The sequence below is a fragment of the Ambystoma mexicanum genome, chromosome 10 (genome assembly GCF_040938575.1).
Source record: "Ambystoma mexicanum isolate Mex_15411 chromosome 10, UKY_AmexF1_1, whole genome shotgun sequence".
NCBI lineage: Eukaryota > Metazoa > Chordata > Amphibia > Caudata > Ambystomatidae > Ambystoma > Ambystoma mexicanum.
The window spans coordinates 1,584,390,399-1,584,462,487 of NC_090932.1; positions in this window are offsets into that span (position 1 = coordinate 1,584,390,399).

Sequence of the window (72,089 nt, forward strand, 5' to 3'; positions counted from 1 at the left end):
CTGTCAATACTTATGAAACAACCTTTACGTTTTTTCTTAAATCAACCTTTTTCCATCACCTTTAAAACAACAAGCCTTTAATTTTTCAATCAGCTATGTCTACCTTCGGATTGGTACCAACCACTTCACTAGATAGTCACTATAGCTCTTTAACTTGTTTCTCTTAATTACTTAACAATTTCTACGGCTCTCTACAATTTCTATTCAATACACAATATACAGACTAGTCGACTCTACACATTAATAAACACCCTGATATTCTTTTTCTTTCTCGCCTCTATTTTTAAATACCCTGTAACAGGGTTTAAGAAGTCACCTTATGCAAACCTGTTTGCCCGTTATATTTTTCTGCTTTACTCCAATTGGAGTGTGAGACGTCTTCTCCTGCTGCTCTCTTGTGCCACGTCCTTTCTAGGCCCTTCTCTTTTTACACAATATTTCCTGTTATTTCAAAAATGATCACAACACCATCCCCTTCATTTGCCATTTCCCTTATTCTACTCACCATTTGTTTGTTAATTGACCCGAGGCCTTCGGTATCGTCTCCTCCCCCAACCAAACACCTTGCCTTCTGTCCAGAGAGCACCCATGGAAACCGAGCAGGGATTTCTTCAAAGGGAGACCTGCCCACTGTCTCGGATTTTCTTGCACGTTTTCTATCGACCACTCTCTACAGGAAACCCCGCGATCTTCTGGCTTAATGGCGGAAATTCTGGAGCAGAACTAGTTTGGATCTTAAACCATCCAACACTGCTACCACGTGAAAGTGAGGCCCTTTGTGTAACAGAGATGCCGTGGATGGGATGCAGAGTAACTCTTACACAAAATAATCGAACCATCTCAGGAAGATGGCAAAAATGACTGTTTTATTAACAATTATCTAAAACAGGTAGTTACAATGGACATCAATGGACGTTAGTTCGAGTCTCTTGATTTACTCAACTCAACTGGGCTCAACGCATTTTATAAAAAACACAGATTTTATACTAAAGATTTGTCATAGGTGACGTCAAACTACGTGGCAAATAAGAAAAACCTACGAGGTTTTGTGATTCGCTCATGGTGAACATCTAAGTATACTTTCTATAAGGGGCTGGGTTGTGATTGGCTCTCTACTGTCAGGTGGACAACTTATGCCCACCTCTAGTGCAAGTCATCTTCAACACTTATTAAGTACACAGTATATCATTGGCTTTCAAACTGTAAGGCCCTTTGTTATATGGCCGCCTACAATTGGTTGGCACGCTCGTGTTCTTCTGGAGCATTCGGCTCACTTAGCAGCACGTAAGCTCAACCCCAGGTGCCAGAAGGTGGAATTAACTTTACCTCCCCACCCAATTATGCCATCATCTCTCATCACCTATGCCTTCTGCCATGCAGATTGTCTTTAAACTTGGCCTTGTAAAGTATCCTAGTCTCTGAGAATATAAAGGAGTCTGAGCTTGCACTATAGTTGTTCTGGTCCTCCACACCTGAACTCTATTTTCATCATTGGCTCACATGACAGGAGAATACGATGTGGTCAATTTTGCAGCATTTCATTGTCTTAAATGAATAAGACTTGGCGTAGATGGTCTTCTTTCTTTGCACCTTAACAAAGGATGATTCAGCATCTCACGTTCTCCGTCTTCAAGAATACATAACCAGTCTTGGCTGCTTGATCTTTGACACCAGGCCAGTCAGCCCTTCCAGACTCTTCCACGATCTCAGTTAATTCATGCTGTGACACAGCTTTTGGCTTCCTTCTCCATGGGTCTGACCTCACTAAATTTGTGACACCAATATCCAGTTTCTATTTAATGGCAGCTTCGCCTGCAGCCTATTAACTACTTATAGCCAGCTTCTTAGATTACTTGATCTACTTGCGTTGCAGCATCTGTGCATTCATGGAATGGCTTGCATTTTCTTCACAATCGTTTTCTCAGTGGGTACCTTCTCTCAAATATACGTAGCGGAATTGGCAAAAGTGTTGGTTTTAAGCATGACACAATCTCGGGTTTAAACCATATGGATGCAGGGGCAGGGACTTCCTGTAGGGGAAATTAGCTCCTCTACTAGGCATTGGCCAGTCTAGAAAAGAATGGGACAAACTCCTTACCACTCTCCAGAATACATTTCACTGGAAGGATGTTCTCAGTGCATGAGGTAGGGTGCTTTGAGGATATTATTGACTCCATCTCGAGGTTGGTTACGTGTCTAAAGACAAAGTTTGGTTGTTCGGTCTGTTGTCTACTGACATTGGTCGACCTCACCTGTTTATTTAGGCCATTGCCTAAGTCTTTTTCAATTTTTTCATGGACAATTTTAATTTTGTTCGCAAAGGCCAGTTGGACATCATCACAGTCTTTATCTGTTGGGTGGATGGGTTGTGCTAATTCCTTAGGCTTCTCTATAAGCTTTAGGATCTCAAATAGCATTTTGGTCTTGTTCTTGCCACCTGTGATTTCCCATGTTTAGGGCTCAAGGATGTTTTAACCAGGACTGTTCTGAATATCTCTTCAGTTTTTTTAAGCTTAATAGTTTGTATACTAATAATAGTTATTAACCACTTACCGGATTCGATGTGCATAATGGAAACCAAGCTCAATGCTGCATCAGCCCCCGTATTAACGCAGCTTCTCCCCAATGATTTTAATATCCTACAATTTGACTGTGCTGCTCCTCGCTCGGGCGGGGGAGTAGCAGTAATTTTTAATTTGCTTTACCCCGGTAAGCTATTGCTCTTGCATGACAATATTCACGTGGAAGCCTTTTTGCCCATTTTGCCATTACTACTACTGTATCAATAAGTGTTCTGGTGGTATATCGCGCTCTGGGGTCTGACCCCCTCTTCTGTGATCTATGTTTAGAGCCTGCAGCTGATCTGCAACTCGGTCACACCTGCCTCATCATTACTGGTGCTTTTAATTTAAAATGTAACAACCACCATCCATGGCTTCAATTTATACTTTTATGCTGAAGAGACCCAAATCTTGGTCTATTTAGATCTCACTGTCCCTGCTACCAGATTTCATGGTTGTCTTGAAGCCATGGGGAATGGATGTCATCCAATTGGCTTAAACTTAATACGGAGAAAACTGAGGTGCTGGTCGGGAGCCCTTCCTCTGCCACAGCATTCTGGACTTCAGCTTGTTTGCCCTCTATTCTTGGTCCCTGTGTTAGGCAGAATCATATGCAGTACCCTTTGGGAAGACCACACAAATTAAGACTACAAGTGACAGTACAAATTCACCTTTGGTATAAGCATGTACTACACAGTAAAGTGGTAGCGATGGGTGAGCAGCCAGACTTATATCAAGAGTAAAGTGAGCAGTATCAGAAGTTACACAAAGGACAGCAATTACGATGGTTCAAGCAAACACTGACTCAAGGTTTCTGAGTAAAAAAATATACATTTATTTACAGATTAATTTGTTAAACAGTTCACTAAGTAAAGAAGCAGACAATCACACTCTCAATATACTACACACCACCCAATGAATACTGGACAAGTTAAGCTCAAAATGAAGTGTGAGCAAAATGGCACTCCAGCAATTTAAAAAGGGAGGGAAAAGACAAGGTTACTCAAAATCAAGCAGCACCAACAATTAAGTAGGTAGGGCAATCTAGAAAAGGCTTACTACAATGAGGATTCAAATCAATAGGCCTGTGCCAATGTTAATGGTTCAGAGTCTTTGTAGAGGGTCACACGGTTCAGAGTAGTTTGCAGTTAAGTCTTTGCCAAGAGTTCGAAACAAAGTTGGTCGGAAGAAAATTTACTTAAAAGAATAGAGAAGGACAAGCCCTCGGATTGGCAAAAGATTTAAAATACTTTCACCGCGGTCGGACGAAACGAACAACCAGGTTTGAACAATACCTTTAGAAGAAGAAGAATGCTGTAGCTGCGGTGGTCATTCCTGGCAGTTCCTGCAGGCTCATGGTTCCTGAAGCGACTGTCGGACTGACAAGAAGGAGGAAGACTGGAGGGTCCTGCGCTGCCCAGGGAAGAATCCAGCAAAGGGGTAAAATGACAAATAAAAGGTGTGCTCGTTAAAAGCACAAGGGGATTCTCTCAAGCTGGCTATCCGGTTTCCTGTGGCACAGCAAATTCGACCAGGTTACAGAGAGAGGTCCAGGGGCTTTTTGAGCTGGTTGGTCCCACCAAGCTCAAGGGGAGAAGACTCCTTACGGATCTCCTCTGTAGACGAAGTTCAGGCAATTCGGACCTGCAGCGGGGCTTCACAGGGATGTCCAGTAGTTGCAGCAGTTGTCTTCCTTCAGCTTCACGTTGACTCTCTCGATCCAGTGGCGACTCTGCTTTCCAAGTCCCAGAGACCTGCTTTTTATGTAGTGGTTCCCCATTCATAGAGCCTGTCTGTCAATCACACAGCAGGGTGGCTGTCCTGGCCGGACAGTCACCTAGCCAATCAGATCATAGTGCGACTTGGCTCTCCAAGGAGACCCTTTGCAGGGAGCCTAAACCCCTCCCTCACATTCAGCCCACCCAGGCACTCAGGTGCTTTAAGGAGGGCTTCTGTGCAGAAGCCCGCCAAAGGACGATGAACAAAGGAACCTACCCTGGTTTGGCGCGTAGAGTAAAACACGAGAAAGACCTTTACAAAAAGAAATGCCGAATAAACCCAGCCGGAACCAAATAGAATTAAAAGGGGTCCTGCGGATTAAAGTTTGAGGCTACTAACTTAGCATAAAACAGTACCAATGCTATTTTCATATACCGTGGTAGGAAAAATACGGAAGATACCACTGCCACCAGCCAAATCTTAAAGAAAGGGGAACAAAATAATGTTCCATAAGAAAAAGACAAAAAGGGATAACTATTAACCCTTTCCAGTACAGTATGGAAGATAGTTTGTACTGGGTCTGTGAATTTAAAAAGGCTAATAAAGTCAATTTCACCTTTACATGTTCTGGGAGACAGTAGTCAGTCCCAGAAATTGGAGTTTAAAGTGGGAAGTCTAAAAGGCAACCCTGTGTTCTGCACTAAAGGTGCTGTGTGACACACAGTAAAAAGATGATGCCTATGGAGTAGGTGAGGCTCCACACTCTATGAACACAAAAATGTAAAACACACAGCAAAATGCATGTAAGAGTGGGAAAAAAAGGCTCAACTCTTGCCAGGTGAAAAAAAAATCGTGGAAATCCAGCAAAGCTGCTGAGGGACTCAGTAGGTAAGGGAAATTAGCCATTCTGGAGAATTCTCCCTAACAACCTGTCCTACCCCTGTCTCTTTGGTGAAGGACTTGGGAGTAAAAATATACTCTTCTCTATCTGCTGACCTTCAGATCAGCGTGACTTGTAAAACAGGATACTTTCAGCTTAAAACCTTTTGCAAAATTCTGCCCGATTTACCCTTTCAATTTCATGCCCCAGTGGTATCCTCCATTATCCCATCTACCATTGATTATTGCAACGCATTATTATTGGCACAGCCTGTCAAGCTTTTGCAGCGCCTGCAAGTGCTGCAAAATACAGCATCCAGAGTTGCGACTTCTATGCCTAGACGTACCCACATCTGTCCAGTGCTTCGCCATCTTCACTGGCTCCCTGTGGCTAAACAAGTTCAAGTGAAGTCACTCTGCTTGGTTCATCGGGCCTTTAATGGTAATGCTACTGAATAGCTACAGGCCAAATCTCATCTGTATGTCTCTGCACGGGCTCTCTGCTCTGCTGAGGCCTGCATGATTTCTGTACCTAGCTTTAGGCTTTGCCGCATTGGCGGCCAATCCTTCTCTGTGGCTGCCGCTGAGCTCAGGAATTCCATCCCTCAAACACCGCGAGCTACTAAAGAGCACATTGCATTTCACCTGTCATTGAAAACCTTCCTTTTCTAAGTGGCTCTTTACTCACCTTCTTATCTCAGACAGCGTCATGATGCCTTCATTGGGCACAAGGCACTCTATACATACATTGCAACATAGCATTAAAATATGCAAACATTGAATATATGTACATTTTAAAATATCATTTTATAAGCACATGATTCTCCTTGTTCTGTGGATTTCAGATATTTCTTCAGTTTTACAGCGAGACAGATGGTTCTGAATTACATGCGATAATGAATGTCCAATCGTCACTTTGAATATATCTTTTACACATCAGCTGAGTTGCGTTTTCTAGCTCAACATCTGCTGTTTGAACTTGTTATTTACCTTAACAAAATGAATGTGAATGTGAGCCAGTAGCAACCCAAATAGTAATAGTATACATGTTCAACAATTAAAAAAAGGTCCAATCGAGGTTTTATAAAAATATATACTTTAATTAAATGAATTAATTATACAACTAACTATGAAAATACTATAAAAACTAATTCCTGTAAAAAAGAGTCAGAAGATCGACAACAGAAATAAATAAGCAATCTTGATACTTTGTCAATGTTGGTTTGTAGAGTGTGGGGGCTAAGTAGGAGGTGTAGCCACTAATCGTCCTTATAAACCTGCAGAGCAGAAGTCATGTTGTCATATTGTTCCCAATGGTTGGGAGTTCAGACAGACTCTGCCTACAGCATAGTCTTACAAAATAAAAGTTTATGAAGGTAATGTTATACACACTGGGCCTCATTACAAGGTAGGAGGTAGCCATGCCGCTATTAGTGGCATGGCTACCTCCTTATCGGGTACCGGGTCCGGGTTCCTTGAATGGGGAATTACCGGGCCATTCTGACCTTGGAGGGCCCGGTAATTTCTCATTCAAGGAACCCTGACCCGGTACATCCCCATTCCCATTCGAGCCCTGATAGGGCTCAATGGGAATGGGGATGATGTTAATAACGGGTTAATAACCAGGCATCCTTAGCGGGTCCCGCGAGCAGAATCGTAATGGGGCGGTAAGGGGTTGACGGCTCCGGCACCTTTACCGGCGCCATTAACCCCTTACCGCCTACCTCGTAATGAGATCCACTGATGGGCAATTTTGCGTCCGTGGAGCTAGACATAAGCTCTGCACCAAGCTTGAAAGCAAGCTGTGCAAGCAGTGCCAAGAGTGGAGGGCACACCCATGGCAATAATGTCAAGAAAGCAAGCTTTTGAGGAAATTAGGGGAAAGGAGAGTTCCCAGGTGCAAGTCGTGATCTAGAGACCCCAGCTCAGGTACGCCTTTCTCTAAGGATAACGCTTCCCAAAACATTCCTCCCATAAATCAGGGTGTATGAAGGTCCCAAGTGTCCAGACGGTCTCACACATCTATTAAGCCCCATGCTTCTGCATGTTCCCACACATCCTTTACATTCCAGATGAGCCTCACTGGTGATTAGCTGACAGAAAGTTCCTTCTAGAGGACAGAAGGTGGCTTTAGCTGAAAAGAAGCAAAAGAAAGGTGCTGTACACACAGAGCAGAAGAAGAAGGCTGCAGGCTCTAGCAGAGCAGAAGGAGCAGGTCTGTATGATACATCTCAAGATGAACCTTGAGTACCAAAGGAATGCCAGCAATGGATCCGGTAGGGAGGGGAAGTGTTTCCTGGCCCCAGTAAGTCTTGTGGACAATGCAGAGGGTCTTGAACTTCATACTTGCAGCCACTGGGAGCCAGTGGAGAGATTTCAGGGCTGGATAGATACGATCCCTGGGCTTGAGTCCACGGACAAGTCTCGTAGTCCTGTTCTGGATTAGTTGCAGAGGGTGAAAAGGAGAGGCAGGCAGATTTAGAAAGAGGCTGTTACAGTAGTTCAGCCTAGTGAGAACCAGAGCTCTGTAGACAGTGAGATTCTGGGGGAAAGTGAGAAAAGGAAGAATACCTCTGAGGAGGTGCAACTGGTAGTGGGACTTCTTACAGACATCTGTGATGTGAGGAGAGAAGGAGAGGGTGGAGTCGAAATGACACATAGTTCTTTTGCCTCACAGGAGGGTGCAGGTAGAGGGCCGAGGGAGGGCGGCCAGAGAGAAGGAGGGAAAGCGGGAGCAGGGGTCCCAATGAGAAGGATCTCAGCCTTACTGGCATTCAGGCAGAGATCATTAGAGGCACACCATTCCTGAATCATGGCTAGACAATCAGGAATGAGCGAGGGAGGAGAGGAGGCTGAGGGCAGCCTGAAGAAGAGCTGAGAGTCATCCGCATAACACTGAAAGTTAAGAGAGAAGATAGAGATGAGATGGGCCAGAGGTGCCAAGTAAAGGTTGAAGAAACAGGTCTTTCAATCTCTTTCAACACCAGACCTTTTCTTATGCCAAGAATGGTACTCACAAATCTTCGGGTTGAGCTGAAGTTCTGTAGAGAAGAGAGGCATCCCCCCGGGAGTCCAGAGACCGTGAATAGTGCTCTGTGCACCCAGGGGGCCACCCCCTGGGAAACCCTCGAAGGGAAGAAAACCCAGAATCAGACAGGTATCCGACTGTGTTAGTATGGAAGTCCACAGGATCAATGAAGAATGTAGACAGGAGGATGCTTGCTGTTTAGTTCAGAAGACTGGATGCGGAATTCGAGTAATCCAAGGTAAGTTTCAGAGGAGGTACTAAACAATGCCAGATTAAGGAAACTGAAAACCGGGAGGTGAACAAATGTTCAGAGAGTGAACCGGAGTCGGATAAATAGAAAGAGCTAAGGTGAAGAAGTGACAGAAGGAGGAGAGGAGCTGTGGGTAGTAAGTGCGGCAGACGGCGGAAGGAAGAAATGAGCAGAAAGAGGATTGCACGACAGAAGCCGAGTGGAGGAAAGAAGCCGAGAGCGGCTAGAGGCGGCAGACGCCGAGTGGAGAAAAAGAGCTGCGAGCAGCTAGCACGGCAAATGCCGAGCGGAGAAGAGAAGCCGCGAGCGGCCAGAGGCGGCAGACGCCGAGCGGAGAAAAAGAGCTGTGAGCAGCTAGCACGGCAAATGCCGAGGTGGAGAAGAGAAGCCGCGAACGGCCAGAGGCGGCAGACGCCGAGCGGAGGAAAGGGAAAGGAATATCGAGCGAAAGGACTGCAGGGAGAACACAGAACAACAGTTCAGGGTTCCAAAGGACAGGGAGCAATGCATACAAGGGAGCGAGTAGCAACGCAGAGAGTCAAAGTGAATCAGAGTATAAGTAGGAGTGATCACGCTGATACTCTGCGTGTGAACTAGACCTGCACTGTCAGAAAGTGGAAACGTGATCCAACAGGCGCCATCTTGAATTCCACTGAGTGCGCCGAGGATGGTGAATCTTCCAATGTTTCCAAAGACTTCTAGGAGTTTTCCTAACAACAGGGTGTTAGGTTACAGCCCTGGGTAACACCACATGCGGAGAGAGAGGTGGTGGAGAGAAAGGACCCCAATTGGACCTGTGAGGGTCAATCGGAGAAGGAGTTCAACCAGGCTAGGCCCTGATCCCTGATGCCCAGGTTGTCCTGGAGACAATTGATCAGGATGGCATGGTTGACCTTGTCGAAAGCAGAGGAAAGATCAAGGAGAATGAGGACAGAGTCGAGATTAGAAAGCAGGTCTTCACGGGTGTTCAGGAGAGCAGTTTCCGTGCTTCTGGCAGCTCTAAATCCAGACTATTGGTCATGAAGACAACCAACAGATTTGGTGTGGGGAGTAAGCTGGGAGATGTCCAGCTTTTCCAGAGTTTGCCCCGGAAACGAGTGATAGAGATCGGGCGGTAGTTTGCCAGGAATCAAGTGCTCTCTTCCCGTCCACCCTGTGAATACTAAGAACAATGATCGTGGAGCAAGGCACTTCAAAAATATATTCTAATGAGGCAAGTGACCATCATTCTGATATTATACTGACCCAAAGTGATGCCTTTAACATCACAAGACATGATACTTGTCTGGGTGATAATGCGGTGAATAGTCAGGTAAATCAACTCAATGGGTCGGCAAAAAATGTGTTGCTCTGCTTACTTAGGGTTGTGTTAAGGGTTGCATGCACCAACCTGAGTCTGAAAGATAGTTGCCCATAAACTATGTGGGCCATTATAACCTTCAATGGTTCTGCTAAGCCTTAGAAGAAGAGACTAGGAATGTAATGAGAGAGAAGTGTCAGCATCCCTCTTCTGTCCAAAGGCCTCTGATACCCCTCACTCAATGAGATTGACACATGTTGACATGCTAAAGTCTTGCTCCTCACAAGGATGCGTTCAATGCATTGCCATCTTCATGACTGTTTAGCCTTCTGGAAAGGCCAGGTGATCTCCAGGCACAGCAGGCAGTCCTCCCCTTTATGCAGCCACATAATGATTCCTGCAATGAGGGGAGGGAGGGAAATGTGGCCAGATTCAACCATCTGCCAGGATATAATCAGTTAAGCACTGTTCTTTCCAATATGTTGCCCACTGCTTGCATTGGCTATCTATATTTTACATATGGTCTTTGGGCTTGCAGTGTCTGTTGGGTTTTCAGATATAGTTCATGAGTCAGCTGGGTGTTCCTGTTTATGTAAAATATATTTTTTTTTAATGGAGGACAGATTGGGGTCCATAAGAAAATCAATGACATGCTTGCAATGGTATAATAATGGAGGTTTCCATGCAGAGCAAAGGTCACCTTGGCAGTAGTTTTCATATATAGAATAACTGAAAGAAGGGCAGTCACACCATTATCAATATAAGGGCCAGGGTAAGACTGCACTCTTATTGTCACTTTAAAATTGAATGCATTTTGTGAAGAATTGAACTCCGGGGCACCAGTCCTCTAGTGGTTAATATCGGTTTCTAAACCATCAACCAGCACCACACCTCTAATACACCAGAACGGATCCGAACAGATGGTAATAAACAAGCATACAATTCAAATTATAAACCTCCTTGTCCAATTTTGGTAATGTGGATGGAACGGTAGGCTTATCTCTTTAAAGGTCGTGGATCGTTGGTTAGTTGCAACACAGCAACAATGCATTTATACCCATTTATAAAAGGAGTGTTCTGTCAAGGTTGTATAAAAATAGCTACTTTATTATTATCACAACAGACAGTCTAAAAACACTACGAAATACAACCCACCCTGTAAATGAATGCAGAGGGAAGACGGTTTCAAAGAAGGAAAAAGAATGCCCTCTGGATATTGACAAGAGGTAAATCGGTATGGTTAATAACCACATCAGTTTGTTAAGGTTTCTTGGCTTGCGCACAAGGGAGAAAAGTATCTTACAATGACTCTAGGGGCCTTCCTAGAAGGACCAGGAGGACAGAACCACAATGTACTTTTTGCTGTAGGTGTTCTTGGAGCTCGATAGGGTTGAATCAGCTTCAGGGTGCTTGGCAGGCTTCTGTGACAGAGTTTGAGATGGGATTCAGCTACGGGATCAGGCAGCAAGACGGTTTCGGCGAGCGTAGCTTGACGAATGGCTGCAGGTTGGCCTACATTGCGACTCAGGGTCAGGAATCATCTCAATGCTGATCAGCAGATTTGAAGCCCAGGTCAAGACATCTGCGGCTTGACAATGGTCAGCATTGCCATCGATTGTGGATTGAGGAACTCGACTGGTCCGAAAATGTCCTTTAAGGCAGAAGGCAGTAGGTGCTCGCTGAGGCCCTTATCACAGCTTCTTCAATGGGCCCATGTCGTCCTTTAAGGGGACGGCCAACAGCTGTGGAGTGTGTTGCAGGCAGCAGCTGCCTTGACCTTGGTTTTAGGGTCAGATACCTTCTGGCACTCTCTAGCCAGATAGTTCACTGCAGAGCCTACCAGGGCATGCTATGTGCTGTCTGGGTACCGGTTCTGGAGCGGCTGGAGGGTCTTGTGAGTTATTTTTCTCCCTCTGTTCCCTGTGAGAGGTTTAGGGGAGGAATATTGCTTCCATCTTTGTATATCCTGGCCTTTCTGCACTGGCATAAGATTTAAAGCAGACTGTACGTTCAGCCAGGGTCCAAGGTTGAGTTCTTCTTTCTTATTTCTTGTGAAGTCTTCAGATGATCTGCCAGAAGAGCGGTTAAACCCTCTCTTAAAGCCATGTGGGCCACCGTGATTGGTGTAGGTTAAGCCTACCTTAGTGAACCACTCTTGGGGTCCCTGCCAACAATCTTCTGTATTTGCGAGGTCATAACCAAAGTGCTTTGCAACAGGAAATGTAAAAGGATGAACACAGGAACAAGGTGTGCCCCAGACTTAAAATGGCTGAACCATTCTCGCGTCAGAAAGAGCTCTGGGATCACTTACTTGTGCTACTATGTCCCACCATCATCCTGTCTGTTGTGTTCAAAGAGTCTCTCTGGTTAATGGTCCTCTCTGTGTGGTTCCTGTTAAAGCAGGAGGTCCCCCTTGAAGCTGTGGTCATACCAGACTCTCTGGCTCCTTCAAACCACATTTTCGTACCTTATGAATGGGGTCACCTATCGGGGTGGTCTACTATAAACAACAGACCAAGACATGACAGTTCACTGCCATTGATACTGAGAGGCGGGAACTGGCTTCAGGTTGACACAGTTATATATGAAGGGTTGTTGTATTTCCTGTCTCTTTTGTTACCCTATGCAGCCAGGCCCTGTGTGGGCCTGTTTGACATACCCCCTGTTGGTATTATAATCTCTGCCACCAGCTGCAATGCCTAATGAAACAGCAGTGTGTTTCCATGGAGACTTTTGTCAGTTAATTAGGCAGACCATGGCAGGGGGAAGGTTCCCCTCCCCCTTCCTCTGATGACATTGTGCCCTCCTTGGCTGACATATTCCAACTAAATAAGACAGTGCCTGTAGGGGTTGTCCAGCCCAGAATACACACGTCTAGGCTTTTGTTGAGGTGTGAGTATAGGAAAATGTGTGTGGATTAAACCCACACATTTTCCTGAGGTCGATCTACCATCATTCCATTCAATTAAACATTTCACAAAAGCCCAGATGAGCACACGCACACCATGCGGATGGTCGAATTCCTCACACACCTGCACTGAAACACTTTTCTACCTGTAAAAGGGCCCGCAAAGGTAGACTTAAATAATAATAAGTGTCCCTTAGATGCCGACAGTCAGGAATTTTACTAGTAATAAGTGGCAGGTTCCACCAGCAATTTGCACCACAAAATAATACATCTAAAAACAATGGTAGTTATCACCGAAAATATCAGCTCTGAGTTGGTCTTAGAAATTGTTTTACAAGTTGATAGGTACCACAATCCAATGCTTTTATATGTTTTGTCACATAACATACATGTAATCATTGGGGGAATGTGTTTCCCTGTGTAAACTCTTCTACCAACAGAGAATATCACTTTTTTTTCTGATGGTATTTTACTGTCACTTCTACAGCTGTTTGTAAACTGTCGATGGTGCAGTACTTGCAGCCATAGAACATGTGTCTTATTGGCTGTAGTATTCCCACAAAAAGTAATTGCTTTATTTTCCACCAGCGGTAGTCTGGTTCTAATTTCATGCTGCCAGAATACTTAATTCTCGCATTTTATCAATGGTGGAGTCGTTTGGCCAGCGAAGGCTGTATTTCCTGACTGAGGCCCATTTAGGTAGAGGTATATTGCAGTCTAAGCTGTCTTTATTAGCGCGTAAGTGGAATTTAGTCCTTGCAACCCCGAACATGTCATTTATTGGAGGATTCAGACAGTAGAGGGCACTATGTGCACGTTTTATCATCCAGTCACGACACCCGTTTTAAATGTACATTATTTTGAGGATGTGAGTTTCCCATCTGCACTGTGGCATGCAGCTGCATCCAGCCCTTGCTGTGTGACACTGGGGAGTGCACCACGCATTTACCATGCAGTGGCATGAAGCATGAGCAGGATGAAGAAGGCTGGCTTTGGTTCCAAGAATGAGCTAATAATGGGGGATGTTATCATGATGTTTAATGAGCTGTATAATTAGCATCTTCAATTGGTGATTGGAGGCCACTTATGCAGAGCCTTGTGCCCTATGCAGCACATTTCAGAGTTGGCTCTTTGATGGTGCTTTGACTGGCAAAGAGAAAACATTTGTGTGTTACTATCTTGGCACTCAGAGACTGGCAGAGGAATGCAGCAGTTTGTCTACACACATATTTCTCCTTGAATACTTTCTTGGCAAGACACAGCGAAGCAGGAGAGGGCATTGACACTACACCCCTCGCCAGCTGCGGCAAGGAGCAGGATGTAATTCATGTCTCCACACCACCTCCTGTAGTTTCAAAAAGTGTGTCTGTGATTGCAAATGTGGCAGCATGCAGCCAGGCATGCAGAGAGAGAGCTGCGCCAAGAGATCCGTGGGAGAGGGCAAAGGATCACTGCTCGCGCCATGCTACCACTTTGTGTGTTGCCTGCCCAGCTTAAACAAAAAGCACTGTTAAATAAAACAAAACCGTTGGCTCTTGCAATATTCTGTCTCCCTGGTGGTGCCATAGACTGTCCCCATCTGAGGACACTCAGTGGTGAGCTATGTGTGGGACCTCCCGTTGGGGTGATTACACCACTGCTCACTGCTGGGGTGGATATAGCAACAGTGAAAGCACTGTTGGTGCACTGCGGTGAAGTGATGTATTCCTGTGCAAAGGTGCTGTGTCCCCGACTTCCATGGGTGGTATTACAGAAACGTTGCCCTCTTGCAATCGCAATAAGCACCAGGACAGACATCGCGCAAATGAAAAACAGGCCCTTTCAACGCATGCTCGCCACCAGCTATTCCTGGCACTAGTGTAAACTACACAAATGCATTCCAAGGACATGTTTTTTTTTTTACAATACAGCAATGCATACCCTAGTACAAATTGCACTATGGCCACCGTTCAGGCGGACACAAGGTCGTATCTCTTGTGAGGCCGGTAAATGGTTGACAGAAAATATAAGAATTGAAACAGATAATTTATAGTTGGATCAACCGGGTAGCATTGTGGGAAGTTCTTGAAGGGAAAGTGTAATTTCTTTGAAGCCCATCGACATCTTGTCCTGATAATACACAGCTCTGGGAAACAGTAGCCCTACTGCTGAGCTGTTGCAATCCCTGCACCAGTAGCAGGTGAAGTTTCAAGAAAGCCTTCTCTAAAAGTGTAGGGCATGAGGAAGGCATGGCAGGGCGTGGGGAAATCATGGCAGGGCGTGGGGAAATCATGGCAGGGCGTGGGGAAAGCATGGCAGGGCGTGAGGAAGGCATAGCAGGGCGTGGGCAAGGAGTGGAGCAGGCATGGCAGGGCGTGAGGAAGGCATGGCAGGGCGTGGGAAGGCATGGTAGGGCGTGGGGAAGGCAAGGCAGGGCGTGGGAAGGCATGGCAGGGCGTGGGGAAGGCATGGCAGGGCGTGGAGAAGACATGGCAGGGCGTGGGGAAGGCATGGCAGGGCGTGAGGAAGGCATGGCAGGGCGTGGGGAAGTCATGGCAGGGCGTGAGGAAGCCATGGCAGGGCGTGGGGAAGGCATGGCAGGGCGTGAGGGCAGTTTCTGCACATGCTGGTTAGGATGTCTCTGAAAGTGCTGTCAGGAGGTCTCTTCAGGAGCTACATGTGGGTACTAATGAGGGTTGCATCAATACGTTGATCTCTCACTCCAAACATCAGTGTTAGAGTCAGCAGGAAACAGAATCAAATCTAGGTTCTTCCCCTTCCCAAATCATAGCCGTGCCATACTGGGGTACATGGTGTTACCACAGTCCTTGGTGTTGGGGGTTGGTCGGGACCCGCCAGCGCCTTCCTTAAGCCCCAGACCCCGAAGGACTCACTCAGCGACGCCCTCTCGGTTCGGGCTTCCCGGTCGCTCTGACACGGCCGGGAACGCCCCGTTTATTTATGTTGCACGCAGCGGCGTGCAACGTCACGCCGCCGCGTGCGTGCCCAGTCATCGGGCAGCGCCACACTCCTCCTTTTTCCAGGAGAACAATAACAATACTAGTACTAGACACTGCAAACCAAACCAACATGAATACTCAACATTTCACGAAACTCCATGTTCAAAACACCCCTTTATTGACATACACCCGGGTCCCCTTACTTAACAGTTCTCATCATTAAGACAATCAGCCAGGTGACCCAACACGTAATCGCTGAGGTGAGCATGTTTCCCTCGCCCAGCCCTCTGGTGGTACCTCCTGATCACCTCCGGCACGGGTGATCTGTCCACGGGCATGCCCCGGGCCGGGGACTCAGGCAGACAGGGTGTTTCCCCTTCGTCCTCAGGGATCTCTCCTGGGTCTGGATCAGGAGGTGGATCAGTTCTCGGATCCCGCAGTTTCTTGAAGAAACTCACATTGCGAGTTACCGCAGACCGTCCATCCGATGCAGTCACCATGGATCCCCGGACTGCGACAACATCCAGCGGTTCCGGCTCATACAGTAGGGAGAGCGTTCCATGGGGATGCCTATCTTGAATGAGGACCTCATCGCCTGGCTCCAGCCGCTGCGGAAGAAGCCCTCTCCGAACGTTCTCTTGCTCGATCCTCAGCCGCCGGTCCATCTCGATCTGTTGGTCGTTGATCACCCCAGGTTCTTTCTCTCCTACCTCTGGTAGCAAACCCTGAGGACACCGCTTGAAAAATGCCTCAGCCGGGGCCACTCCAGTGGATGCATGTGGCGTGGTGCGGTACACCCTCAGAAACTGGTACAGGGCTCTCTGGAGTGACTGCCCCTGCCCCTGAGCAATTCTAAAGGTCTTGTTTAGAGTCCTCATGAGCCGTTCTGCTTCGCCATTGGCCCAGGGCCAGAGGGGCATGATCTTCCTGTGCACCACCCCATAGCTCTCCATCAGCTCCGAGAAGCGTTCGCTCTGGAAGGGCGCCCCGTTGTCCGAGCACAGCGTGCGTGGGAAACCATGGTTTGCGAACACCTTTTCCACGGCCACCACAACATGCTCAAATGCCACAGAGTCCACAAACTCCACCTCGGGGTACCTAGAGTACTCGTCGACCAGAACTAGGAAGTGGGTGCCCATGGTGGTGGACCCAAAGTCTGCATGAACAATTTCCCAAGGGCACGTCCCCCTAGGCATTGTCTCTATGGAAGGTTCACGCTGCAGGGGAGATGCCGCCTGGCACCAAACACAGCCGCCACGAAGTCATCCACCTTGCGTTCCAGCTCAGGAAACCACACCTTCAGCTGTAGGCGTGCCTTGGTCTTGGCGGCGCCCTGATGACCACGGTGTGCCAGGGCGATCACCTCGTCCACCTTCGACTGGGGCACCACAATCCGATCTCCGTGGAGCAGAAGGCCAGATGTTGAGAACGATAACTCCTCACAGACTTTCCATAATTGCTCAAGTCCGGTCCTGGCCTTCTGAGTGCGCCCCGCCAGAGCCTCCATCACCGACTTCCAGGAGCCCTGTTGCATCGAGTGTCTTAGGATTTGGAAGCACTCATCTTGCGCTGCAGCTGCCTCCAGCTCCTGGAGAGGCATGGCATTCGGTGTGGCTGCCTCCACCACCACCCGGACGTGCTCTTCTGTTTCTTCTGCACAGGCGTCCTGGTCTTCACTTGCGAACGCCCCAGGGTGCCTGGAGAGATAGTCTGCAGCGTTGTTCGCCCCTGGCCGGTATACCAAGGTGACTCCATATTCCAAAAGGGCGAGCATCCGCTTCTCAATGCGTGCTGGTGGCTTAGATGATGTCCCTGCTAGGATGGGAAGCAGCAGCTTGTGGTCTGTCACCACCGTCACCGGGCAGCCAAGGAGGTAGAGCCGGAAGTGCCGGCATCCCCCAGTACTGCCAGCGCCTCGCGTTCGATCTGCGAGTACCGCTGCTCTGCATCGGACAAGGCCTTGCTGGCATACGCCACCGGGCAGACGCCACCACCGCTGTCAATCTGTGTTAGCACAGCGCCCAGGCCGAATGGGCTGGCGTCGACGATGATCTCTGATGGTAACGCCGGATCGAAAAACGACATGGTGTCTTCAGCTGCCAGGGCATCCTTTATGTTATCAAAAGCCGCCTGTTTTAGCGAGACCCATGTAGGGGAGGAATGGCCACGAGGCCCTCCTCACCTACAGCTCCCTCCCCAGGTGAGGACCATGGCTCGGTGGGAGCACCCTCATGCCACCCGGGCCCAGGTGGAGGGGGGTTCACCCGCCGACGACATTGCCCACACGCACCCTGTCTTTGCATTTACCGAAACTTAAGTTAGGCCTAGACGCCATCGTGCACAGCAAACATGGTGTGAGTTCAGCACACTGTAACGAGGCCCCCACCTTTGGAGGGCCTTTCATGCATCTCTGCCGCCTCAGCAGCCCTGGCAGATCCGCTGCGAGCGCGTTCCCATGAGAAAGTCGGAGATGAGCTAAACCCGAGATGCCAACACGGCAACATTATATTAGTAACAATGTGATATTGCACCCCGTATGACCCAGACCGCAAGGCCGGGGCAACGGGGAAAAAAGCTGAAGCATCACTATCTGAAGAAGGTAGAAAATAGTTCAAGTATTGGTGTTAATGAACTACCTCTGTTTAAAATGTGAACGAACCATAAAAATGTAACGTTATATGATATCCCTCCAGGTCTGGACTAATGCTGCTATAACCACGGAGAAAGATGTTGACCAAACGTGTAACCTCTATCTGTAAAAGTGTTTTTCAATAGTATGTAGAAACTTGAACTCATATATGTTTTCTGAATCACCCAAAGCGGCGAGCATCAATCTCTGTAGGCCATAACCTAGATATCCCTCATATAACGTCTAATGTACATACAATACGCACACAATGTAGTGAACATAATGTTAGGTAATGAAAAGGTACTGGAACCGACTGTATTAAAGAAATGTGTAACGAAAATGAAATATATATATATGTATATGTGTGTCTGAATAACGTTAAAATGAGGCAGAACAGTATAAAACTTCTGCATTCACTGATCAGCAACGCACGAGGAAAATACCTTTGTGAGTATATGCAAGGTCATTCCCTCTCCCACCCCACCAAGCCTGCCAGATAAAAAAGCTAAGACTTGTGCTGCGCTCCCTCACCTCCCCCAACCAAGCTGGCGTTACTTCAGAGAGTCAGAGGCCCCGGCGCCGCAACCAAGGCCACAGCCCGCCACCTGTGTTATTTACAGCACGGTAATAAACCCACGGATGAACCCACTGATCTACCAGCACCCTCTCATAAATCCCCACGAACCCCCCCAAGAATCCTGACCCCGTGTAAGGACGACCCCCATCATTGGGACAAGACACAGAGACCCATCTATATAATAACTTCTAACGCAGCAGACAGACATGTATCACTCGGCCCAGGTCCCAGAGCCCCGTCCCGCGACCTAAAATACCGGTCAATAAGACTCAGGTAAATCTCACCCCAACCAACAACCACCAGACCTCTCACGAGGTGCATTCCTCATGTGTTGCGTTTATTTTATAAGATAAGCTACGGAACAATTTATTAGTGAACGTAAATGTCATTTTCTGAATAACTGCAGTGTGCATGGCCTAGGGCAACTAAGACAGGAAAGGTATTCATCATTGTCACAGGCTGCCCCAGCGCACCAACACCGCACGGATGACCTCAAGCCGGCCTGCCAGGCCCAACCCAACCCACGAGGCTGACCAGTGACGTCGTCTTGCCAAGACCAACCATGCTGCAGCAACACCTATAGTTAGTCGACGATACCCAATCCCAATTAACTTGTGCCCCCTATAGTGTTTAGGTGTTGATGACGTTTTCTGTATTAGAAATACGCCTGTCTTTGCTATTGTCAGACAGAGCGCTCTCGTAGGTTGCAGAGTTCTTTGCATGCCTTATCCTTGGATAAACTCCCACTTACGCTCACCCGCACTCTGTCTTGGTCTTATTCCCACTACGGGAGAGTCCCTTATTGTCTCTCATTGCGGGGAGGATCGTGCTGAATTGGGGGCGCTTCCTTTCAGTGGTGACCCCGATAGCGTGATATCTCCAAACTATTTTTCCTAACTCCTTCTTAAACGACCCCCTTGTGGCACGAGAATCTCCGGTCGAGAAGGGATACGCACGGTGAGCCGTCTCCGGGAGGCCGCCCGCCAACGGCGACCGGCACAATAAGAAGTGCGCACTCAATGAGAAAGGGTACGGGATCCCGATTGGAAAAAAATCCCCTTTGAGTGCCGCTCGCCGGAGCCAGGGGCTGACCGTTGAGTTACCGGTGACGCCGCCTGGACGGACCCAGTTTCGGAGAGTATCGGTTCAAGACGGGCACGTGAGTACCGAGTGCGAGTGATCGTCAAGGGGAAAAGAAAGGGAATTGGGAATAACAGAACGGGGACAGGTAGAGGAGAAGAATATCGGGGGTCTACTACAGACGGGTCTTGAAATTTTCTTTATTCTTTCTTTTGCATATGGCCATTAGGAGTAAGAAATAAGTGACGTGGTAGAAGTGACGGAAACCTAGCTCCGAGAGGGGGTGGAAGGCGTGGAATTAGTACTGGGAATATATGAAGAAGTGAGAAATAAGTTATTGGTGTCTAGCAAAAGGAGACACCGGGAATATTTTTTAGTGATTGTGCTCTCTCTCTCTCTATTTCTTTTTTTTTCCATTTCCACGGGGTAGGGGGTGAAAATGAGAAGGGTATGAAGTAGTTAGAACATCTTAAAAAGTGGGGACTCAGTAGTGGCACGTACAGACGTGAACACAGTAACCTTAGTAGGGAAACAGGGACAGCTGGCTAGGGAGGAAAGGGAGGAGAAAGACAAAGAGTGTGAGTGGAAAGCATTGTGAAGGGTGCGCGCACCGTACGAGTGTTAGAGACGAACAGGTGGCCGTGAGGTGGTGCCAAAGAGTGTGGACATAACCAGTACTAGATCGATTGCCAGTGAAATCACATAAGTGTGCCTGAGAATGAGAAAGAGATGAGATATGGTGAGTGAGAAGAGATTTGTGCACTGAATTACAGTGGGTGACAATTTTGAGAGGTCCGCTCTTGTCTGTGCCATAAAGGTATACGTACGCATATTTACACCTATTTAAAAGTTACGAAGGCGAACGCGGTAGCGCTGACGATTTAGAGGATGGGGGCTGAAACTCCCTTGTCACACATTTGTAAGAGCTTGCCGGGATATGCTGAACGCATAAATAAATATCATGATCAATGGTTAACAGAATTGAAAGGGGAGGGGTTGCCCCAGATTTGGCCAGAAGGAGGGTCTTTTGACAAAAGCGTTCTCGATATGGTATGTACCTGTATTCGCCTCAAGTATAAGGGGAAAAAATGGCAGACTAGGAAGGAGATATTAGATCTCTGGAGATTGTTTGAGGAAGTACCCCCACCCAAAGCCCCAGCACCAAATATTGATTTACCCTCCACCACAGACAATCCACTAATGATCCCGCGAGAGGAAAAGGAACAGTTAAGTACAGAACAGCCTGCGGAAGTGGTTATGTTGTACCCAATATTACCTAAACCAGCCCCTGCAACAGGATATAGCGACCCGATTTATGTGCCTCCCCCTTCAACCAGCACGCCACAAAGACCAACTGCACCCCCACCATACGAAAACACTAGAGAGCACACCCAGGGAGGCACACAGAGAGTGGACATAGAGAAGTTAACGAGTGACTTAGAGTCGAGGCTTACAGTGGCACGAGATGAGCTCTCAAGAATAAAAGACATATGTGAACGCACAGCGTGCGCCCCCACACAATCTGGACGCACGTCTAGAGCGTCGAGCGAAAGTAGACAAATTGAGGAAGGATGGAAAAAGGGGGAAATACTGTTCAGAATTGAGGAAGAACCGACCAGGATAATAGAAGTAGGGACAGCAGAAGGAAGCATTGGTGATGTCTCGAGAGAGAGAGGGATCAGAGAGGATTTGTTATGTGATGTCAGAGGAGGGGGGGATGAGAGTGATAGATTGAGCATGGCAGTAGGCGGAGAAGGCGAGGAGCTAGATGGGGCATGTTCACTGGGGACTATAGAGGATGAATGGATAGGACGACTAAGAAATAGGGTGGGGAAGATGGCGTCATTAGAGTCAGCAGTGACCAAGGAAAAGGAAGCTGCAACGGCAAAAGGGAAATTACAACTACCATTACTCCACAGGGGAGGTGGGAGGCCGAACTATATACCGTGGGCTCAGATGGACAAGGCTAACTTAATGAAATTACTACCACAGCTGTCAGGAGGGGCAAGCAAGTGGATATATGCATTTGAAAAACATACCGCGGGTATACCGCTGGCAGTAGGCGATGTGAAAAGCCTACTAGTGTCCTCAGTAGGGGATCAGGCAGACAGAGTGTGGGCTAAAGCGGGTTTTCCAGCTGTAACTTTGGAGTGTGATCGCCATGATGGGGCTTCTTTTAACACCGTGCGAGCAAGGGTGTGGGACGCACTGCGGGAAACTTTCCCAGATACCCCTGATCTGCAGTCAGTAATGCAATGTACCATGAATGATGGGGAGGACGCTATGGATTACATTCTCCGGGTGCAGGAGATGTGGAGAGCGGAAACGGGTACGCCCTGGCACCAATCCACGTCTCTATTTTACTTCATCATTAAAAGAGGGCTCCCAAAGGAAGTGCAAAAGGCACTAGATAAAATAGCAGGTGTTGAGGCAAAAGGCTGGCCGGAGATCCAAAGCATAATAGTACACCATTGTAAAAGGATCAAAGAAAGAGAGAGGGAAATAGCACAGAAAAGGTTGGCGGACGAGGCGAAGTTGGTGCAATCAAAATTGGTGAAGGTCGCAGCAGCGGTAGCGGGACTCCCACTCATACGGGAGGGAGAGGAAGGAGAGGAGGGGCAAATAGCAATACAAGGAAGAATAGCAGCGAATTGGGCAGGACAAGGGCAACGACAGTGGACAGAGCAGGAGCAGAACGGAGGTCCAACGTGGCAAGAGTGGGCCCCAAGAGGAGGAAGAGGTGGGTACAGGGGGCGAAGAGGAGGACAAGGGTATGGAGGAATGGGAGGAAATGGGTGGCAGGGTCCCAGAGGTCCACAGGGGAGCTGTTGGAATTGTGGGAGATGGGGGCATTACTCAAGGGAATGTAGGAGCAGACAAAACAACGGTTTCCAAGAGATAGAACAGTACGGACACCCCCATCCAGGAAGCCCCTACGGCCTCCCCATGGGACAATACCAGCAACCAGACAATGTAGTACAAAGGAGTAACGCACAACTACACGGACATCAATACCGAACACAAACCAGCCCACAGAATAATGACAATGTGCACTACACGCCTGGTAATACTTTCGCCACAGGAGCTAATGGGGCACCAGCCCCCGCACCTTACAGTGGAGTGTCAGTAGTTTCGGGGAATATTTTCGATCAAGGGGGGGCAATGAGACACCCCGCATAGGACAGCCCACAGAGAGCACTTGCGTGTCCAGTACTGTCTACGACCCACAATGCATCAGAGGAACCATTGATAGGAGCGCAGATAGGAGACAAGCAATTCATATTCATGGTAGATTCGGGAGCGGAGAAATCATGCATTAGAGAGGGCCGGTTCCCGTTATCTAATAGAACGTTAGAGACGCAGGGGTTCTCTGGGGCTGTAATTGAAGTTCCTTACACAGAGGTATTGGATGTGACAGTGGGGGGTAAAACAGTGAAAGCACCCTTACTGTACTATGAAAACTCTCCCATCAACTTACTGGGGAGAGATCTCTTGAGCAAACTAAACATGACCATATCATTCACAGGGAGCGGCATCGTATGTTCAACGCCAGGCATATGCCCCCTCCGTATATTAGCAGTAATACACGGCCACACAACAATAAAAGAGATCAGAGGGGTACCAAGAAATGAGGAGATGTTTGTTGAAGGTATGAGAACATTGGCTCTCATAGTACCAGAACTAAAAAGGGTGGAGTGGAGAATACCAGCAGAATTCCTTTTTCGTCCCATAGCAAGCCCTGACACTGCTCTTGGGGAAGTACTATCATTGGATTTGCATGCAATACATGTATCAGCAAACAGAATATGCGTGATTGGTATTGACATGGAAGGGTGTGAGTGGCGGACAGTATTGTGTACAAATGCAAATATCCCCCTGAGAGAGCTCTCGGACGAGGAGCTATTTTCTGACACTGAGGGAGATGGTGAAGTAGTGATGGAACTGGCAATGCCCTGCGACATCGTAGTTACAGCCAGACAAACTAAAGTTGAATTAATGGCGGTAGTAGGAGCACCGCATACATTTTTTGATGAAGATATGAGTTCAGTACCCGCTAACTTATGGACTAATGGCCCCCACGATGTAGGGTTGCTACATGAAGTTCAGCCTGTGGTGATAAAAGTAAAACAAGGAGCAATACTGCCCCGGGTGAAACAATATCCACTGTCGCGAGAAGCAGAAGAAGGGATCAGAGAGACAATAGAAGCACTGCTAGCACAGGGTATAATAGTGCCCTCAAACTCCCCATGCAACACATGCATTTACCCAATCAAAAAAGCGAAGGGGGGTTCATGGAGGATGATACAAGATTTACGCCCATTGAACGATGTGGTAATGAAGGAGTTCCCTTTAGTCCCGAACCCGGCGACAATACTGTGCAACATTCCAAAAATAGCATCACACTTCACAGTAATTGACTTAAAAAATGCATTCTTTTCGATTCCCTTGGCAGAAGAGAGCAGGTACTTGACAGCATTTACATTGGGAGGAAGGAGGTTCGAACACTGCAGACTACCACAAGGATATTGCGAAAGCCCAAGCATATTTAACAGGGTACTACATGAAGATCTGGGGAATTTGTCTGTAGAAAGCACAGTGATTCAGTACGTTGATGATTTATTGGTTTGTGCACAGGCTGAGGAAGAATGCAGACAGGACTCGATAACACTATTGACATTATTGGCAAATAAGGGGTACAAGGTGGACAAGGGGAAGTTACAATACTGTCTGACGGAGGTCCTATACTTGGGTCAGTTGATATCAAAGGATGGCAAGCGAATTATACCAGACAGGGCACAGGCGATTAGAACAATTGGGGAGCCCAAAACAGTAAAAGAGATGCAGAAATTTCTGGGTATGTGTAACTATTGCCGAGCATGGATATTGGACTATGCAGCGTACACAAGGCCCTTGCTACAGGCACTGAAAGAAGCACAACAGGAACACAAACACATAGAATGGACAGAGGTGATGAACACAGCATTTAACTCACTAAAAGAGCTGATATCAAGCGCTCCAGTACTAGCAAACCCAGATTATGGGCGCGAATTCTTCTTATTTTCACACTGCAAAGGAACATTGATGACAGCAGTACTGACACAGAAAACATCTTTAGGGCACAAACCACTCGCTTACTATAGCGGCACCCTAGACGCAGTAATGCAAGGTCATTTCGCGTGCGAGCAATCCCTAGCTGCAGCCGCGTTCGCAATTGAAAAAAGTGCCACGATAGTAATGGGCTGCCCGGTGACACTGTTCGTGGAACACTCACTTTTTGCAATATTAGAGCGAACAAAGAGCACATTGACAACACAACGCGCCACAGCATATGAGATAATACTGTCCAGCGCTAACATCCATATAGTAAGATGTAAAACAGTGAACCCAGCCACATTCATCACAGAGGCATGCACCATAGAGGACATGCAAAACCACAACTGCGCCACGTACATAGGTGACGAAAGTAAGGATCAAGTGATTTTTGAAAATGCCCTGACCGAGGGTGAGGTGTATTTTGTGGACGGGTCAGCATCAATAGACATGGAGACAGGAGAAAAGCATGTGGGTATGGCAGTGGTACGATTAGAGGAAGATGAATATGAGATACTAGTACAACACCGCCTCCCATCACACTATTCAGCGCAAGCAGCAGAACTAATAGCGCTAATAGAAGCATTGCATGCCGCCAAGGGGTGCGCAGTGACCATATATACAGACTCAGCATACATGACAACAACAGTTCACGGTGGGTTGGCCCGGTGGGGGCGGAGAGGGTTCCGACGAGCAGACGGAACGCCAGTCCAGCATGCAGAATTATTGAAAGAACTGATTGAGGCCCTGCAAGACCCCACGGCAGTGGCCATCGTAAAATGTCAAGCTCATACCACCAATACAGATTTTGTATCTTTGGGGAACGCGGCAGCAGACGCCGCTGCCAAAGCAGCTTCATATCTACAAAAAGGTGAAATAGGAGAGTACATGTTGCACCACACAACAAGCCAAGAAGTCCCCACAGGATACAACATGATGTCCACACAGGAGATAATAGAGCTGCAAGAGGGAGCTAGTGCAGAGGAAAAATTGCTGTGGACTAAGAGAGGATGCAGCAAATCACCGACTGATTTATTGTGGCGACAAGAGAGTTCAGGAAAAGTGGTAATGCCAATCACGCTGTTAGAAATAGCATTTCAACAACTACACTTTCCTGCACACAACACAAAGAAACACATAATGGCAGAGATACAAGAAGATTGGTTTACACCTTGCCTCCAGGAACATGTCACAAGGTTAGCTCTAGAATGCACGACATGTCAAATTTACAACTCAGGTATGACATTGCGTACACTAAGGGGTACGATACCAAAACCAAGTGGCCCATTCAGAGAGCTCCATATTGATTATGTAGACATGGGAGAAAGGTGTAACGGGGCTCGATACATGATTGTGGTTGTATGTCCATTTTCGAGGTGGGTGGAGGCAGGCCCTTGTGCCCGCCCTGACGCGAAGGGCGCCGCGAAGTTCCTAGTGCGGGAAGTGTTTCCGCGCTGGGGAATTTGCGACGTTATTCGCTCAGATAACGGGACGCATTTTGTTAATGAACTCTTTAAAGAAGTGACTACATTATTGGGAATAAAGCACAAATTATGTTCGATTTATCATCCTCAAAGTAATGGCGTCGTAGAAAAGATAAACGGCCTGTTAAAAAGCAGATTATCAAAACTTTGTTTTTCCCTTAAAAAGACTTGGATGTACTGCCTGCCTTTGGCCTTGTTTGAGCTACGAAACCAGCCAAGTAAGGATCACCATTTGTCCCCGCACGAGATCGTCACGGGAAGAAGAATGCACACAGCGCATTCGCCTCTCCGTGAGCGTTCTGATGCACACAGAAGCGCAGCCATATTGGGGGAGGAGTTCACAGAATACTTGCGAAAATTGACAAGGGCAGCGCGCGTAATTTCAAAGCAACTAGCCCCCCCCTCGACAAGAGAGGAGGGGAACGCGACTGAACCAAACGGTTTGCCTGAAAAACCACTACAGCTAATGCCTGGGGACCTTATATATGTTAGAAGTTTTGTGCGGAGGTGGAACGCACCACGCTTCCATGGCCCCTATGAGGTAGTGTTTTGCACGCCTACAGCAGTAAAGGTTAAGGGCCTGCGATATTGGGTGCATTTGACAGATGTACGTAAAGCTTACAGCGCTGCGGAGAGTGAGGTGCAGGATGAGGCACAGGCAACAGCGGACGATGAAGTTGTGCGGAATGAATGATTTGAATTTCGTGTGCTTCATGAGATGAACAGTGAACACAATTAGCGCGCAACAAATGTCCTGGACTAAAACATGTACACATGTATATGTAAATTTTCTTTTTACAATTTTTGAAAGTTTTGCGTGGGGTTCTTTTTTTTTCCCCTTCCTGTACTATTTAAGATGTTTTTTATTATTGTTGTTTTTAGAAATGTCATGTTTTTTTTTTTTATTTTTTATATATATATATAGTAAGTTACAAATAATATTGACTGAAAGCTACCTTGTCTGTCAACAAACCCCCTTCCTCACCCAACCCTATATTTTATCACCGAAACGTTACAATGTGGAAATGCTTACATGTTTGTATTTAATGAACTTTTGTGTCTCAAACAGGATTTATCATGGCATCGAATGGGCAGCCTGCAACTAATAGATATGTTAGATTTAGAGAAATGTTAGTGGCTAGATTAACATATTCATTTGAATGTGGTTTATCAATGTGTGCTATCGTGTTCTTCATCTCAATGTTTTGTCTGGTGTTACACTGGATTATAGCGTTCATCTCTACCGAGATGAACGAGGGGGGAGGGGGGAACAACACCACCCTTGCTCCTGGAACGAAAACAATTCCGACTGTAGGTATCAAAGAAGGTGATTTCTTGATCTGGGATGGAGCACACTTTGTGTGGGGATACTATACTACACCACCCACTGCTGTCCTCTCACAATGGAGAACCAAAAATGTAGATAATGACACAATGTCCCAACCTGGAACATACAACAACCACACGATCCCTCCCGCCCCAATTTCAAACAACGATCTCTTGTTTATTAATGAGGATGGAAAAGTGATTATGATGGCAGAACACACGCCCCTATATGAAGAATTAGAAAAGGGGGGTGGGAGGGAGGAAGGGGGGCCTGGTTCTTCACCTCCTATAACGAGAAGGTACAGAAGAAGGGAGAAAAGTAGGCGGAGAAGAGAGACTGGTGGAAAAGGGTATGATGAGTATTATGGGCTAGGGTTAGACAAAATGGAAGACCCACGACACCCTCACCAAGCAAATAAATGGTATGCAGATATGAGCACAACAGCTAAACAAACAACCAATGAGAGCTGTTATGTCTGCTCACTTATCCCCCATGCATCAGGCACACCTAAAGTATTGTTGCCACGAGAATTGCCCATTGTGGATGCCCAATGTCTCCTTCATCTCACGCTGTGTAGAATAAAGAACACTTTCCAAGCACACGATGTCTCTTTCAGAATGGTACAGAACAACAAAACGTGCTATTCGCAAGCGTCTGGAGTGATCTGCCTTAAAGAACCTTTCTTTGCAATACAAGGGACACTGTTTTCCGAAAACAAATGGAAAGACGAAGAAGTGCTGTGCAAGGCAGAAGCGCTGAAAGGTGTCCAACCGGACAAGTTGCGGTGGATGGAAAGAACGTGCTTGCCAATATGGAAAGAACACATCCCTAAACTAACATGGGTAACAGCGATGGAGAAACCCTTCAAGCTACAAAGTGAAATACAAAACGAACTATGTTTCAAGGGAGAAGGAAAAATGGCAATGGGAACGAACACGAACTGTAACAAAACTCTCACCATCCCGGATATGAAAAAAGGGACAGCAGCATTAATGGACACCTACTGGGTATGCGGAAACCAGGCGTACCTGCACCTTCCCCAATCATGGAGTGGTAGCTGCTCAATGGCCACCTTGCACTCGACACTAATGGTGATTCCAGAAAGCCATATTGACAGAAGTAACATGATGAAAGGAGGCTTGAACAAGAATGCAGCTTCTCCAACTACACAAGCGCACCTTTATGTCCTGTCCTCCGGGGGGAAGGAAGAAAAGCTCTCAAGAAACAAGCGAGCCTCGAACTACATATCACAAGCATCATCTGATTTATTGGCACAGATCCCAGACAAGTATCGCCTGTTCAGCTCCGTGGAAACATTCTTTGCTTCACTAGTGTCCAGTGTCCAAGCAAGAGCAAATGCAAAATGGCTCCAGATCACACGGTGGGAACTGATCCAGTTGGCCAATGACACTGAAGAAGGGTTCAACATAATAAAGGTGGAACTACGAGCTCTGCGACTAATGACCATGCAGAACAGGTATGTTCTAGACCTGTTGACAGCTATCGATGGAGGTGTTTGCCGAAAAATAGGAAGTGCGTGCTGCACGTTCGTACCTTCTGAAGACGCAGAAAATGGGTCCCTGTCCCACGTTATTGAAGCAGTACATAACCTGGGCGAGAAGATGAAAATGGAAGGTGGAGCTGAGGATAGCTCGTGGTTCGACAATATCTTCTCCTGGGTTCCCTCATGGCTTGGAGTGACAATGAAGTTCCTGATACCAATAGTGGTGATCATCCTTGTGATGTTCTGCCTGTGCCAGGTGGGCCTCCGATGTTGTGCTAATGCAGTCCCTAACGGTGCAATGATGATGGTTACAATGGGCAACTCCGGTGGTACAATTAAAGCAACACAAGAAGTACACGTGCAGACAGGAACAGACAACACCCCCAGGTACCAGTTAGTGCCTATGTGCCGTGACAAGTACATAGTAGATAAGCTATGGCACACCACGATTAAAGAACCACGAGACGTAGAACTGGAATGGTATGAGGAGGTCTGGGTAGATCTGGAAGAGACCGGCGACTGTATATATTTGACATGTACACCAGACGAGTATGCTAGGAGAGGTGAGAGCTTAAGGGGGGTGTGCAGAGCATGGATGCCTATAAAAGGAACCCCTGCATGGGATGGTGCAGTGTTAGAAGAACAAGAATGTAGAAGATTAGAAGAGCTAAAGAAATTCGTTACTTTAAGTAACGAAAGGGGGGAAATGTAGGGGAGGAATGGCCACGAGGCCCTCCTCACCTACAGCTCCCTCCCCAGGTGAGGACCATGGCTCGGTGGGAGCACCCTCATGCCACCCGGGCCCAGGTGGAGGGGGGTTCACCCGCCGACGACATTGCCCACACGCACCCTGTCTTTGCATTTACCGAAACTTAAGTTAGGCCTAGACGCCATCGTGCACAGCAAACATGGTGTGAGTTCAGCACACTGTAACGAGGCCCCCACCTTTGGAGGGCCTTTCATGCATCTCTGCCGCCTCAGCAGCCCTGGCAGATCCGCTGCGAGCGCGTTCCCATGAGAAAGTCGGAGATGAGCTAAACCCGAGATGCCAACACGGCAACATTATATTAGTAACAATGTGATATTGCACCCCGTATGACCCAGACCGCAAGGCCGGGGCAACGGGGAAAAAAGCTGAAGCATCACTATCTGAAGAAGGTAGAAAATAGTTCAAGTATTGGTGTTAATGAACTACCTCTGTTTAAAATGTGAACGAACCATAAAAATGTAACGTTATATGATATCCCTCCAGGTCTGGACTAATGCTGCTATAACCACGGAGAAAGATGTTGACCAAACGTGTAACCTCTATCTGTAAAAGTGTTTTTCAATAGTATGTAGAAACTTGAACTCATATATGTTTTCTGAATCACCCAAAGCGGCGAGCATCAATCTCTGTAGGCCATAACCTAGATATCCCTCATATAACGTCTAATGTACATACAATACGCACACAATGTAGTGAACATAATGTTAGGTAATGAAAAGGTACTGGAACCGACTGTATTAAAGAAATGTGTAACGAAAATGAAATATATATATATGTATATGTGTGTCTGAATAACGTTAAAATGAGGCAGAACAGTATAAAACTTCTGCATTCACTGATCAGCAACGCACGAGGAAAATACCTTTGTGAGTATATGCAAGGTCATTCCCTCTCCCACCCCACCAAGCCTGCCAGATAAAAAAGCTAAGACTTGTGCTGCGCTCCCTCACCTCCCCCAACCAAGCTGGCGTTACTTCAGAGAGTCAGAGGCCCCGGCGCCGCAACCAAGGCCACAGCCCGCCACCTGTGTTATTTACAGCACGGTAATAAACCCACGGATGAACCCACTGATCTACCAGCACCCTCTCATAAATCCCCACGAACCCCCCCAAGAATCCTGACCCCGTGTAAGGACGACCCCCATCATTGGGACAAGACACAGAGACCCATCTATATAATAACTTCTAACGCAGCAGACAGACATGTATCACTCGGCCCAGGTCCCAGAGCCCCGTCCCGCGACCTAAAATACCGGTCAATAAGACTCAGGTAAATCTCACCCCAACCAACAACCACCAGACCTCTCACGAGGTGCATTCCTCATGTGTTGCGTTTATTTTATAAGATAAGCTACGGAACAATTTATTAGTGAACGTAAATGTCATTTTCTGAATAACTGCAGTGTGCATGGCCTAGGGCAACTAAGACAGGAAAGGTATTCATCATTGTCACAGGCTGCCCCAGCGCACCAACACCGCACGGATGACCTCAAGCCGGCCTGCCAGGCCCAACCCAACCCACGAGGCTGACCAGTGACGTCGTCTTGCCAAGACCAACCATGCTGCAGCAACACCTATAGTTAGTCGACGATACCCAATCCCAATTAACTTGTGCCCCCTATAGTGTTTAGGTGTTGATGACGTTTTCTGTATTAGAAATACGCCTGTCTTTGCTATTGTCAGACAGAGCGCTCTCGTAGGTTGCAGAGTTCTTTGCATGCCTTATCCTTGGATAAACTCCCACTTACGCTCACCCGCACTCTGTCTTGGTCTTATTCCCACTACGGGAGAGTCCCTTATTGTCTCTCATTGCGGGGAGGATCGTGCTGAATTGGGGGCGCTTCCTTTCACCCAGTTCCAGATGACATCCTTCCTGGTCAGTGCCCTGAGCGGTTCCGACCTGGATGCCAGATTTTTAATGAATCGTCCACAGTATGTAACCATGCCCAGGAAACTTCGCACCTCAGACACGGACTCTGGAGGCTGCGCCTTCTTTATGTCCTGCACCTTACGGGGATCAGGAGACACCCCCCCCCTCCTTGAATACAAAACCAAAGAATTCTATTGATGATCGGAGAAATTCACACTTCTCTTTGTGGAGGGTGAGTCCCAAGGATTGTAGTCTTCCGAACGTCTTTGCCAACCGCCTCAGATGGTCTACCTCCGTTCTTGCAAACACCAGGATGTCGTTGCTTATGTTCAAAACGCCCTGTAGATCAGCCAGGGCGCCCCGAATAATGTTCTGGAACACCTCTGCCGCCGGTTGTGTTCTCTTATAGCGGTATAGCCCTTGGTGTGTCGTGAAGGTGGTAATGTACCTCGACTCGGGGTGGAGGACAACCTGGGGATAGCCCTCTTGGAGGTCCAGTTTCGAAAAGAAACGAGCGCCCTGTACCTCCGCAATGATGTCATCGATCGTCGGGGTGAGGTGTCTCTCTCTCTTAATGGCTTTGTTCGGGAGCCTCATGTCGACGCAGAGTCTAACAGCATCGGGCTTTTTAGGCTTCCGTGCCACCACTATCGGGGACACCCAGGGCGTCGGGCCCTCAACCTTTTCTATAATGTCAAGATTGACCAAATTGTCCAGCTCCTTGTCGACAAGCTCACAGAGGTGGAACAGTACCCTTCGATGTTTCAGGGCAATGGGCTGCACCGACTCATCAATGTGTAACCTCACTGGGTCACCGGCCATCTGCCCGATCCCCTTGAACAGTGCGGCATACTTCTCAAGCAAGTCATTAAAGTCCTCTAAATAGACAGAGTATGCAAAGCTGACGATGCCGAGGGCCTCTGCTGAGAAATGATCCGGTAGCCCACACCGTCCACAGGTCTTTCCAGCCGCAGGGCATTCAGCTGGGTGGGGCAGGTCATACCCACATTTTTGGCAGATTTCTCCTGCCCTCCCAGCTCAATCCCGGGGACTGCTGCCAGGTTTTTGGATGCCCCTGCCACCTCGCCACATCGCACATACCTCTTCGGTCTTGATGGGGTGCGACCCGGCCTCCATTCTAGCTGCCCTCGCCTCCGACACCTCATGGCACCTCCGCAGTTCAAGGATGCGCTGAAGCGTGATTCCAGGCTCCCTTAACGCCTGGCGCCTTAATTTGCCTGATGAACAAGCCTGGATAAGCATCGTCCTGATCATGTCCTCAGCATCACCCCAAGCACAGGCCAGGGAGAGATGTCTTAGGCGCCCATAGAAAGTGTCCAGAGTCTCATCGTCTTTCTGTTTGGCAGAGAGCATGACAAAACGTTCATAATCCGCATTGGCGAGAGGTAGAAAGTAGGCCTGCAGAGCGGCCTTCGCCTGATCATAGGATCCATCCCCTGGCGGAAGCGATTCAAAAGTCTCTTGGACAGATGGACCTGCCGAGTACAGCATAGTTGCCAGCCGAGTGTCATCATCCACCACCTGGGCAGCCCGAAAGTACATGTCCAGGCGGTCCACCCACCTCCTCCATCTGGGCCCCAAACTGGAAGGTGGGCCCGATACATCAAACTCCGGGATGGGCTGCAGAGCCGCCTGTCACGTACCTGAGCCATAGCGGGGGGGGGGGGATCTGCTGAACAACAGGTGCTACCACAGGCTGTGCCGGAAGTAGAGGACCCTGAAGACCTGCCTGACCACCTGGAGGCTGCTGTGCATGCTGCACTGGAGGCAACAAACCTTGAAGTGCTGCTGGTGCACGTGGAGGCTGCTGCACCGCTGCTCTGTCCTCGTCCTCAGTATCACTCATCAGTTCGAGCGCACAGGCACCCCCAGCGTGGAAGACAGGGGCCACAACTCAAACACCAAGTCCAAATACCTCCAGCCTGCACCATTGGAGAAACAGCTGCTGCACCACACCTTTGTGATGATGAAGATGATGAAGATCTGTGGGGCCACCAGTCTGATGATGAAGAAGATGAAGAGAATCCTCAGCTTACAGCTGCTCCAAAAATTAGGACAAGAAAGAAATGTGGGCTATGCAGGCCCAGCCATTGTAGCCCTCCTTCTTGCTTGCATTCGACGTAGGAGACCCAGGAAAATGTAAAATCACCAACTGGGCATAATTACATGCAGATATCACTGCCTGCTGACAGGATTGCCAAAAATTAGGCCTGGATGCACTTCTCAGCTCAAACCGGAGCTCGGAGAAGTTTCACGGCCTGATTCACAAAATGGCCACCACCCGCATGGGTAACGCACGGCCTGCGGGCCGGAGCGAAGTCTCAGGATGACCTTCCTGCAATAATGAAAAAATTGCCAGTCAAGTCACTGCCAGGCCAAGGTATTGTTTCCCATCCTCGTTGCCACTGTTGGGGGTTGGTCGGGACCCCCCAGCGCCTTCCATAAGCCCCAGACACCGAAGGACTCACTCAGAGACGTCCTCTCGGTTCGGGCTTCCCGGTCGCTCTGACGCGGCCGGGAACGCCCCGTTTATTTATGTTGCACGCGGCGACGTGCAACGTGACGTCGCCGCATGCGCGCCCGGTCATCGGGCAGCGCCACACTTGGGAACTGAGGAGCTCCAAAGTCACTCATCAGGACTAATCCCCTGCATGAACTCCAGGATCAGAGGTTTTCAAGGAAAAGTCAGGAAACCAGTAGATCAAAAGTGAACAATTGCACGGATGCTGCAGCTGAGCTACAGCTTAGGAGATTCGTTCTTAGAGCTGCCAATCAAATGTGAGTGTTGTCAGAAATGTGGAAGCAGCCAATGACAGAGTGCATCCTGGAATATTTGAGTACAATTCAGCTCTTATTGATGGTGCCCTGCCACAGTGAGTGATGGAGTGAGTGAGGAAGACTATTTATACAGCGTGCCACAAAAACGTAATGGCCTCTTGCCGCTGATCATCAAAGCAGAGTACACAGCACCCAGAGTGAGGATCTGCTGAATCATGAAATCAGAACAGCACCCTGATAATATTAGCAGTACAATGGCAGATTGATTAGCACCCTAAGAAATGTAGTAGCACTGTGAGGTTACTGTTCTCATTCTGGAATATATGAGAATTCTTTGAATATTATCCGAGGCACCACTGCCTATTTTGGGGGCTCCCAGATAGTAGTGTTCACCACACAGACCAGCTAAAAGGGCTGAAAGGTTTCCAGGTTGTTACCCACAATGCATAATAATGTATGTTGTAGTTGTGCGGCTACTGCAGGGCATGGGGGGTCAATGTACAAGAGCATGCATTTACAATATCATTGCTTCACCTTTAGAACATGATGTAGTGGCGGGCAGCGGAAGAAAATGGGCACCTCGCGGAAGTGGAATGAACCTACTCACGTGGGTGAGACAGCTGAGCCCAGCAGAAATTGCAGGTCTGTCTGGGTGGGCAAATCGTTATGGTTTGGGGGTGGTGCCTGAAAATGTGTTTTTGGGCACTGTGGAAGATGGTGTTTGGAGAGCCCGCACCTAATATTTGTTGAAAGAGTTGGTAATATCTTTGCACTTGATCTTTTGTTCAGTCATGGTGGCCAGACTTTGATGTATCGTAACCTGTGTTTAATATAATGGGTCTAACACTCTCAGGTATAGCTAGGGCATCAATTCACTGCCAGCCTAGAATCAGAACATAGCCAGGGTATTAAATCATGCACACACTTGTGCCAGATAATAGCCAGGACACGTTAATATTGTCATGCAGCTATCCAACCGCGCTCAATGCATGGTCAAATCATGTTAAAAACACTACCAAATCACACCCAAGCCCACGTAAAACAATGCCCTAACAATGGCAAATCATAATAAATTATTGGTAAAACCACGGTGCAACCACTGCCATATGACAGCTAAGGCTTGGCAAGACCAAGGACAAAGAAACACCAAATCTCACAGAATGCATACCCTCAAACCATTATAAAAAAGAAGAAACAGAGAAGGAAGGGTAAAACGGTGGTCCAACCAATGTCATCCCGGCACATATTCATAGTGACATCCTTGTCAGACGTCTGACAGTTCAAAGCCAAGGTCATATCCAAACCATTGTTATCACAGCCCTATCAATGCAGGCTTCACTGGATTAAACACGGGAGTTTCATGATATTCTAAAGAAAAAAAAAAACGTCTAACCCTGGCACCATATACCAGGCTTGTTTTGAACATTTTGTCCACTTTTCTTCTTCACAGGGTGCCTACAAAATAATATATTATGTTTGGGGAATGATGGAGAAACAGGAGTTCTCCTGAGGTACCCCTAAACTATCAAGGAATGGCTCTGCCTAACACCTAGGTCCACACTTCTTCCACGCCCTACCCTGCCTATAACTCGGTGATCTGATCCCCACTGTTTCCTCTGTGGTTGCTTCTAGATCCCTTGCCGAGGAATTGTCCACCCTCCTCCTCCCCTGATGTTAGCTCCACACTCCATAGTTCCTCTGCTTCCGTCACCATGCTCTTCCCGCTAGGATTGTAAAATGCTCTGCTGCTCCCTGAAGCTAGGTCTGTGCTCAATAAATACCATAATAATTATTATTATATTAATGGTACTACTACTACTACTACTACCACCACTACTACTACTACTACTACTACTACTAATAATAATAATAATAATAATAAGTATAAAAGGTGTAAAGGTAAATAGAGGACTGATCCTTGTTGCATTGTTGTATCTTTCACACATGTTGGTGATGGAAGCAGAATCTGCCGCGTGGCGGCAGAGGCTCACCGCAGCCTGTGAGCTGATTTGCATGGAGGGATGACACCGTCTGCTGCAGGGCTCTTAAGCCAGAGCTGGAGGTCCTGCCCTAGAGTCTCAGTTATCCTCCTCAGTAAGCAGAGCTCTGCTGCACTCTGCACCATGTCCCATGTGCCGGTCTTGCTTCTGCTCTGTGTTCTCTGTACAGGTAAGAGGAACTGCTATCCTGGCTCAATAGTGGGCTTTGCTGAGTGTATAGATAATACCAAATGCTGCATTGCAATACATCACTATGACCTTAATGTCACTCATTTCACCCTTTGTCCCTAACAGGTTCCAGTGGGCAGCCTGCACTCACTCAGGCATCCTCAGCATCTGTTTCCCCGGGGAATACTGCAGAACTCACATGTACCCTGACTGGTGGGACCAGCATCAATGACCGCTATGTCTCCTGGTACCAGCAGAAATCAGGGACTGCACCAAGATACATCTTGAGCTTCCTTTCTGGCTCTAGCAAAGATCAAGCCTCTTGGGTCCCAGCTCGGTTCTCAGTTTCCAAAGATACCTCCAGGAACAGCTGCACTTTAACCATCAGAGCTGTCGAGAGTCTGGATGATGCGGACTATTACTGCGGGACCTACACTGGCAGCACATACCAGCATCACAGTGACACAGGCCAATGAGGAAATGAAAGCAAAACCTATCAATGCTGGACCCCCAGATGCATTCATGTAGAATTAATGCCTCCTCTGGACCCTTCTAGATGCGGAGCCTGAAATATGAGCGACATACATCAAGCACATAATAAAGACATCAGTTACAGACTGTTACGAAGTAAAGCAGCCCACCCAAAATAAATACACAATTTACTAAACAGAGCACAAATATATGGAAACATGGGACCCCTCAGTTCATAACTTGTTAAACAGCAGGTCCCTGTTTATACTGTGTGTTGCATGTGTGATAGTTTGTGTGTTTGTGTGTTTGTGTAATTGTTGGTGCTTGTGTGTGTGTTTGATTGTTGGAGTGTCTGCGTGGGTTTGATTGTTGGTGTGTGTGTGAACGTTGGTGTGTGTGCCCATTGATTGATGGCTGCGGTCATTTCCTGGGAAGAATCACCCTATGGGCGGTGCTGGCTGACCCTGCACATAATGACCTACCTTCAGTGTCCACTGGCCATCCAGTGTACCCATGTCCTGAACACACAGATCCACTGCTAAGCATAGTCTGGATGGACCCTGGAGGCCTAAACCTCTAGAGAGACACAGATTAAAGACCCCCGGATGTGAGAGCATTTCCCCTGAAACTCCCAGCGTTGCTCATTGTGTGTCTGCCATGCACCTATGAATGGGCCAACAATTGCTCAAACAGAAGTGATGATCTTCGTCATTTCCTCACACATCTGGAAATGCAGATCATGGCTGGTTCGACTTGGTTCCTTCTAAACCTTTATTAGAGGTGGACCAAAAAACATTCCCTTTCCCCAAAAAAACAACACTAGTACTTGCTTCTGTGTCAGCAAGACTTGATATCTGCATCTCCGTCCATGTAGGTCTACTTGCCTATATCTTTAAAGGACAGCACATTCAAAATGGCACTGATTGTTAAGCTGCCCAGTGGAGGCCCCTCTCCAGCCTCTAGTCAGTTGCACTAGTCACTGCTTTTTAAGTGTGTTGATTTGAAAGCCTTACACTGGGCACAAAAAATTTTCTCCAAAAATCCTTTGCCTCTTTGTTCCAAGATGACAGCTAATGCCAAGAAGTCAAAAGCTCCTTTAAATAACCAAAGTACATTGTAGTACATTTCACCGAAGGTCCTTTACGGCCCAAACCACTCTGCTTTATAATCCCCTGCCCAGTCCCTCAGTAATATTGGAAAACATTTTAAGGTCTGAAAATATTTTAGCAGGTTACTCTATTTTCCTGAAAATCTCTTTTCTATCAATAACTGTAATATTGTAATAAGCTGTGTTGTAAATCGACTGTAACGGCTTTAACAGTCTTCTAGTGACGCAGATATTCTAATGTTGCTCTAAATTATGTAATCTGATGTATGGATGGTGTTCATCCTGTGCTCATAGGAGTTGTAGCATTGGCGGCAGCACTACTCACATGACCTCCTCGCCTGCCCTTTTCATCACAATCCATACTCTATGAAGTGAGTCCTCACCTGGGAGCGCAGCGTTTCACAAGTCTCCCAAAAAACAGAAACAAAATGTGTTTTTCCCATTTTCAGTTTTGACAATCAAGTGTTGCCTCTACGCCAAAGCTGTTGCATAAGTGAGAGAAACACACTGATTGTGTGTATTTGTATTTGTATTTGCTTTATTTGTAACGTGCACCATCAGGCCCAGAGGCATCAGGGCGCAACTTGTGCAAAGTTACATACAGAACATATAAACATACATAATTTAAACAGAGTGCGTATATACATATATAATTTTTTTAAGCAAGGATACTCAGCGAATATGTCAATATACATTATTTACAAAGCAGGTGTTTGACATGAGACATGGGGACAAACGTGTAAAACAGGCGGCATCAGTGGTTCAATGCTAGCAGGGCTGTGGTGTACAGAGCATGTCTCAGTGCTGATTGAAGAGCCATGATTTCGTTTTGGACTTGAATGAGTTAAAGGAATCTTCAGATCTGACAGTGATAGGGAGGGCATTCCATAGCTTGGAGGCAAGGACAGGGAAGCTTGTGCCACCACTTTTTGGAGTTTGAACCTGGGGATCGAGAGACAGTGGGTCTGGGCAGTTCCTTGAGGTCGGGTAGGCGCATGGCGGGATATCCGACTGCAGAGGTACGGGGGGACCTTGTTAGCCAGGCATTTGTGCGTGAGGGCAAGTGTTTTCAGTGTGATTCTCTGCTTGTCGGATAACCACTGTAGATTGGTTCTGGATTCAGAGATGTGATGGTTTCGAGGGATGTTTAAGGCAGCTCTGATAGCGTTGTTCTGGGTGATTTGTAATTTATTCAGGTTCTCTTGGCTAGTTCCTAAATAGAGGGCGCTACCATAGTCAATTTTGGACATAATGAGGGTTCTGGCTAGTGTGACACTATTCGGAGTAGTCAGAAATGGCCTGCAGGCCGCAGTGACTTTACAGGTGTATGCAGAGGCTGATCAACTAGGTAGTCTCCAGTGATGGGAATGAGTATCTGGGTGTCGTCTCCGTAGTTTGTGTAAGAGACACCCAGATAGTCCAGTACATTAAAGAGTGGTTTTGTAAAGACATTATAGAGCGTAGGTGACACGCAGGCACCCTGAGGAACGCCACATTGAATTGGGGACGGATCTGCAGCTGTGGACGGAGAAAAAACCCTCATAGATCTATTACTCAGAAAGGATAAGATTTGGTGATTGACCAGATTGAATGCCGCAGAGAGGTCGAGGAGAAGTAACATGGCTAGTTTGCCCTGGTCCTTCAGGACTTCTATTTGGGTTTTGAGATCTATCAAAGCCGTTTCAGTCCCGTGTCTAGGACGGAATCCAGATTGTCTAAAACCTAGAAGATTATTGGATTCCAGGTAATCTTGGATCTGGAGGTATGCTGCACGGTCTAAGATTTTTAGCAGGAACAGGACAGTGGTTAAGGGTCTGAAGTAAGTGGGTATGCTTGGGTCTAAGGATGTTTTTTTAAGCAATGGGATCACCCATGCGTCCTTGAGGTTGTCAGGGACAATACCAGTTTTAAAGGAGGAGTTGATAAAGGACGTGATAAATGGGGCCAAGTCGTGGGCAGATTCCTTGACGATGGGAGCAGGGCACAGATCACCTCGGCAGTTAGATGGTTTGATCCTCAAGATGATGTTTTCTACCTCAGCAATAGTGAGTGGTGAGAAGGCAAAAGGTTTGGTATTGGACGAGTCTAGAAGGGGTGCCCAACCCGGGGTGGGAGGACGGTTGTCCAGTTCCAGACTATCTTGTTTGTCTTTAATTTTGGATTGTAACGTTGAGATTTTATTCAGTAAGGCTGACTGAATGTTGGTACACCATTTACTGTCTTTAATGCAGGAGTAGGGAGGGGTGGCTGGAGTTTCAAGCTCTTTTAGGATCTTGAAAAGTTCCTTAGTGTTCGAATCAGCTTGCAGGATACGGTTATTAAGGGAGTCTTTTTTGCAGTAATAATGGCTTCTTTGTAAGTGAGCGATGCAAGGAAGAAGCCATCTTTATGCTCATCAGAAGGGTGACTTTTCCAGCGATTTTCGGCACAGCGTTTAGCTTTGCGGAGCACTCTTAACTGTGGTGTGTACCAGGAGTTAAGATGTGCACGTGGTTTAGCCTTCCTGAGTTTGATGGGGGCGATAGAGTCTATAGCCGTGAGCATGCTGCGGTTGTAGATGTCTGCTAGGGAGGTGGGATCATTACAGGAGTCAGAGGCAACATTAAGAGATGGGAGTAGCAAAGGGAGGAGTTTCTCTTTGGTTATGTCCCTTTTATTTCTGGTGGGGAGAGCTGGAGCTATCAGAGTTGGGACAAGGGGGGTGCTTCAATAATAAAGGTGATAATGTGGTGGTCAGACCATAAACAGGGGGTATTGGCAAGGATATTAATATTGCAATTGGAGCCGGCTAACCAGTCAAGGGTCCTGCCTTTAGTATGAGTAGGCTCTTGAATGTGCAAGGTGTAACCAAAGTTGGTTAGAACGTTCTCCAGGTCCAATGCAATGGGATCTTTTGGGTCACCAAGTCCCAGATTGAGGTTGCCTAGGATGATAATTTGAGAGTTCGTTTTTGTTTTGCCGAGGAGGAGGGTGGATATTTCGCCAACAAAAGAGGGTGCAGGGCCTGGGGGCCTGTAGATAAGGTAGAGGGTGGCGTTAGTGATAGTTTAACTGATAGTAATTCAGCTGACTCAAGTTTGGAGTTAGTGGACACTCTTAGATCAAGAGTGCTTTTTTGGATGAAGGCCACGCCACCACCTCTGGCTTGGGCAGTGGTGCGGTCACATCGCGTGATACCATAGTCAGGTGGTAAGGCCAGGGACAGTGAGGGTCCGGATGCGGCATGTAGCCAAGTTTCAGATATGGCAATAAAGCCAAGATCTGAGGATGTGATGAGGTCTGCAATGTCTAGTGCGTGCGCTGGAAGAGATCTGGCGTTGATAAGGGCGCCCATGATGAGAGGCGGTTTAGCCTCTGTAGTAAAAGATTTACTATTAGTAGTGGGAGAGGGTGAGCGCACTGGTGTGTGTGATGTTTGCTTGGAGATGTTACTGCGGGTAGGTCGTATGCGGAATCTAGAGCCTAATCTCTTGTTTCTGAGTGATAAGGAGAAAGGTTGATTAGAAGTAGGTTTCCTAGCGAAGTGTTCCAACCAGAGTGTCGGTTCATTGAGATAGAGGTTAGTGTAGTTGCTGGTGTGGTGTAGGCCTGTGACGGTGGACGCGGGGCCCATTGTAGGAACCATACTGGACAGAGTCAGGTGGTAGGGGCTCAGGTGAGCCAGGCTTTCAAATGGCTGATTGAGTTTCACCCGTAGGGGAAGTGTGAGTATCTGAGTAACAATGGCTGCCTGAAAGGGCAGAATGTGGTACAGTATAAGGAACGTCTTAAAGAGCATGGTGGTAGTGTAAGACACCTATATTTAAGATGGGTCACACCAGGTGTCGAAGGAGGAAGTGGGAGCACACTGACGCTTCAATTAGAATGAAGCTCAGGCAGGTCAGACTAAAGTGGTGCAGCACGGCACCGCACGGTATGTGGCAGTTTGAGGTCTTAAAGTAGGGCTGAGGCTAAACAAACGTTACAGCGAACCTAGTTGTAGTGGTGAGGCAAGTTAATGTGTACATATGCACAGACAACTGAGGAGCAGTGCAGCAGGGTCTATCTAGATGCGAGAATCACAATTTGTGCGCAGAGACACTGTGCAAGCAGGTAAGTGAGCCCTATGCAAGCAGATAGATACCAATGTGGCAGCAAAGTTTGGCAAGATGCGACATTCACAAATCAACATTTGAGATTCAGGCTAAGGACACTGTGCAGGCAAGAAACAATAAGGCAGCAGGGTCTATCTAGATGCAAGAGTCACAATTGAGGCCCAAGACACTGTGCGAGCAGGTAAGTAATTATGGCAGCAAGGTTTGGCAAGATGCAACATTCACAATTCAACATTTGAGAATTCAGGCTAAGGACACTGTGCAGGCAAGAGTCAATAAGGCAGCAGGGTCTATCTAGATGCAAGAATCCCAGTTGAGGCTCAAAGGCACTGTGCAAGCAGGTAAGTAATTATGGAAGCAAGGTTTGGCAAGATGTGACATTCACAAAACAACATTTGAGATTCAGGCTAAGGACACTGTGCAGGTAGCAATCAATATGGCAGCAAAGGTTTAACTAGGTGCGAGAATCACAATTAGGCCAAAAAACACTATGCCAGCAGGTACGTAACAGTATGGCAACAAAGTCTGTCTAGATGCGGTGTTCACAGTCTGGCCTGAAGTATAGTGGCTTCATAGGGAGGGCTGGCATGTGCAGCGGTAGATCAAAGTGAACAGGTTTCAGTTAAATAATAACATGTAAGGGTTGCTAGCACTTGGAGGCACGGGGTTCATGGAAGTGGAGTGTTACCTTAGAGAAAGTCTGGTGCGGGAGCCAGGGGGTCTGGCAGACAGCAGACACGGCAAAACAGGCACAAAACAGGTGATGGCTTGGAGGGAGTGGGCCGGCTTCGCCTGCCGGCGGCCAATGGGGGTGGAGAAAGGCCTGGTGGCCAATCAGGTTGCTGCTGATGGCCTGGTTAGGCAGAGGGGGCTGCAGGCATTGATTGGGAGGCCATCTTGGAGCTACTAGGTACCTCGTGTATCTTAATGGTGGCGAGATGCTCATTATGCCTTTTTCCGGCAATGCTGAGCAAATGTGGGCTTTTCTTTTCCCTTAGATGGGTAGTCACAGGGAGGAAACCGTTGTGCAGGTAATCCGGCCGACGGCTGGAAAGGCTCGGACAGGCAGGGACAGGCGAGTAGGCCTTCGGGTAATGGCCGGCTCCACCTGCCGGCTATGTTATTGGCTGTAGATGTAGCCAATGGGGCGAGCTCACGGCAGCAGGTCTGCAAATAGGAAGTGCTGGCAAGTTAGCCCGGATAGGCGGCCATGATGGAGTGGTGTCCACGATGTAGCTCGAAGTGGAGGGGCTTAGTGGAGCCACACGGTGTGGGAGCCGCTCAGGTGGTGAGGAAGGGATTTCCCTGCAGTAATGCAGGCAAGCGCATTAAATAAGCGCTTTTTGATTTTCGCAAATGTTTCACAAAAATGCTTAGGGGCCAGCGGGCCTACCTCGGATTAGTGGGGGAAGCTCCAGCTTCAACCCGCGCGAGGCACTGCTCCAGCAGTGTGTGGACGGGCTCTGCTCCTCCCGATCGTACCAATGGTCTGGATCCAGACAGGGACAGGCGAGTAGCGTGTTTTTTGTTGTTGTAGTCCTCCTAATGGTCATTTCCAGCAGCTACCTGCCACTCACCACCCTAAACACATCTTCCTAAGTTATTTTTGTGATAGGTCTATCAAGTAGAAACACACAGCTTTTGTGCTGTGTCTGCCAGTGTTATTTCAAGGCAGTTTTCTGAGAGGTAATGTCATGATCTCTGCTTCCAAAAGGTCAGGGTTTTCCCAACACCCTTGGAAGCAGATCCATAACCCAGGTTCCGAGTGCCAACCAGTCCCAATTGGGACCTTTTGGACCCAGTCCTGGCGCCAGTGGCACCAGGCTCATAAATATGCCCAGTCCCAGCGCTGGAAGCGCCGGGCTCATAATGCTTGGGTGGACTTACCTGCAGCAGACCATGCTGCTTACTTGCCTGCCAGTTGAGCCTCTGATCCTCTTCTGTTTGGAACTACTTTTCCTGTTGGGTGGGGCAGGAGCCACTCCCTAGGTTCAGAACACTGGAATTCTTCTGGAAAGCAGGAACTCTTTTCTTACCTAGGCGTGGCTGTGGAAGGAGACACCTAAGCACTACAGGAGGCTATTTAAACCACACCCGATGGGTGAATCTTGCTTTGCGTTATTCTGCATCCTCTGCAGCAGAACGCTCATCGTGTCTTCTGCATCTGATCCTGGGCCTAAGGGAAAAGGCTTACCATCCTGAATCCAGTCTTCAGCAACACCCATAAAGACAAGAAAGAACAGGTTAGCATTACGGTCTTCAGTGACAGCGCTTCACTTACCTGGTCCATCGGCTGTCACCAACGCCTCGCGCTGCATTCCGGCATCTGAAAGACAAAGGCTTACCTACTCTCGTGCGCTCCGGAGGTCTTCGCATTGCATTCCGGCATCTGAAAGACAAAAGCTTACCAACTCTTCGCACGCTCCGGAGGCCTTCGGCGCTGCATCCCGCATCTGAAAGACAAAACAAGGTGCGTTTAAAGACATTGGGGAACTTTAATACTCACTTGCCATTACTCCTTTCCACATCTAACCCAGTGGGTATTCCGGCACCCTGCAGCCGCTCCGAACTTGTACCTGCAAAATAAAAAGACAGTTAGAGCGCATCGTGAAGCAGGCAACAAGCGCTTACTTACGTGCTTCCAGGCGCTTCTATTCATCACACGGGCTCCATCTTCAACTCACTTCAGCCCGTCATCCGCCATCGCCGGAACCCTGCAAAACAAGAGACATCATTACTAAAGACTTTTAAAGACATTAGAATTACTCGGAAATTTACCGTTCGTGCAGTAAACGACGGACAGCAGTCCTCTGAAGTCAAGAGGCCTGCTCCCCTGGTTACAGCACCCTGCCCCGAGGCAGATGGAGAGCACGGCGTTCACTTACCTAAGGTGAGAGCGTTAACCTTTGGGGTTCTACAGGAGAAGAGAAAGGGAAGAAGAGAGAGACATTCAATAACCCAGTTCATTAATCCCATATTTTCTATCTGCAGACATCTTACCCTTCGAGTCAGACATACAGTGCACAGAGGTCCAGCCCAAAGAGCCAGCCGTGTGCTACACATCACCTTTGAAGATACGGTATACGCCCAGTCAAGACCGGCGCCTCTACGGGAATCAGGTGAGCGTTACAGAACGCAAAGCCTACCGCAAAACTCCCGTCCAGGCGCTATGGAAACCTCGGATACCGACCAGCTAGCCCAGTTACTTGGGGAACTAAGGGCAGAAGTGCATGCAGCCCGTCAGGAAACGAACGCTCTAAGAAGGGAACTGATTATTTCCAAGGAGCGAACAGATGATCTCGCTAGACAATTGCTACAGTCACAAGCCGGACAGACCCCGTTACCCGCATCTGGGGGAAATCTTCCTTCTACATCCTCAATGAATCCAGTGCAGATCAACCTACCTGGGAATGTACCTCTGGCTCTGCCTGAACGATTTTCTGGTGACCCAAAGAGGTTTGCAGTATTTATCAATCAGTGCCGGTTGCATTTCTTATGCCGGCCAGCAGCCTTTCCAACTGATCAAGCTAAAGTAGCTTTCGTGCTTTCATACCTTAGTGGCAATGCGGCAGACTGGTCGATCCCTCTAGTAAATCAAGATGATCCAGTCCTCCATGATTTTCAAGCTTTTCAGCTCAGTATGGAAAAACTGTTCGCAAGACATTCACAGGGGCAGGCCTTGGACAATGAGCTTCTTTCATTGCGACAAGGTAATCAAGACCTTTTGGCTTATATTGCGTCTTTCAACAGACTGATAGTGGAAACTCAATGGCCTGAGGACAAAAGGATTACGCTGTTTTATAGAGGTCTACGTGGAGAGCTCAAAGACGTGTTAGCCCAAGTAGTGAATCTCCCACAAGATTGTTCGGACTATATAGACTTAGTCCTTCAAATAGATCACAGACTGCAGAACAGGAAGGCCGATCGTTCCAAGTTTGATGCTCGAGTATTTTCCAAACCGCCAACTCCTTCCAAAGGAGTAGACTCCGGGGAACCCATGTAAATAGGGGGCCTGAAAGGTCCTCTAACACAAAAGGAGCGGGAAAGGAGAAAACAGTTGCAATTATGCCTCTATTGCGGAAACTCAGGGCACTTTCTTCGAGACTGTCCGGTGAAACCTGCCAAGAAGGCAGTAGGAGCTGCAGTTACCAAAGTTACAAACTCTGAGCAGGGAAACGACCTCGCCCAACAAGAATAGAGGTCCTCTTGCCGAGCGTGAAAACCAGTTCCGTGACCTCGCATTTCGTGATACCTATGGTCCTCATTAGCCCTGATAATCCGGATCGATTACATGCAATTGAAGCTTACGTCGACAGCGGTGCCATCGGCAATTATGTGGATCATGAAATGGTTTTGAGGATGAATCTAACTCTTTGTCCCAAGGCTGTAAAGGACGTCATTACTACGGTGGATGGTACGGAGATAGCCTCCGGACCAGTAACGCATACCACTCAGGAAGTGACGCTAGTAAGTCAAGATGGACACCATGAGAAGATCGTGTTCAATGTGATCAAGGCCCCTCAGTTTCAGATTATTCTAGAAATACCTTGGTTAGAGAAACACAATCCTCTGATCGATTGGCGAGCAAGAACGGTCCAGTTTCCAGAATGTGTCTCTACTTGTCACCCTCCACCTGGTGTTGCACTGGCAGCAATTTCTTCAGAGACTCCCCAGTTACCTCCCGAATACCTAGAATACCAAGATGTTTTCCGGAAGGATCAGGCTAACTCTCTACCTCCTCATAGGTCTTATGACTGCCAGATAGACCTGATACCTGGATCTACTCCTCCTTGTAGTAGAATTTATGCCCTCACCGAGCATGAGAACCTTCACCTTCGACAATACCTGGATCAATACCTGGCAAATGGGTTTATTCGTCCTTCCAAGTCCCCTGCTTCTTCAGCTTTGTTCTTCGTTCCGAAAAAGGAAGGAGACCTTAGAACTTGTATAGATTATCGCTCCCTGAACCAGATCACCGTCAAGAATAGATATCCGTTACCTTTGATCCCTGAACTCCTGGACCAAGTCAGAAAAGCATGCATATATACAAAGCTGGATCTTAGAGGAGCCTACCACTTGGTACGAGTAAAAGAGGGCGATGAATGGAAGACGGCCTTCCGCACCAAATATGGGCTATTTGAATATGAGGTCATGCCCTTCGGACTTTGCAATGCCCTGGCCGCCTTTCAATATTTTATGAACGATGTCCTCAGAGAGCTCATAGATGTGTGTGTTGTTGTTTACATTGACGACATCCTCGTTTATTCTTCATCGGAATCTGAACATCGGAAACACGTGAAAATGGTCCTCGAAAGATTGCGTCAACACAAACTTTTCGCTAAGTTGGAAAAATGTGTTTTCAACGTGACTGAAGTTGAATTCTTGGGATTCATATTATCACCTAGCGGAGTGCGTATGGATTCAAAGAAGGTCGATGCAGTTCTCAAATGGCCATCACCATCCTCCATAAAAGGTGTGCAAAGCATGTTAGGCTTCGCTAACTTTTACTGCAGGTTTATCCCCGAATTTTCTCAAATAGTCCAGCCCATCACTGCCTTGTTAAAGAAAAACAAACGTTTTGAATGGTCTACAGAGGCGGTACAAGCTTTCCAGGATTTGAAGACTAAATTTATCTCTGCACCAATCTTAAAACACCCTCGCCCCGAACTCCCCTACATCGTGGAAACTGTTGCTTCAAGCCTTGCCATGGGGGCAGTTCTATCACAAAAGGACCCGGTAACCAATCAGTTGCATCCCGTGGCATTTTGGTCCCGCAAATTCTCGCCCCCTGAAATCAATTACACGATTACTGATAAGGAACTTCTGGCTATCAAGTCTGCCTTTAAGGCTTGGCGGCATTATCTGCTGGGGGCCCGACACACCGTTACTGTGATTACGGATCACCGAAACCTGCAATATTTGAAAACCGCAAAAGCCCAATCCTCTAGACAACTCCGTTGGGCATTATTCTTTGCCGAGTTTGACTTCATAATTACCTATCGACCTGGTAAAAAAACGGTAAAGCTGATGCCCTTTCTCGGATGGGAGTGGAAGAACACTTGATCAACCCTAAACCTGTACCAATCATTCCCGAACAAAGAATTCTGGGTGTAATCGCCACACAATCCATAGAGGAAGTTAAGGATAAAGCCAGGCAACTTGTAACTCCAGCAGACATACAGAATTGGCATCTGCAGGGAAAGGACTTTGCAGTAAAGGACAACTTATTGTATTTCCAAGAACGATTATACCTGCTCAGCACAGATTTACAGAAAAAAGTAATCTCTTGTTATCACGATTCTTTAATGGAAGGACATCCCGGTATGGCCAAGACCTCAGAAAAGATCAAGCGCTACTTCTGGTGGCCGTCTTGGAAAAAAGATATCAGAGACTTTATAATGTCCTGTGGAGTATGCGCCCAAAACAAGAGTCAAAAGGAAAGACCAGCAGGCCTCTTACGCCCTATTGACATCCCACCTCGCCCTTGGCATACGCTTTCTATGGACTTCATCACCGATCTACCTCCATGCTCCGGATACAATACGATTCTAGTAATCGTGGACTTATTCTCCAAGATGGCACATTTCATTCCGCTCAAAGGCTTGCCAACAGCAGCAACTCTGGCCCGAGAATTTCTCGAAAACATCGTCCGACTGCACGGTTTTCCTTTGGTTCTAATTTCGGATCGAGGTAGTCAATTTATTTCTCATTTTTGGCGAAGTTGCTGTCGGTCGGCTCAAATTGATGTGAGACTATCGACCAGTCACCACCCTCAGACCGACAGACAAACCGAGAGGACCAATCAAACTCTGGAACAGTATTTACGCTGCATGCTGCAACAAACTGAAAAAACTTGGAAAGACATCCTTTGGATAGCCGAATATGCCTACAATAACTCTGTCCATTCGGGAACTGGGAAAACCCCGTTTTTTCTTTTATACGGCAGTCACCCTCGAACCTCGGAGTTGGATCCCCTTCAAGATCTTGAAACACCAGCAGTAGACTACCTGCATTCTACAATCACCCAAGCCTTTAAGGAAGCTGTTTCTCACCTTCAAAGGGCTAAAGAACAATACAAGAAAGGAGCAGATCAACATCGGAAGGAAGCCCCTCAATATCAAGTAGGGGATCAAGTCTGGTTATCCACCAAATATCTACCTCTAAAAGGGCCACGCACATTCAACCCAAGATACCTTGGTCCCTATTCCATCACTACCATAGTAAACCCAGTAGCGGTCAAGTTGGACTTGCCCCCGCACATGAAGATACATCCGGTCTTCCACGTCTCTCTATTAAAACCCGTGCAACCTCAAACCCGACTAACTAAATCTCCAAAACCTATCCTAGTTGATGGAGAACTCGAGTTTGAAGTCAAAAGCATTCTGGACTCCAAGATCTCCAAATCTAAACTATTTTACCTAATTGACTGGAAAGGCTACGGCCCCCAAGAGAGATCCTGGGAACCTGCTGAATATGTCCACGCTCCTCGCCTAATCAAAAGATTTCACCGAACATTTCCTGACAAGCCAAAACCCCCGGAGAAGCCCGGTTTGGGAGGGGCCTTGAGGGGGGGTACTGTCATGATCTCTGCTTCCAAAAGGTCAGGGTTTTCCCAACTCCCTTGGAAGCAGATCCATAGCCCAGGTTCCGAGTGCCAACCAGTCCCAATTGGGACCTTTTGGACCCAGTCCTGGTGCCAGTGGCACCAGGCTCATAAATATGCCCAGTCCCAGCGCTGGAAGCGCCGGGCTCATAATGCTTGGGTGGACTTACCTGCAGCAGACCATGCTGCTTACTTGCCTGCCAGTTGAGCCTCTGATCCTCTTCTGTTTGGAACTACTTTTCCTGTTGGGTGGGGCAGGAGCCACTCCCTAGGTTCAGAACACTGGAACTCTTCTGGAAAGCAGGAACTCTTTTCTTACCTAGGCGTGGCTGTGGAAGGAGACACCTAAGCACTACAGGAGGCTATTTAAACCACACCCGATGGGTGAATCTTGCTTTGCGTTATTCTGCATCCTCTGCAGCAGAACGCTCATGGTGTCTTCTGCATCTGATCCTGGGCCTAAGGAAAAAGGCTTACCATCCTGAATCCAGTCTTCAGCAACACCCATAAAGACAAGAAAGAACAGGTTAGCATTACGGTCTTCAGTGACAGCGCTTCACTTACCTGGTCCATCGGCTGTCACCAACGCCTCGCGCTGCATTCCGGCATCTGAAAGACAAAGGCTTACCTACTCTCGTGCGCTCCGGAGGTCTTTGCATTGCATTCCGGCATCTGAAAGACAAAAGCTTACCAACTCTTCGCACGCTCCGGAGGCCTTCGGCGCTGCATCCCGCATCTGAAAGACAAAACAAGGTGCGTTTAAAGACATTGGGGAACTTTAATACTCACTTGCCATTACTCCTTTCCACATCTAACCCAGTGGGTATTCCGGCACCCTGCAGCCGCTCCGAACTTGTACCTGCAAAATAAAAAGACAGTTAGAGCGCATCGTGAAGCAGGCAACAAGCGCTTACTTACGTGCTTCCAGGCGCTTCTATTCATCACACGGGCTCCATCTTCAACTCACTTCAGCCCGTCATCCGCCATCGCCGGAACCCTGCAAAACAAGAGACATCATTACTAAAGACTTTTAAAGACATTAGAATTACTCGAAACTTACCGTTCGTGCAGTAAACGACGGACAGCAGTCCTCTGAAGTCAAGAGGCCTGCTCCCCTGGTTACAGCACCCTGCCCCGAGGCAGATGGAGAGCACGGCGTTCACTTACCTAAGGTGAGAGCGTTAACCTTTGGGGTTCTACAGGAGAAGAGAAAGGGAAGAAGAGAGAGACATTCAATAACCCAGTTCATTAATCCCATATTTTCTATCTGCAGACATCTTACCCTTCGAGTCAGACATACAGTGCACAGAGGTCCAGCCCAAAGAGCCAGCCGTGTGCTACACATCACCTTTGAAGATACGGTATACGCCCAGTCAAGACCGGCGCCTCTACGGGAATCAGGTGAGCGTTACAGGTAATTGCTTAATGGTGCACTACTTGGGTTACAAAAATGTCTTAATAAAGAGCCTTCAGCCACTTTAATTACAATGAGTGTGCATGCCATTGCACTGAAGACCTGTTGAAAGCAATTATTGGCAAAGCAAATAGTTTTGGCTTGTATATAGGTATGGAATTGGCATTAGCTAGATGTTGCAATTGTATGCAAGGGTACTGCTGGATATATTTTTGGGTTATGCCTATTACTTTGTGGTATTTCTACTATGGTGGTATTTGGTGGTATTTTATAATCCTTGGTAATATATTGTGGTAACTTGTTGGGGTATTCTTATAGTGGTGAGACTTATTTCAGAATACTGCCTAATAAATATTTTTACCATGGTCACCAACAACAAACAAAATACTGGACTTGGTACACTCTGAATAGATGGATCATGCCCTCCTGTGGTACCTTATGTACATTACCGCATTACACCCTTTTGGCTGAGTGTCAACAATTGTAAGGCATGCAATTCAAATACTGCACATTCATTGAATCACTCTCTAGATAAACAGCTTATGGTGGCTACTTTACTTTGAGATATTTCTTACCTCACACCTGTCTCCCTAAACATGTCAAATGAAATGGACTGAATGCTGAATAAATGTAATGAGACTAAGTTACTTTTGAATCTCTTTTTTTTATAGTAAAATAGAAATATACAAGTTAAGCAGAATGACACCCATGCCCACATTGTATTTCACAGTGCAATTATTATTTCTCCTTGCAATAGCTTCCAGCGCTTTATCTGTGCAGGGTCATTGGCCTCGTGAAATTTGGCAAGAGAATACACTTTAAAAAAAGACACAGTACGCCTTTGAGAAATAAAAACACAGGATTACATGCACGTTAAAAAGAGACAGCACCTAAAATGAAGGGAATTACTTAACATAGACTACCTGATCTCATTCACAACAGCAGTCCCTCACTTACCATCATATTTACCTAGATTAGTTGGCAATAATTATGATTCATTTTGACATGAATATCTTCCCCAATATTTTTGCCTGCCCCACACAGGGTCAACCCAGATAAGGACAGCTTCAGCATCAGACAGCTTGCCAGCACTGCATTCCGTCTGCTTAGCAAGCCCTCTGCTCCTTTGTCTCCCAGTGCCTGAAGATTAATGAATGGTAGTCGGTCTTAAAACCCTTTTTGTCAACCACTTTGTCAATCAAGGAACATACCTCCTATTGAACAGATCATTCCACTGAAATGGCATTTGATTTAATTGCTGGAGAGCAAAAGATTCATCATTCTTGCGCTTCCTGCTCTAATACAATGCCCTGTTTTAGTAGAACGCATCTTCACACTTTTTTTAGATTAGCACCCAGTGCAAATTCAGCGTTCACATTTAAATTCCGATTTCCAGAGAATCATGCCACTCACCACCCTAAACACAATCAGCATTCAGCTTATTTCATCATGGACTAATTTGCATGGACTAAATGTTATTAAGGGTTTCAGTTACATGGTAATTGGCATTGGGTTAAATTAGTATGTTAATTTGTGTTAGTATTATATTCAGTGCAGCTCAGTTCATTGAAATATCATCCTGAAGCAAAGTGCAATTTCAATCACGTGCTCTATGCATTGGCATCTATTTAATTCACCTTGCGACTCACACTCTTGAGTCCAATAATGAGTTTCACACCCTTGGTCCCAGTTGCAGTTCAAACCTACGCTAACATGTGCATGCTGAAATGATGAACCTAACCGTTAATATTCTGAGCCTGTACTCCTACACTCCCTCCATTTTTTACTGCTGGGATATAACATGAAATCACTGCAGGAAAAACAAACACAGATGTTCTAAAGCACATGTGCTTCTCCCAATTGAATCTTCTCTTATCGGTCGAAAATAAATAACACACAAATGGCAAAATTCATACATGAGAAACATTATGTATACATTTCTAGTCTTGAGCAAAAGAATTGGGAGTCTTGAGCAAAAAGAAACAAAATGTTTTAAAAAAATATTAAAATTGTTAAAAAAATACAAAACATTTGTTTTCTTTTTTATAATGTGTCTTTTTTTCATTTCTTGATCACCTTTATTTTTTAAACATGTTTTGTTTTTTAACTGATCTGTTCTTTTTTATTGAATTTCTCTTTTTTTAATGTTTTTATCTCTTGATCACCTTTATCTTTTTATCTTTTTTCAATTGGTGATCTGTTTTCTTTTACCTGTGTATCTCCTTTTTTTTATCAAACATTAAAAGAAAGCATTATCATGTTCAGAAAACATAAATCCAAAAACGGTGCCATTGGCTTCAGTAAAACATAAAAACCTGTAAAAAAAAAAACAAATCAGTTCTTGATAAGAATCCATTTGTGATAACCATAGTCTGTGATAAAAAAAAAAAAAGTCTTTGTAAATAACAGTCTGTAGTAAAATAGTTTGGGATAAAAATAGAAACCACACTGAAAACCATTCTTTATTTTTTAATTTCTGCTAGTTTCGACTCACTCTAGTCTTTTCACTTCATGTTTCGGGTGAAAGGGCTTAATTTGATGAACATGGATAAACTGTTCCACTGTTAATTCTCCCTCCTTTATAACAATTTTGTAGACCACAGGGGAAACCTTATCTTCAATTCATCCTTGCCATACTGCGAGAAATTTTGAGTTTTTATGTTTCCCCTTCCTGAAATTAAACTATACATCGTCCTCTACTTCATATTCTCTCACAGATGCTTTCCTATCATAATATGTCTTTGCACCATCAGCTGCCTTTTACAAATGTCACTGCACAAATGTAAATGCATATTGCAAGTGCTTTCTCAATTCCTCCACATATTCATGAATGGTGGCTGCATTTACAAGCACCTGTACATTTGTTCTGTAATCTAAGTGTTGTGGTAGTACCATTTTCCTTCCTGTCAATATTTCATTGGTACTGATGTTTGTTGATTTAGAGGGGGCGTCAACCTGATAGCCATTAGTACCAATGGAAGCCGCAAACTTCAACTAGATAAAAATGTCAGGGGCAACATGCTCACCTTGGAAGCAAGACGACACGGAGCAACACAGGTTCGATCCCCGGGTCTGCACTTAGAAACCTCTGGGTATTAAGCGCGTTATAACTAACCTATCATGTCATATCATCATGCTTCCACTGCAAACCTTTCAACTGATCAACTATCAATCTGTTATACCGTTCTACTGTTCCTAAAGCGAAGGGCTGGTAATAAATGTGCAGCGTTCTCTTCACAACCAATATTTGCCATATTTGTGTCATTAATGCACTAGTGAAATTACTTCCACGGTTTGACTCTATTCTTTGAGGTAAACCAAATCTTGAAAACACATGATTTACAAGTAAAGTGGCCGCCATGTGTGCACTGCAGTCTGGAGCTGGAAAGCACTCCACCCATTTGGACATTAAGACAAGTTACTGTAAGCATGTGCCTGTTTCTCCTTGCTGATCCTCTTACGGGCTTGACATAGTTGTCTTGCGACTCAGACCACAGGAGAGTGTAGGAGTAGATCTTGGGACCCTGAATTGTGGGGGCTCGGAATTGTAGGGACTCTTAATATTTGCATCCCAAACAGCTCATCATTTTAGCATGCACATGTAGCTTGTCGTTTTTAGCATGCACATGTTAGTGTGGGTTTGAACTGCAAAAGGGGATTAGGGGGTGAAACTCATTTCTGTAATCAAGTTTGTGAGTCTCAGGCAGAATTAAAGGAATGCCAATGCACAAGGCACATGATTGAAAATGCACAGAGCACATGCTTAACATTGCATATTATTTCAGGATGATCTTTTAATTGACTGAGCTGCATTAAATCTAATACTAATATATCTTTTAACAAACTAACCCAACCCCAGTTAAAATATAAACAAATCCCTTAATAACATTTAGTGTGAATTAGTTTATGAGGAAATATCCTGAAGACAGATTTGGAAATTCATGATGCTCTTTAAAATGGGAATCTAAACTTGCAGACTGAGTTTGTGTGGTAAGCTGAAAAATGTGAAGATCTGCTCTACTTAAACAGGGCATTATTGAAGCAGGAATCAAGGAGAATGGTATCGTTTTCCATCTAACAATGAAATCACGTGGCATTTTGGAGATGTAATAAAAGGGTTTGTGAGGGAGTAGCTGGTCAGACATCTTCGACGCTGAGAGACGGTGGAACAGGGAGCTGGCTGGAGACATAGTTCAGTGCAGACAGGCTCTCTGATGCTCTGGCAGACCTTATCTAAGTGACCATCCCTGGGTGAAACAGACGGAATGAGTGGTGAAGGTTTCTATGCCAAGCTGAGGTAGAAATATCGGCACCATATCTGGCTAAAAATCAGTTTAAGTGAGGAACTGCTGTTTCAAATGAGGTCAGATAGTTATATCATTTCATGCTGGATACTGTCTATTTATAACGTGCACATAATTCTGCATGTGTGTTAAAAGCCAGCACATTTTTTTGTTCTGTTTCTCAAAGTGTATTTCTATTGCGAAGTTTCACATCTTCAAGGACAGTTGGTAAGACTGGGCACAGATAAGAAAGTTGAAAGTGTTGCAATGTATTTGCACTGGGAAACATAATGTGAGCAAAGCTGTCATCCTGTGTAACTTGCATATTTTTACTTTACGATAAAGAAACAGAAGGTATTGCATATTGATGTGTCTAGTTTTTTTTTAATTATTTGACAGGCACAAAGAGACAGAAGTGTAACAAGAGATATCTAAAAACAAAGTAGCAATTTAGCTATAAAGACTGAAATAACGTGCTGTATTTCAAGTGCATGCCTCACAATTGTTGAAACTCAGCCAACAGGGTGTAGTGTGGTATTGTACATAAAATACCACAAGGAGGGGGCATAAGCCATCTATCCAAAGTGTATCAAGTCAGTAATTTCTTTGCTGTTAGTCACCCTGGTAAAAACAATTATTAAACAATATTCTGAAATGTAGTGTCACCACTATAGAGATACCCCAATGAGTTATCACAATGTATTTATAAAAGAAAAAGCCAATACCACCATAATAAAAATAATATCACAAAGTAATAGGTGTAACCCCCGAAATATATCCAACACACGTCAATGCCCTTTTCATCAATAGTGCTCTATGAGCCAGTGTCGTAAGTTGACAGTGTGTACACACTAAACACCCTAGGGTGTAGAGCTGAACATCTTGGGACAAGTGTGGCCAATAGGCGTAATCTTTTAAAATTTCCAAAGATTTTTGTAAACCTCTGTGTCCTGCAGTTATGGCATTGTGGGCATGATGTAACATCAATCCCCGAAATGACAAAGGCACTACCCATTGGTTTTGGCTTGTCACAGATTCTCTAATCATCAGTCCGTCTTGTAATCTAATTCTCTTTTTGTTATTTAATAGCGTTCTCAATTACTATTTCCCTTTGCCGTCCTCTTCAGTCAGAGGATTTTATTCTGCGTCTAGCAAATGGTTTTAAAATAGTCCTGGAATAAGGTATTCCTTTTGAGCTTTGATCAGGTCCTGATCTGGAGTAACAGGCTGTTACACTGCTTTTGGAGTTTGGAGTGTCTTAGCGCATCTACCTGATCTTCACCAAGCAGGTGTTCAATAGGAAACAACTCCCCTATTACAGCTCCAATTTTAGCTAATTGATCTGCCTTATCATTTCACTCCAAATCCGTACCTGGTGTTTTCGAATGACCACGTATTTTCCTCCAGTGTATTATCAGGTTATTTTCTGACACAAGCTTGTCTATAGCTTGAATCATCTTGCCATGTTTAAGTGGTTTCTTGTTATAGGTAAGCATGCCTTTCACTTTTCAGACAGGTAAATACTCTACAAAACTACTATTTTGTGCATAATCAGAATCAGTTACTAGAACTATTTCATTGAGCTTTTTCTACTGCTGTTGATATTGCGTTATGAATAGTGGCCAATTCTGCCACTTAAATGCGTCTGGGACCTATCCTCATGCTCACTCTTGGAATGTTGCCAAATTGAAACCATATGTTTCCTATACCCGCTATGAGCTTTTTTTCTGTATCATTTTCTACATGGTATGCACATCCATCTACATACACAGTTGATAAATCCGTACATGCTTCTTTGTTGAATGCTTTGTGTGGGAATTTCTCAACTTCATTCAAACTTGCCTCTAGCTCTATGTTATCAGGCGCACAGACAGCTGTGCAATCATGCAACTCTGCTAGTCCTTGAGCAACTGGGATCTTTTTTATTTTGTCCATACTTCACTTCTACAGGAAATCCCTGAAGTTCTGTCTGGGAGGTAATTCTTGACTGGGTCAAATTCCCTGATCTGATTCTCTTACTTTGCTGAAATTGCACAGGCTGGTGATTTGTTTGAATAATCACCCATTCCCCTTGAATTATGAGGTGGAAATGTTGTAATGCCCAGACAGTGGTCAGAAAAGCCTTTTCCCATTTACTAAATTTGGTCTCTACCTGTGACAATGCTCTGTTAGCATATGCAGTGGTTTTGTTATTCACATCATGTTTTTGATATAACACTGCTGACATGCATGGATCTGTAAATCATATTTCTACAAAAAAAATATTGTTTTTTCATTGGATATGCCAAACACGGTGCTTTCATTAGACACTCTTTTAGCTTGGCTACTGCCTCATTTGGTTCCTTTTCCCATTTCCAGGGTACGCCCTGCTTCAGTAATCTCGTTGAAGGTTGTGTAATCTCTGCAACATTTTCAATACATTTCCTGTTGTTACTTGTCATTTCTAAACTCTTTAAACTTTTCAAATTAGTGGTATCTTTTTTCTTTATGAATCACCCCCACTTTTTTCTTTTGTGGGTTTAACCCATGCTCTGTCACTTCATGACCTAGGACGTTTACCTTTTTCCTGCACCACTGTTCTTTCTGTAAAGATACTTTTGCCCAAGCCTTCTGTTAATGGCTAAGCACATGTCTAATCTCATTGAAGTGGCTTTTCAGATCTTCATTTTTGATTAGCAAATCACCCACATACTCTATTGTCCCCCTTTCAGCTGTATCCAGGAGTGCCTTGCACAGGCATTTCCCAAACTCACTTCTACTATTGACATACCCAAAAGGTGTCTGGGACAATTGTGATATTGTGATTTATCAAAAGAAAATGCAAACAGATTTTGAATATCTTCAGCTGGTGGCACACACCAGTACCCAGCTGGAAGGTCTAATGTGGTAAACACCTTTGACCCATGAACCTGTGAAATACCCTGATCAATAAATGGAAGGGACCACCTTGAATCAGGTACCATTTTGTTTTATTCTCATAAATCTGCACACAAGCGCCATTGGTCATTAGGTTTTAGCACACCGAATACTAGGGGTATTTGTGTGCTATGATTAGGCCTAAAGATTCCTCTAGATTCAAATGTTTTGATTGTTTCAGCTAGTGATTCCAAACATGCTAGGGGTAACCTACATTGTCGCACAAATAATGGTTCCCTACCATATCTTCTAGTAGTTTGGCAACATGCAAATTGGTTAACCCACAATCACAGACATCTTTGACAAAAACCTGTTTGAATTCCATGAATATTTTTCTCAATTGTTTTTTCTTCTACACTTGTGCAAGCATTTGCAGCTTGAATTTGCACTTCTACCATTTTAGAGAACTCTGGGAAGTCCTACAAAGGAGGATGCTCTGTACTTTCCTCGAATAGAGTGGCAGTGTCTCTTTGGAGGGTCGCTACACTCAAATATATTGGAATATTAACCTCCATTTCACTATGCTGCTTTTCTCTTTTAGATCCACTTAATTCGAAAAGGATACAATCATCTTAATGACAGCACCCAATAACTTGGCTTATAAGGGTACGCAGACTGAACTTTAAAGATTCCTTTAGGTTTAGACTCCAATGATTCTGTCAACTCACACTGTGCAGTCACGTAGCTTTCTGGAATGTTCCCAAACACTGGGTTACTGAAATCAGCAGTGTAATAAGATGTCTGTTTTGCCATTCCTAATGCCGAATTCACTTCCAAATGAAGGTCTTGACACCCTTTATTGTCCACCAGGATTTGAATGGGTCCATCCCCAATCTCTATCAGTGGTGTATATTCATATTCTAAGCCGTGTTTCCTTATGGATTCATTTAGGCATACAAATGCATCAGAACCCTTTATCTGTTGTCCCTTTCTGTATTATAATGCTACTGTAACTTGTCTGGTGAATGCGGGAATGGTAACATTCCTTTTCACCTGCAGTTCAACTGAATATGGTGTCATCTGGGCACAATGGTAAGCCTGTCTTTTGTATTCAAATTCAGCGCTGGCTCTACCCAACCTGCACCAAACCTTTTGATTTAGAAAGTCTAATACCATACACAGCATGTTCATGATGTCATTACCCAAATAGAATTTGTTGTGTGTCCCGCTCACGATCCACACATTGTGATGAATACTCTTAGGGCCAATTGTAATTTTTAACATGCATCTTCCTACAATTCTTTGCCCCATCTCGGGGTCATCTATGCCAAAAATGTGTTTATTTTTTATCCTGAACTTTGGGATCTCATCCCTGTCAATTATTTTCTGGAGTACCTTTTCATTAATGAAACTACTTTCATGTTCAAAACCCAAAGTGACTTCAATCATTTCGGGATGCCCATTCATATGGATCCATGGCTGCCCATCTCCCATGTGTATTTCTGAGTTGCTTGAAATGAACATTTCTTTATTTACCTCTGGAGTAACATTTGGTTTGCGTTTTTCTGCATTTAGATAAAAACACAATGGCCCTCATTACGAGTCAGGCGGCTGGCTTCCAGGAATTACTGGGGTATTATGACCCCGGCATTCCCGAAAGCCAGCCTCTGGAAAATGTGTATTTCCCCTTCCCATTTGAGTCCCAAAGGACTCAATGGGAATGGGGATCATGGAGGCACCGGCGCCGTGAATAACGGCACCGGCGCCTCCGTTACGGTCTGCTTACCATGGTCCCCATGCCCCACAGGGCAGACCGGCTGGGCACAGTGACTCCGGCAAGCAGACTCGTAGTGTGCCGGTCCGGTAACATTGGTGCCGGTAGGCTTACCATCACCGTTGTTACCGGACCGGCACACACGTAATGAGGCCAATGTATTTTCATCTATTTCTGTTTGCCATTTATTCTTGGGGTCCAAATAATCGCCAAGGATTGCTTCTCCTTTACTCCACACATTTCATCCTGGCACATGAGAATGACAGTGACGCTGGACAAATAGACATTCTGAAGATATACTTCGACTGCACTTTCTGATTAATGGTGTGGGATTATATTACACTGTTGCTATGTGTCATTATTTTCCTGGGTCTCAGTGGTTTCTTAGCTAAAGACCACACTACTCCATTTACACCATCAATGAGAGGCGACAGCCTTTTCAGGCAATTCATCCCTATGAGAAAGGGTATTTCATTAACGGATTGTCTCATCCGATGCTCCCATATCTTTATATCAGCCTTATTGACACCTTTGATAGGTATTTCTTCCCCATTGATATTGTGCACATGGCCTTTGTTTTTTCCTCACTTTTACTTGATTTTGTGGGGATCTCCCTTCATTGATACTTTTCGCTAGTTCTTTTGACATTATTTGTGCTTGGGCACCGGTATCAATCATTGCAACTGCATTACATTTTTCTTAAATAGTAATAGGAGCATATTACTTATCTTCAACCTCTTCTAGTACACATGCAAGGTGTGCATTTTTGTTGATTTCAGGACTTACCTTTCTTAGCTCTTTTTTACTCTTTGCAAGGCAAATGGGAATATGAAATTACATTTTACCCTCCTTTTTGCCCACTTCATTTTGAATTTCTTTGTCTATTCTCCTGGGCTCAGAACCCCTTTGGAGTGTAGCCACTGACTGCCCCTCTGACTTTGGACCACTAGTGTTCACACCCCAATTTCGTATTGTACTTTTCTCATTGTCTGGGTTCTCACCAGTTATTTGTACACTGCAACATTTTGACTGGGTATTTTCACAAGTGTCACGTGACAGCCTGTAAACTTCTGGCACATGACACTGATCTGTGTTTTGCATGTAGCCTGTAATTTCTGTCCCTTGGAATATCCGTGATTCAAAATAGTCCTCAGGTGACTGACTTGCACCCTCTTTTCGAGCTACTGTTTCCTCTGTATGGGTATAAACAGTATTCTGACTATCAAGTGAGGATAATCTATCTGTTGATCCTAATTCTTCGCCTTGTGTTTTATTTTCACCTTGCATCCTCTTTTAAATCTGTTCCTCAGTTCTTTGGGTTTTTCTTGATCATTTTCCCTCTTTTGTTCTTCATTTTCACACACCTCAATAGTCTGGTGGTTCAACTCTAAATTGAACCACACTACTTTTTTGTGTGTGTTGAAATTCCCTGTAACACTTTAATTTGTTTGTTTTCTTATGTTTGAACCAGTATGCAATTCATAACCGTTATTCATAAGTGATTCCACAGGCATCTGTGTTTTCATCAGTGCAGAGATTATTTACTAGTCGCTTAATGTCAGAACGTACAAGATCACTCCTATGAAATGCTGTACCTTCACTTGGCTGTTACTTTTGAACTGCACATAACTTTCCTTTCTGTTTAGACAACATTTTGACTTGTGCCTCTAAGCATTGAAACGTGTCCTTGTCTTTGGTTTCATCTATTTGTGGCATGGGCCGGTAATGGTCAAACTCACCTTGATTAGGCCTGTTCTGGTATCTCTCCGGAGACTGATTTCTATTTGTGTTACCTCTGAATTCCTGTGACAAAGGCAGTGGACAACATGGATTGACCATCCTTTGACCATGGTCGACAGTTGGTAGCTATTGTTTATATTGGCTGAGCTGCTCCCTTTGCATCCAGACCACCAGAGATGCTGGATCACCTCATCACTGCTGGAGCAGTGGCAACTTCCATCACAGGTAAGGCCAGAATTGGTGCCTGACCCCCTGCAGATTGACGCTCGATGAAATCGCATTATTCTCCAGAGCAGATTCGAAATCTGCATAGCACCCCTAATTCCACCACAAGCTCATTTAAATTGTGTTCCTCTCACAAATTCCGCTATTTTACTGTGGATTGGCATTATTTGTCATGCCTCTATGCTGAACCACGAGGCAGACTCCACATAAAAATGGCTGACGCTACCATGATGTTGTGTGTATAGCCTCCATTTGGCCCGATCAGCGTGGATTGGCTTCTGTAGAATTCTTCTGGCCTATCCCATTGCCGTCAGGCGAACGCCAGCCCAACCCACTAAGGCCACCCAACAAGGCTGCCTGTCTGGAGGCTTACGAGGCTCGTGGCATTGGACTCTGCAACCGTACGGGTAAGCCACTCAAGTCTCACAAGCCCTCGCTGACTCCCTATCCGAACTGCCTCATCTTAAAACGTCTCACGCGGCGCACCTCTCAGGTGCATCCGCGCTTTATCGCCATTGGACATCTCATAATCACCTGGCTTTAAGTGCTGCAATGCTAGACATCCCACCTGTTGGCTCCTGCATCGCCCATCCAACCACTGCCTTAGCACATCGCTCGTGCTGCAGTCTTCAACCCAGCTCACATCAATCATGCACTAGTACCTCCAAATGATCACGCTCTAGCATCAAGCCCACATCTCATTTGACTGTGTTCTTAACATTGTACAGTTTGTCTATGCTGTACTACCTTGCTACCCGAGTGCACCCTTGCACCTGAGCCCATATCGCATATAATTGTGTCTTCAGCACTTGTGCGATCTCACTTAGCATCTCAGTCGACTACGCAATTGTCCTTCATCTGACACTGCCCGAAGCATCCTAGCTGAATATTGCCCAAACATCACATTTGCTTATGTATCACCATTCTAACTGACTGTGCCCTAGGATTCTAGCTATGTGTGCCACGACACATTACCACGCAATTCACATAATTATGTTTCTGCATTCTAGTGATCTTAGCTAACATCTCAAGTGTCCTATTTGACACTGTACTAGCATTTTAGCTGATCATGCATGTCCATTCTATTTGATTATGCCTAACATTCTAGTTGACTGTGACTAGCATTCTAGCTGTGTATGCCACACCACATTACCACGCAATTCACATAATTATGTTTCTGCATTCTAGTGATCTTAGCTAACATCTCAAGTGTCCTATTTGACACTGTACTAGCATTTTAGCTGATCATGCATGTCCATTCTATTTGATTATGCCTAACATTCTAGTTGACTGTGACTAGCATTCTAGTTGTGTATGCCATTTTACCTTAACACGCAATTCATATAATTGTGTTTCCACATTCCCGTGATTTTAGCTAACATTACAAGTATCCTATTTGAGACTGTACTAGCATTTTAGCTGATTATGCATGACCATTCTATTTGGCTGTGCCTAACATTATAGTTGATTGCGACTTGCATTCTAGCGGTGTATGCCATTTTACTTCAATGCGCAACTCATACAACTGTGTTTAAGCATTCCAGTGACTTCAGTTAACATCTCAAGTAGCCTATTTGACACTGTACTAGCATTTTAGCCAACTATGTATGACCATTCTATTTGAATGTGCCCGATTATTATGTTTCCATTCTGCGTGGTCCCTCATGACACCCCATACACAGGCTCATACTTCCTCGCCCACCCCAATGGCCTTAGCAGACCAGCTTGCCAAAGACACTACACTATCCCCTGTCCTACCCCTTTCCTATCGAACACAAACCCGTTCCAGCCTGTCTTAATCAAGCCATACAGCTCAGCAGCTACACCCAGCACCCAAATATTGACACAGAGCACCCTCTCAGGCACGCCTACCCACAAGAGTCTCATTACTAAAACATCTTACACCAGCATAAGCATATCAAGACTCAACCGCCTCAGATCAAGAAACTATATCCCCTCGACCCCAACCAAACCAGTCAAAAAAAACAGCACCAAACCCAAAATCGCCTCCCATATCACTCACCGCACACCGCCCACCGACAAGACCATTACATGTCCTAACACCTCCTCACCTAGCTCCCACATCAGAAAACCACGCCATACTTCTGTACCAATCAAAAGTGCACTCATCAATGCGAGATCCTTATGTGCCCACGCCTTAGATATAGCCGACATCATCTCGCTCAATGTACTTGACTTCATAGCTATCACCGAGACCTGACTTCACCCAGCATCCGGCCCTGCACTAGCCATACCCAACGACTATACTATCTACCGAGCAGACAGACAAACAACCAAAGGTGGCGAAGTAGCCATTATTGCAAAAAAGCACCCTTAACATAAGGCATATACAAAACCAAGCTCTCCCATCCGCAGAACTACTCACCATCAAACTATCCACAACACACACAAATACTATTACCATCCACCTCATCTACAGACCACCAGGTCCCATACTATCCTTCAATGATGATATAGCTTCACTACTCTCCAACAACACCAAACCCAACTCACAACTCCTCATTTTAGGCAATTTCAATCTAGGTTTCAACGACCAGAACGACAAAAATGCAAACAACATCGCCAACACCATATCTGAACTAGGACTCACCCAGCACATCCCACAACCCACACACAACAAAGGCTGCATCCTTGATTGGATAGCTGATCTCAACTGTATTACCACCATCCTCGCCAATACACCATGCGCCTGGGCCGACCACCACCTCATCACATTTACCATCAACAAAGGCAATCAAACTCCCGTTCCTCCCCCCGATGCTCCACCTACACTCACTAGAAATAGCAAAAACATCACAGTTGAGAAACTCCTCCCTCTCCTCCAACCCATCATCGACCTTTCACCCACCATCAGCAATCCCACAGTACTAGTAGAGCTCTACAATACTACTATCCTCAAGGCCATTAACATCATAGCACCCCTCAAACCTAGGAAAGCCAAACCACGCACGCATCTCAATTCTTGGTTCACTCCTGAACTAAAAACGCTCCGTAAAACCAAAAGACAATCTGAATCAACATGGAAACAGATGCCCTCCACTAGCAATAAGACAGCCTACGCACTTGCATCCAATAATTATAAGACAGCTATCACCCAGTCAAAAAAAACATGTACAATGAAAGAATATGTAACGCCAAATCCAATACCAAAGAGCTTTTCAACATCCTGAGAGACCTGGAATCCTCATCACCCATTCCAGACACCTATACCAAAGATATATCTTGGTACACGAACATACAAGAAGCACTCCTTGGCAAAATTGCCATGCTACAGGCCAAAATCGAGGCAAAGAAAGAAAGCCTCACCTTCGTGAACTACACCTCCCCCTACACCCACACCCCACTAATGGATGATAACAACCTATTTGAATTGTCCAGCCGAACTACCAAAGAGGTTGAAGACATAATTAATTCACTTAAACCATCCAAATGCCAAGGCGATACCTGCCAAGCACCTATCATTAAAGACGCAGCCAAACATCTTGCCCCAATCGTCACACCTATGATTAATTCATCGTTCACATCCAGCATAGTGCCTAACAACCTTAAGGACTCCTGGGTTCTACCCTTACTCAAGACACCCACCCTCGACCCCAGTGTCCCTACCAATTACAGACCCATTACGACGGTTCCCTTCCTCCTAAAAATCCTTGACAGAACTGCCTACCTACAGACACAAAACCACCTAGAGAAAAACAACCTATTGGGATCAGACAATCAGGCTTCTACCCTAAACACGGTACCGAGACTGCCCTGATCGACCTCAAGATACAAATGGACAACATCAAAGACAATGGCAAACTTGCACTCCTTCTCCTTCTTGACCTGTCGGCTGCCTTTGACTTGGTCAACCATGACATACTCTGTAAACATCTTTCCTCAGCAGCTAAATTCTCCGACAAAGCCAATGCTTGGATCCAGTCCTTCCTGAACAACAGATCCATGAGGGTCTTTTCTCCTGCAGCCTCTGCCAAACCAGCTCCAGTTACATGCGGTGTCCCTCAGGGCTCTTGCGTCTCACCCACACTATACAATGTTTTTACAAAACCCCTCTTCGACATACTGGACCGCTTGGGTGTCATTTATACGAACTATGCCAACGACATTCAAATACTTATACCACTAACAGGTGACTATGCCACTGACAATACAGCACTCAACAATATCTATTCCATTATCCAAGAATGGATGGCCAAACACGGCTTTTGTCTTAACAATGACAAGACAGAACTTCTTCTCCTAGGCATCCAACCCAGACTCAACAAATTGGACATACGTTACCATTCATTTACCATTGACGGAACAACATCTCTGTCCCCAACAGTGTCAAAACCCTTGCTATCTATCTTGACTCATCCCTCACACTGTCAAGACAGATCAACGCCATCTCATCCGCCACTGCTTACACCTGTAAACTCATCAACGCCAGCAGACCTTACCTCTCACCCTCCAACTGTACCACTCTAGCCAGAGAGCTAATCCTATCCAAAGTAGACTATTGCAACGCTCTATACCTAGGTACCAGCCAAAAAACATCAACATGCTGCAAATTATCCAAAATAATGCCTTGTGAGCAGCACCGAGAACATACCCAAACACAAGCATATCTCCGACACCAGACGATCCTGCCACTGGCTATCTATACCTCAGAGAATTGAACACAAAACGCTCTCTCTCACACATAAGTGTCTATCAGACCAAGCACCCAGATACCTATCTGATAACTTCTCACAACACAACCCATCACCCCCAACCAGATCAGCCCAAACACATTGATTAACTATCCCCAGATACAAGCTCCAAACAGCAGGCGGTTCAAGTTTTCCCGTGCTCACCACCAAACTTTGGAACTCACTACCTTTGGACCTCAGATCTGAACCATCCTTTCACCGATTCAGACACAGTACCAAATCCTGGTTACTGACCAAAGAAGCCTAGAAGCCATAACACCACACTGTTACCCTACCTAGTGCCTGCAACCATGTAACGTATGCATTATTTCATATGACTCATACCTGCCATACCTTGAATATTACCTGTATTTGCCTGACAATGTTCTATCTCTATGCAATGTCCATTTTCAGAATATGTTATTGTGCTTTGACATGTTGTATTCAATCTAAGCGCCTGGATGCCCCAGGGCCAGGCAGCGCTATACAAATAATAAATTAAAGTAAACTAAACATTTACGAGGAATATAATTCATATTTGGTTTTTCAAATGGTGGGAATTATCCACTATGCTGGTTTCAATTTTCATTAAATCTATCCACATATCTTGGTCTTTCTTGGTGGCCATATACAATTGTATTAGGGTCTAAACTACTGTGAGTCCCTAGTGTCTGGTATGGGCCATTGTACATTTGATTTTGATTGTTATTTTGGCCTGACATATAGTGGTGAAATCCCACTCTGGGAGATTTACCCAAATATCTAGGGCTCATGTAAGAATCCCTATTGCTTGGATCAATCCATTAGAACATAGGTGTTTGGCGTGATGTCCTCCGTGCATGCAAGCCTCTTTGGCTAGATGTCATGTTGTTTCTTGACTGATTTTGGGCTCATTCTAGAAGCAACTTTATAGATTTTACCTCCAAAATCGCTGTTGCAGGTTCTTTAGACTTTGGTTTTGTCTCCTTATTCTTAGGGCCTTCCTATCTCTGACCAAATATCACTTCATTTAGTTTGGTCCCTTGTTCTATTATCCATTCTAGTGGGTTTTCCCTGTCAAATTTACAGATTAACTGTGTATACAATTTCTTTTTGGAGTCCATAAAAGTATGCAGTCTTAAATTCTACAGGGTTAGGATTAAAGGACACATAAAAGCTTGAAAATGCTCTTTTCACATTTTGAAGGCATTGGTGAGGTGACGGACATATCTGGCTTTGCCATCATAGCATAAGCTGCTTTTTTTGGCATCCTGTATAAACTGATAAGGGGAGAATTGACGTGAAACCTCTTTCTTAAAATCTGCCCATGACAAATTTTCCTTTCCATTGAGACCACGAATGACACTAGCAGCTGCTGAATCTAGGTTTCGGTTAACGTACCATCTATATTGTTCCCTAGGTATCTGGAGGGCTTTAAATATGTTGTGATCAGTTTCTTAATGGTATTCCATGAAACAATTGCCCCCATTTTTTAATGGTTTATCAAAGTCTTGATAGATTCTAATAGGACTACATGGTGCATTTTGGTGTGTGTCATTTTGTCGCTCATTCCTGTTCTCTTGTTAGCAGGAATGTGTGTGAGTATTTTCCGGTGATCCGGACCCCACCATTGAGTTATTATCATGTCTGGCCACAGGAACAGCTGTTGGTACATTGATTCCTTGGCCATATCTGTGATTGAGTTCAGTTCAGTTGAATGTAGTGCCGTGTTGCCTTTCCTGAGACTTGAGACTAAACATCTGTTGTTCTAAGTTCTTGCACTGCCCATGATGCTGTTCTGCCTGATAACAGAGATCAGAATTTTAACCCCTGAACTTATTGATTATTGCTTGCAATTCATTGATTTGTGTCTGATACTGATTAAGATTTGGATGATTTTAATCAGAAATACTGCCAACAAATCTAGGTTAATATGAAGTTAAGTAAGGGGTTGCTGTAGTGAATGAGATCAGGTAATCTATTTTAAATAATTTGCTTCATTTTAGGTGCTGTCTATTTTTAACGTGCATGTAATCCTGTGTTTATATTTCTCAAAGTTGTACTGTGTTTTTTTTAAAGTGTATTCTCTTGCCAAATTTCACGAGACCAAGGACTTTGCACAGATAAAGTGCTGAAAGCTATTGCAAGGAGAAATAACACTTGCACTGTGAAACACAATGTGGGCATACGTGTCATTCTATGTAACTTGCATATTTCCATTTTACGAATTCGTTTGACAAGTTTAGGGAGACAGACGTGCAGTAAAAAATATCTCAAAGTCAAGCAGCCGCTGTGAGCCCTTTATCTAGAGAGATTGAATGAATGTGCAGTATTTCGCTCCTTGAAACACTTGTGTATAGGCGCGTTACAAATGCCTTATCATATCATATCATGCTTTACAATTGTTGAAGCTCAGCCAAAATGGCCTAGTGTGGTATTGTACATAAGGTACCACAGGAGTGCATGAGCCATCTATTCAGAGTGTACCAAGTCCAGTATTTTGTTTGTTGTTAGTGACCCTGGTAAAAAATAATTATTAGGCAGTATTCTGAAATAAGTCTCACCACTATAAAAATAGCCCAACAGGTTACCACAATATATTACAGAGGATTGTAAAATAACACCAAATACCGCCATAGTAAAAATACCACCAAGTAATCGGTATAACCCCAAAATATATCCAACACATTTAGTTTGTTGGCCATTGGGACACTTTAAAACAGTTACTGGGCGTAGCCTTGCATTGTAAAGCATAACCATCGTGTGCACTCACAAATTGAACTAGATCTGTGAGGTAGTACAGTACTGTGTGCTAATCTGACTCTCATTAAAGTGCCATTGGCAATAGTGTCACCATGTCCCAAATCCAGGCTGAGTTTTCTGAATTGGAAAACTATCTTGAGGCAAAGCTTTATGCCCATGCAGTTTGGTCCTCAGAAAATGTGACAATTTGGAAAGACAGAGTTACCACAGATGTATAAAGGGAGGCATTTGAAAAAATGTTTGATGAAGGAAGCATTGTGCAGGTGTGCCTCCTTAGGCTTTTCCAAGCACCAGAGCGCAAGGAGAAGAAAAACTGTATCATCAGATGATGCGCAAAATTGTGGTTCCTTCTAGCCAGGTCCATAAAGATGCAAGGGAATGACAGTGAAGTTATTAGCAAGTTACAATGCAGCTTGGAAAATGAATGTGCTCAGGTAAAGCAGTTAAAAGCATAATTAAAACAGAGGAAGCTAGATATGGAATTGCAAGCTAAATGCAGCAATATGGCAACTCATTTGGCTCAGAGAAAGAAACAATTTAATGAGAGTGGGCAATAATTAACCCACTTTAAAGCAATTTTGGATGCAATAAGACACAACAAAAATGGTGCTATTTCTGAAATACAAACCCTTATACAAGATAACAGAGAAAAAGATAGAGCATTCCATTCTATGGAACAGGAGATATTTAGATTAATGGAAGAAAATGACAAAAAGGCCAAAGTGTCTCAAAGGTGTACTGTGTTTTCACCTGCCTTGCACAGGGTCAACCCAGATAAGGACAGCTTCAGCAATAGACAGCTTGACAGCACTGAATTCTGTCTGCCTATCCAGCTTGCTGCTCCTTCATCACCCAGTGTCCGAAAAATAATGAATGCTAGTCTGTCTCAAACTCCTTTTTGTCAAACCCCTTTGTCAATCATGGAAAACACCTCCCCTTGAGCACATCATTCCACTGAAATGGCACGTGATTTCATTGCTGGAGAGCCAAAGATACATCTTTCTTGCAATTCCTGCCGTAATACAATGCCCTGATTTCTGTAGAACGGACCTTCACATTTTTTTTGTTTATCACCCAGCACAGATTCAGCCTGCACGTTTAAGTTCCCATTTCCAGAGCATCGTGCATTTTGCCAATCAGCATTATACTTATTTCACTTAATAAATGTTAGTAAGGGATTCAGTTACATGTTAGCTGGAGTTGGGTTAAATTATTATGTTAATTTATGTTAGTATTATATTTAGAGCAGCTCAGTTCATTGAAATATCATCCTAAAGCAAAGTGCAAGTTAAATCATGTTCTCTATGCAATGGCATCAATTTAATTCTGCCTGAACCTCTGTGTTGTGTTTTGAGCTAGGTGCACATTCCCACTGCTTTGTCTTTAATCTAGGTGCATTATTCCCTATGCTGTGTGTTTTACATCTAGGGGCATTTTCCCACCACCATAGGTTTTGAATCCAGGTGCATCTTTCTCACATCTAGACACCATGCCTAGAGGTGAGTGGCACACTGGGGCTCTAGAAACCCTGCTAACAACCTACCCAGCCAACCTCTCCCCTATGCCTCGACCAGCCTGACCCCATCCTTGCATGCAGCCCCTTCCACCCCCTTCGCCACACTCAGTTAAATGTTCCACTAACCCCAAAACCAACCATCCCCTCATCTCTCCCATTCAACCTCGATACAGATTTCGCTCCTCCCAAATTAGAGCTGCACACTGGTGAGCTAGAGATTTTACAAATTGACCCCTCCAGCTGCTACTACCAAGTTCCCTCTGCTCCCTCTTCCCATACCTTCCTCACATCCCCCCAAATCACACTTCCCATCAATAAGTGCAGCATAGGCCACCCTGGTCAACACACCATTCTCAACAGTCCACCCACACATCCTGGGCCAAGCGAATGACAAAAAAGATCTATGGTCTCAGCCACCTTGTTACTCACCGCACGGGAGTGGACAAGATAGGAGGCCAAACCAGCGAGACTGTGCGTTGATTGAAGAGCTTGGGTTGGAGCCTCCACCCGAGCCTCCTCTCTATGAGGGAAAAACGACCTTTCTGATGATATGACCCACTGCTGATATGTGAGCCAGACAGAGGGACCGATCACCCGAAAGAGCGGGGAGAAAACGCGCCGCCACGGACCCAGCTGCAAGAAACAACATACAATTAATCACTTGGAATAACAGCAACTATCAATAGATGGG